This window comes from Clytia hemisphaerica, unplaced genomic scaffold (assembly GCF_902728285.1).
Source record: "Clytia hemisphaerica strain Z4C2 unplaced genomic scaffold, Clytia hemisphaerica genome assembly, whole genome shotgun sequence".
Lineage (NCBI taxonomy): Eukaryota > Metazoa > Cnidaria > Hydrozoa > Leptothecata > Clytiidae > Clytia > Clytia hemisphaerica.
Genome location: NW_027103294.1, coordinates 1 through 61,655, shown reverse-complemented (window position 1 = coordinate 61,655; position 61,655 = coordinate 1). Strand labels below are relative to the sequence as shown.

Here is a 61,655-nt window from a genome sequence, read left to right as displayed (position 1 = left end):
TGCCGCCAAAAGTTTGAATTTTGGAGATTTTCAACATGGCGACGAAAAATTTTTTTCCGACATCTCCTGCATAACAACAACTGCAGCTGGAATATCTTTCTTTGTGCTTATGCTATCACTATGGAGTTTTTTTCAGAGGATTCAAAGATTGTTGTTGTACCAATATCCAGAAGGAATAATTCTCAAACTTTTTATTCGTCGAGACAAACAAACCGACACTTGCACCTTTGAAAACCCGACAAGCTCTCATTTTGAAATTGTGGATGTCAGAGCTGGAGCAATATCTTGTTTTCCTGATGAATAGGATTGCTGCTTCGAATGGTGATATATGAAGAGTTGCTCGAAAGAATTGAATTGGATCCACACCTATTCATGGTCGAGGGGCTCTATTCATTTTATTTGAAAATCATGCTGAGACAGACCGAAATGACGTCGTTACTAGGCTGATTTGCCTCTATCATCTCCTGCAGAAACTATGAAAGTTGGAACTTGAATTTTGTGTATCCATTCTCCTATCTAAAGCTAGAGATTGTATTCAATGAACAAATAAACTCAAAAGACATCTGGAAATGGAACATGATGCTTTGCAAAACATATATCTTATACATTTGGTGTGTAAGAACTGCTGCCAAAACACGTCAAATCACTCTCAACACTCTGACTCAGGAATCAACTCTACAGCACACAACCGTGCGTTGAGCTAAAGAAAAGTTAATAAATCCATTGCAGTTGCATATTCAGATAGCAGAGGGGTGAGTTTGTGTTTATTTCTACCCCATCTTGTACTATGTTACATTATTTGGTCATGTTTTAGCTGTGATCAGTGGTCCTCTGTACTCTGTGGTAGTGCTTTATTACTGCTTTTAGCACCTGTATAACATATTAATTTTTTAATGAAATTTAAAGTATTTTCCAACTCTATAAAGTACCACAATAACACTAAAAATAGTGGAAGAGGGAGGCAGATTTCAGGTTGTCAATGGAGGAATAGACCTTTTTTCAAAGAGGACGTCCTGTTGAATAATTATGTAGTCCAGCCATAAAAACAATGATAGAGCCATGCATAACTACTGTGTAATAACTATGCATGGTTTTATCATTGTTTTTCTGCTGGACTACATAATTATTCGACAGGGTGGCCTCTTTGAAAAAAGGTCTATTTTAAGCTACTCAAAGTGAACCTGCCTCTGAAAATCACTATAATCTTTTAGTCATCTTATCATTTTATACACACATATCCTTATAAATTTTTGTTTCTTTTTTCCTACAGACTGACAGAAAGACGTTGGGAGTTACGAACTAGAATCATTGGATCCACAAAAGGCCACAAATGCTGGATATCAATTATTATGATTTCATGATTTTTGTGTGAACAATTGGTGTGTATGATACAAGCTTCTGAAACTGAATAAAACTATATAAATCAAATTTTTATCAGAAATCTTTCAACACAAGTCAGTAATATTGCTAGGAAACTATGACAGTACAACACTAACAGATTGAGATGAATTAAAAGATAATATGATAACTTTAAAGATCCATTTATGGACAATGAATACAAATGTGAAATGACAAGAATATGATACTTGCATTATCGCCCTGCCCTTTGGTTAGACAATCGGGGTCGAATTGCACTACAGTGAAATGATTTTTCTCATCCTTTGTGAGACTGCTTGATATTTTTCTATTTTTTTATACAATATATATTCATGACATGCACCACTGGAGAGTCTTCTGAGAAATTTTAAAATTTTCCACCCAATACGTCACTTAAACAATAGGAAAAGTGACAATCGGGGTCGAATTGCACTACAGTGAAATGATTTTTCTCATCCTTTGTGGTGGAACAAAAACAGAAAAGTTGCATAATTTCGTGAAGTCATTGCAGCCCGGGGGGGTACTAGGTTTGCGAGGTGACGGGTATGTCCGAGCCGAAAATCGAAAATCGACCCTTTGAGAGACAAAATTTTGGTGATTTTGGGACCCTTTGAGAGACTTTTTCCTTAATTTTGGTCCATTTTTTCCAAATTTTGGTTTGATTTTCACCAAATTTTGGTCAAAATTTTAGAAATCGTGACCCTTTGAGAGAGAAATTTTTGATTTTCGTGATTTTGGGACCCTTTCAGAGACTAACTTTTGAATTTGTACCCCTTTGAGAGACTTTTGAGGAATGAAAAAGGTACCCTTATGGCTCGCACATACCCGGCACCCATTTTGCCTAATTACCCCCCCCGGGCATTGCAGTGGTGCATATCATGAATTGAGATTCATAAATTGTAACATAGAATTTTATTGAAATGTCCTTCCTTGAATTTCTTAAGCAGATTTGTAACTCTCTAGTTAATTAAACGTACCCAGAGTACTAGGTTTGTGAGGTGACCGGTAAGTCATCTATTCTCTAAATTGTTGATTATCGTGATTTTTGGACCCTTACAGAGACTCAATTTTCTTTTAAAAGGTTTTTGTACCCCTTTGAGAGACTTTCGAGGGTGTAACATACTCGCACATACTCGGCACCTATTTTGCCTAAGTAGCCCCCCCCCCCCGGATGAAACACAGTTGGCCTCTCCAGTTTTCAAAATCTGTCAGCTATTCAAATTGTCTGCTAACATACTTTGGGATTATCTCAATTGAAATTTAAAAAAATGTTCTCTTAGTTGACAAAATTGACATGCCCTTGTTATCTTAAATACTTTGGCTGAAAAATTTCTTGAGTTTAAGTNAGTATCAGTTACCGCTTGCTCTCGAAGCAGTAAGGAGCAGCGTATACTGATGGACTATCAACCATACAATAACAGCGTAAACTGATATGTATCGTTTACTAGTTACATAAACGTGTGCTTTTGGCTATATATATGTATAAGAAAATACGTGAAACTGGTGAAACTGGTGAAACAGCTTAGAGGGGTCATTTGGCTACATATATGTACAAAAGAAAAGAATATCTTATTAACAAAGTTAAACGCTCATTTTCCGTCATTTGAATATACGTCAAATACTTAGAAAAGTTCGTCACTTTAAGTCCTTGATATATTGCAAAGCTGCCGAAACTGGTAACCATTCGAGATCGATTACGTCTTTAGAGCTTGTGAAAGAGTTTTTATGGTAAGTTGATTATGTGTGTTTGCCTGGGTTTCCAAAGTTCAGAAAGTCTGTCAACAAGGGTTCACAAACAGACTGTTTATAACATTCTGTGTCAGACTAATCTACCTGCACCAAGCTCTATAATTTTAGAACTTTGTGAGGTGAGGTGTTTTTTGTTTTTTCTAAAATTATGAGCTTGGATTCCCAGGCTAGTGGAACCAGGGAGCTTCAAATGCTTTCTTGAAGAAGCAAGTTGTCAAGTGTTTTTCCAGGTTTCCGGACTGTTTTAGGAAGTATGGGAAAAACGTTGAAGAATTTTTATATATTTTCAAATTGTAAAATTGTTTTGTTTTTTTTAATCATTATAATGTGTGAGGAATTAACATCGGAGTTATTCATTTTCTACTTTTCTTCTTCCCGTGCGTCCGTCCCGTCGCGGCACGCCGAACCGGGTTCTCGTCCAACTTCTGATTCTGTGTTAGACAGTCTTTTTTTTTTTCAGGTTTTGTGTGATTTTTTTCTATTTTTGTGTGAGATATTGTTTGCTAAAATGTTTGTTCACCTATAGGGCTATAGGGTGCATGAGGCTTTGAGGCCTATTATTGCAACTATAGGCTGTTTCAATGAGCGCCTGTCAGCACCTTGGACTGACTACCCAATTCCCTATTCTCAAGATTTCTGCTACCAATGGTGGAATAAAAGATTTTAGAAGGTATGTTGCTGCATTTAAAAGGCATTCTCACAATAAAAAAAGGAGAGCTATCACGTTTGTCATACAAGGAATGTAGGAAAAAAAGTTTTGCATAGGAACTTTTTGTTTCGAGAGGGCGACCAGTATTTTTGAGTCAATCCTGAGTTGTTTTCCCACCCTACAAACTTTAATGCAAAAACAGTTTAATATTGAAGAAATTAGAAGATTTTAATAACCTTTACATGTGACTTACATTTTATGAAACAAAGGGACAGTAACTTTCAGCCAAGCTGCCTGCAGTAGGTCCATTCCTTTGCTTCACGTGGGGTTGAAAGAACGTCCAAAAGTACATTGTCTGTTCCCTTAAGAAAAAATATGCCCAAGTATGTTCCAAGAATGCATTTAGGATGCAAATTTTTAGTATGCTTTGTCTCAAATGCATACTTAAATCCAAGAATGCAAAAAAATGCATACTTGAAATATTTGCGTACTTGAGGAATTGCACACTTGAAAATTTGCATCCTTGTTTTGATTGCATACTAAAATCAAGAATGCTTTTGAGACCAACCATACTTGCAAGTATGCATCAGATATGCATTCAAAATCAAATACAAGTATGCAAATTTTCGAAGTTTTAGTATGTGATGTTTTCCGATGTTCCAGAATAAAAAACACCATTCAGGTGATCAAATAAAAGAACAACGATATCAATTTCACTGTAAGTTTCTTGAGATTCACGAATTAATAAAAAGAGAATGAAATCTCCTTAAAAAAATAATTACAGACCAAATGATCCAGCGCTAATAAAAGATAAAAGGCAAACGAATGGTAAACCGCGATCTCACGGGCGGACGGGTGGTTTCTGAGGCGGGCGGTGTTATTCTTCCGCTTCGTCATCCGCGTTCGACTTTTTGCTTGAAGCTGAAAGAGAAAAAATCCCGCGTATACTGCAAATGAAAATGCGCTACTGTTTGGCAAAATAAACATTGTGCATTAGACTTTTTATTGCGTTCTGTAAAAGACCCCTTATAAAACATTCTGTAAAGTACACAAAATGGAACGATTGACCAAAACAAACAAACGTGATCTACTTCTTTCCCCAAGAAGCGAAGCCGTGAATCGAAGTCAGAAATTTCCAATTTTTAATAAAACTGCAGCAATCTACAAATATCTCTTTTATCATCTACAATGAACTACTTACATGGCTTTCGTGCAGTGTTACACTTGACATTGATGACTTTGGTAACATCAGTTTCTCTGCATCCTCCTGCTGAACCAAATGGCCACCTCCTTGTTGTATATGCTAAAATTGAGCAAAATCATGATAAATAATCATTCAGGTAAGTCTTTATTTTTATTAGTCCTCTGTCAACTTCTGAAAGTACAAAACCTTGATGCATAACTGGAATAAAGATGGTGTTTACCAGGAGAAGAAACTAAAATGAATTCTCAGCAAAATTTCTATAAATGTTTGTGCAATGAAAAAGGAATATTTTAAGTGATTTGGTATTAAACTAGGAAGAATTGTTCATACTCAAACGTGTCATGGAAAATGTGATTGGACTTTCTTCAGAGAAAAATAACTCTACGAAAATGCAAGGTTTGTGCGGGCTATCAAACAAGGGAGCACGGCTGTTTTTTAGATTTAAACAACGTAGCAATAAAAAGCAACAAAATGAAATGTTCACAACCTACACTAGCATCCTAAGGCCACAATCGCAAGTAACTTGTGTTCACGCTGCCCAGCTGACTGATAATTTTTCCTAATTTTCCAATTATTATGAGTTGGAAACTTAAATAATTGTTGAATTTTATCCAGTTTTATCCTTCCTTTCTTCTGCCATATTTGGGCGGTTTAAGTTATAGTCCGTTACCTCCCCCTGTGGATGGATTTTCCATAGCAGTTTTCTTCTAAAAAAATTCACGATTTCCGTAACATTTAAGATTTTTCATGAGAAAATCTTGGATTATCCAATATATGGCAAGAAATTTGATTTCTGCCCAAGTCATAGTTTGAAAGTCAAAGTTTCCCTGATTTTTCCTAAAAAATTTTCCGATTGCGTGAAACTCGAAGAAAATTTGCGTGAATGCGTGAATTTCGAATTGAGGATCTGCTGGGGGGGGCTCCTTTGTAATTGAAGTTATCAAAATTGCAAAATAAATTTTTTTTTGTTTTGAATATTAACATGATTAAAAATAGATATTTTTTTCTTATGCGTTCAATGACATTTGAGAAGGCTAAGATTAAAAAAACAAATTGCCTTTTCCCTCCTAGGTGAGACAAAATTATTCATTGTCCTACAGGCCTGGCGGACCCTGCTATTTCAAATTCAGCAAATCTAGAGGATGAACTTAATGTCTAAATTAAATTTAATTCTCTAAAATTAAATTAAATTGGGACAATTAGTTAAATTTGACTTGTCTTTTCTGTATCAGAAAATCAGCTGAAATTAGGATAAAGGTGACATAAAGGAATTATATTTTCAATCGTCATTTGTAGAGGAAAGCATTTTACTTACTTGATAATTCATTAATGATGAATGGATTTAACGCAGGTCTTACTCGTCCGGTCTTTTTATCTGGTAATCCTAAAGCTGAACTTCTAATAGATAAAAATTAAAAATTTTATTAAAGTTTGAGTCAAATTTTGCATTTGTCAACTAAGATTTCTAAATCCTTGGCTGTTGACAAGCCTGTTGCCCTAGGTTATACTCTTTTTTTCAATATGGGTTTGACTAGAGATAAACAAATGGCTGTTATTTATCTCCCTAAGATGACTCTACTTAAATAAATCAGAAAATAATGATCTGCATATGGGTAGGTTGGCAATCAATTTTTGAACAATTTAATGCAAATTTTTTTGACAAACATTATTTACCTCATGTAGAAACATCTAAGAAACATCAAAAATGATTAGGAAACCTTTCATTATTTTAGGTGACATTGTAGTTCAGTAGCCTTCTATGAATACACCGTTTAGGAGTCTCGCTATCTTCACGGTACTCCATTGCAGGCGGGTAAAAATGGTAGGTAAAAATGCGCACTTTTATTACTGTGAAAGGTTAGAGGAATGTAAACATTGTGAATTTTTTTCTCTCCTTTAAAGAGAATGATTTAGATATTTGAACATGATATCAATGATAATTTTATAAGTCTCTCCTGAAAATTTCACAAAAATTCATCAATAGGAAAAGAAGTAATGATTAAAAGGAGTTCTTTACCTACCGTTTTTCTGCTATGTTTCCTTATGAGTACCAGATGTTTACCTACCGTTTTTTTACGGAGGAGAGTGAATTTTCCGTGGTCGCTAAAATCAAAACAAAAAAAATTGGATTGACGCGTGCGCAGTCCTCAAGTGAAATAAGGGCGCGCGGTCTAGTTTCGGGCGAAATCTGAGCGCTTCAGGACTACTGAATTGTGTGGGCTCAAATCAAGGTTTTTTGCCTTCGAAATCCATTCAGAACGGTTGGATATGTATCCATGATACCCAGAGAGACGTTTTTAAATGAAGAAGACCAATAAGTACACTCTTATCCCTTACAAAAATGAAAAAATCTATCAAAGCTCTAAAAGTAGGTTTTATATAAATCGCATGATGGAAAATTAACTTACAGGGCTTGTTTTGGTCTTGGAAGTTCGGCTGTAATGAGGTCTACCCTGTTCCGACCTTTATTTTAGACATAAAATGCTTTCAGGGGGTCACAGAGCTATTTTAGCAGCGAAAATATTGGTCAGCTGGAACTGATTACAGCATTTCTCGAGCTCTAGTGCACGATTAAATTATATAAAAACATGGCCAGATAGTAAATTTCACAAGCTTTCTGTTGATACCACTTATATCTATGTTTATTAAAGATTTTGTCATGCGAAAATCAAAATACTTACCCCCGGTATAAGTTTTTCCATTTGTTCTGTGATTTTTAGGTTTGTTATGAAAAAAGTGTAATTCCATGACCAGACCGGTCTTTCATTCTTTCAAATCGTCCAATCAAATCGCTTTAATTTTGAGGCGGGAAAAATTTCTTGCACATAATTCTTGAACAAAATTCCCGCTCTTTCATAAACAAAAGGATTTTTGAGAAAATGGTCGGTCCAAGATATTTCTTAGAAATCTCCTTTTTTTTCTTGGAATCTCTCATGTTAAAGCTTATTTTTTAATTTTACACTCTCAGTAAGGTTTATATGTTGTGTTGTTATGCTTTTTTGTGAAAATCAGACAACTTCAATCTACTACAGCTGGGAAAATAGCACTTTTATTTTATTTTCATCATCCTTTCTCTCTCATTTCAAGATTGTTTGACTGAAATAATTATGTTTATACCATTCTTTACGTAGTTAAAATAAAATAAAAATTGTAATTGTAAACTTTGTAGTCAATTAATAATCATGGCAGAGAGTCTGGCCAACTGTTTGTCTTGTGGCTTTGTGAAGGTTGCTGTATTTGGTCTTTTAACGGAGGACGCAGACAGACTCAAGAACAAATCAACTAATAGCATGGATATTTTTAGAGATCACGTTTCCAAGTAAGAATTCATTTTTGATAACCAAAATTAGTCTTGTCCAAATGGAGAGAAGAAAATTTTTGCCCCACTGTGCTAGTCTGAAATGCAAGAAGGGTAAAAACTTTTACCATAGGTACACGGTTTTAACTATCAACAATCAAATGAAACAATTCCGCTGAAAGTTTTCATATAATTTGAGAGAAGAACATCACTCCAGCATTATATCTGAATTTTGTAATTTTGTTTTGCTTGGTATTTAAGTGTTGAGCAAATTTGGATTGTTAAAATCGTTATCTGTGGTGTTTTATATATCTGTGCCGACTACATGGCACAGATTTTATATATAATTTCAAGCGGAAGGTTAATAGTATGGATATTTCAGCACGGTTAGATTGTGTAATGTTTTGAGAAGTCATTATACAATAGACGTTTTTCAAAGAGGATGTTCTGTTGAATAATAAAGTAGTCCATCCGTTATTATGTAATGAAAAATACCTCAAAGCAGATGATCGGCCGCAGTGACCACGCTGAGCTTTTTTTCTTTACGGCTGTTACCTATACAAGTGTCCATGCGGCAAGCTAGAAAGTACAGATGCATTAATTAGGATGGGAATTCGAGACCTGATGATGTATCTCCACTTTCTAGCCTGCTGGACGGCCACTTTTATAGGTAACAGCTGTAAAGAAAAAAACTAGACGTCCTCTTTGAAAAAACGTCTATGGTGTAATGTTTTAAGAAGTCATGTTAAATATACAATGATTTTGCTGCCAATTTTATATGGTGTCAAATTGGTACCAGACTAGCAATTCAAAGTTTGGTCAATAGATCTTTTACTGGGAGCAATATCGTGAGTGGTCCTAAATCTGACAGCCCTGCCTAAATCAAAGATACAAACTAAAATAATAACAAACCTCTAGCTGTGGCACAATGAAGATACCAAAGTGTCAACTAAACTGAGAGATTTGATACACTGAACCAAATGAACCAAATAAATTACTTGGAAAGGAAATGTTTGTAAACATAGAATTTTTTTTCTTAGCAGTTATTTGAGGGTTGGATTCAGGCAGGGATGTTGGATTTAGGACCACTCAGGGTACCATTTTGACGGTGAAAATATTACGTAATGACTCAAGACGATAACCTGATAGTAGATCAACTGTTATTCTGTTTTGTTTTTTAAGGTTGAATTCCTTGTTTGGTGTGATGATTGACCCAACAGCGTATGGGCAGCAATGCAAAGGTGTCAAACAAAAGGTGTTTGATATTGGCAAAAATTCAGCTGCCGACAAGGAAATAGTCTTAGAAATGTTTAGTACCTCAAAGTGGAAAGATCTTTCTGAGGCTAAGAAAATCAAGCACTCTGTGTTTCACTGCCATGCCTGTATAAGAGATGACAGCTTAAGATCTGCACTGGCTCTCTTCCCAATCCGAAAAGGTGATTTAGCAGGTAAAAAAAGGGCAAAAGAAGGGGGTTTGTATAGACCCTCACATGAAGAGGTACAGAAAGAGACTATTGAAACTGTCAGGCAGCTGAATAGTCAATATCGCACCGAATTCGGCACAACTTTCGATTCACAATACCGGAAATGCAAAGGGTTGGAGACAAAAGCTGTTGTGAGTGGAATTTGTTAAAAATCTTTCATTGGATGAATAATCTAATATAAACAGCTTTTTTCTAATTCAAGGTTTGAAATATTTATTTTTATCTAACTGATCGACTAACGGAGAACAACAGATTTAATTTGACTATTAAAGTTCTTCCTTTAGACGATTAGAAGGCTGGTATCAATCACGATGACAATGTTTACATTTATTATTCTCTTTTAGGTCAAGAAAGCTGTCGCAAAGAAAGTCGTTGCTGATATCAGCGAACAAATAAATGAAACCACTTTTACAAGGTATTACTGGCAAAAGTTAGAACTTTTTAGGTGACAGCTCAGGGTGACAAAACCTCTAGAATGGCTTTATGAGTTTTTACAAAATATATACCAATCTTTTTTGTTTCAAATAATATATTTTTTAGACAAATTCAGGTCTCAGTATGCTTATAAGCGTTATGCTTATAAAAGAATAAAGATGCTCTGCTTAATTTTCGAGTAAAAGTGAAAAACAGACACGTTACTTAAAACTCCCTAGCACATGAAAGGGTATACTGAATACATCTGGAAAGATAGTGAGATCAACACTCACCTCTTGCACTGAAGAGTAGTTTACCGGCTAAAACGTTTCAGATATTTCTTGTACCTTTTTCTTGTGTGATTTCATCTTTGATAGTTTTCTAAGTATTCTTCACTTTCACTCGTTGTCTTTTCATTTTATTCTCCTAAAATTATGCCATACAGTACTGTCTTATTTCTTATTTGAGCATGGTTTTTAGGTCTTCTAGTCTACTTTGTTACTTCTTGCCCACTCTTTTCTCACAGCACCACACTGGATTGTCTATTGAGATAAACTTTTCGTGTGCTTCAATGTGTCTTTTAAAATACATTTTTAAAGGAAGAATTTTGGCGGGAATTTAATTTGATGGTTGCAGGATATTTAGGGTCAAATATGATAGCAAAATCGTTGAAAGCCCAATTTTGGAGCCTAAACTAGGACGAAATTTAGCGGTACGTTATATAAATTAAATTTGGCTGACGATTTTGGCCAAATTTTCTTTCCGCCAAAGTTTCTTCCTTTAATGCACATGATAGAAGGTTACTCAAATAACTTAAGATAAAAAGCTACCATAGTTCCCCCCTTTACCGACTCGTATCTAATTTCTTAAAATGGTATCGGAAAGAAATTGAATCTTGTGAGCTTATTAATAAAAATTAATCGATGATTAATGGCTAAGATTTTTGGGGCAATATACATACTCATCAGATTTTGCTACGAACTAATTTATATTTTGGATATTTTCTACTTTAATGTACTTAGATTTTGCTATTTAATAGAAAATGTTCATTTTATTAATATACTTAAACCGTGAGTTATCGAGTGTCTTGCTATGAATCTATGAAAATCTCAAATTCTGAAAATCTGAAAGCTTTCAAAATACAGTTTACAAACTTTTTCTCTATACCTCTTTCATTTGCTGGATCTTTCCGTTCTATCTACTGCATTTAATCAAGTAACATTAAATTTTCAGTCCAGGACGATTTTTCTTTTGCTTTGGGGTACGATTTCTATTGGCTGGCACAAATTTCGGAATCCGACATTTTAGCGCCCAAAGAAAATCTAAACACGCTCATATTTTTGTACAGATTGCACAAGAGGTGATTTTCTAACCTTGCGCGCAAATTCTCAGAATCCGACATTTTAACGCCCAAAGAAAATCTAAACACGCTCATATTTTTGTACAGATCGCACAAGAGGTGATTTTCTAACCTTGCGCGCAAATTCTCAGAATCCGACATTTTAGCGCCCAAAGAAAATCTAAACACGCTCATATTTTTGTACAGATCGCACAAGAGGTGATTTTCTAACTTTGCGCGCAAATTCTCAGAATCCGACATTTTAGCGTCCAAAGAAAATCTAGACACGCACATATTTTGATACAGATCGCACAAGGGATGATTTTCTAACCTTGCCGCGCAAATTCTCGGAATCCGACATTTTAGCGCCTAAAGAAAATCTAAACACGCTCATACTTTGATACAGATCGCACAAGGGGATTTTCTAACCTTGCGCGCAAATTCTCGGAATAATTCGACAATAAAGTGCCCAAGATCATATAAACTGACCACTATCTTGCTCTCTAGATCGATAAAACCTTTATGGGAGCTCACCTTCCCTCCTTACCGTCGACTCGAACTTTCCATTAAGTTTCTAATATCTGGTTATAGAATAGAAATTCTTTTTAGCCCTTCGATTCGCTGAAAAAGTCCATGGGAAAAAGCAGATTAGATAATCCTTTTTGGAAGCTATGGCTGTTTTAAGCCCAAATTTTCCAACCGAATGAAAATATGTTAAAAAAGCTCAACCAAGGCTTGTGGCCAAGACAGAATAACGGGCTTATTTAGCACTGTCACTCAATTTTTTCCCACCTGCTGTACCCCTATGTCAGGTTCGAATTTTATCAAACAATAAAAGCCATTGTTTGGATATCAAAATGCATGCTTATAGAAAGGCAATGTTATGCTTATGGAAAAAAAATATTATTGACCTTTAATACAAATCTTCTTAGCAGCATGGGGTCAACCTTCCTCTACCCGTTAACAGTCGAATGCCATTAAAAATTGAAAATGATTTGTTGATGGCCCCTTCAGGAGTGCAATGTCAAGTTGAATACAATTAAAAAATCCAGACTCCAGCATCAATATCAAACCAGACTGTTGCTCATCTTCTGTTGGATGCTGAAAAGTATTATTAGATTACACCGCTCAAAACTGTCTGGTGTTTGTCTAGTGTTAAGTTGCACAAATTCTTGAAGCTGGACAAGCACCAGACTTTTTCCTTTTACCGAGCAACAGAGACCTTTTTTCAAAGAGGACGTCCTGTTGAATAATTATCGAGTCAAGCCATAAAAACAATGATAGAGCCATGCATAATTACTGTATCATGTATATTGTAATAATTATGCATGGTTTTATTATTGTTTTTCTGCTGGACTACATAATTATTCAAAAGGGTGGCCTCTTTGAAAAAAGGTCTATTCAAATCTGGTCCCTTGTCCAGTGAAACAAAGTTTTCTCGGTTGACACCAGCCATTTTGTGTCCGGTGCTTCAGCAAGGCTGCTGTGCTGGCAGGGTCGTAGCCTTAATTAACCTGGACATAGTGTCCTATGAAAACAAAGGTCTATTCAAGATAGACCTTTTGCAAGTCAGGATGTTGAATAATTTAAAAAGACCAGCCTCAAAACAATGATTACTGTAAGAAAAATAAATGCATAATCAGAATAATTATGTGCTATATGTGGTCATTGTTTTAGTGCTAGAGTTTTTAATTATTCAACAGGACACCCGGACTAGCAATAGATCTATTTAACATTCTCCCACTCGTTACAATCAAAAACTTTTTCCAGCAATGACCAATGGTGGATAAGATATACTGTAGATTGATTTCCACCTTCACATGTTATGGCCAGACGGTGTCAATCGAATGAATCGAACGCCGAATCAATTGAATGCAATAGAATAATAATCGCAATCGAATATCACCAAGGATTTGCCGTTCGATTGTACTGATTATGTTCGATTACACTCGATTGATTTAATTGTATTCGATTTTATTCACTATCGTACCGTATATACTTACGCGCTTGGCCGTCCGCGCTAAAAAAGCTCTAAAGAAGTGATCCAATCTAATTTAATCCCAATCAAACTTATAGAACATAATCGTAATCAAACATAATCGAAGGTAATTTACAATCAATCAAACCAATCAAACGTTTTACTCGAACAACGCAATGCAATCGAACACACGATCGAATATTACCAAAAATCAAAAAGTTTGTGGTCTATATAACCACAGAAAGCCCTATTTCCACGAAACAGCGCTTGGGGTACAGGTACAGGTGAATCATAAATTGAAAAATGATAAATCATTTTGAAAATGACGTCATTTTCTACATTTATATATATATGCAAAACCATGCAAATCTATTTCGGCAATCTATGATTTGTATAAAAAATGGCTGCTTCCATATGAATGTGATCAACGACGAAAAGCTCTATTCATCTCACTATCAACACCTATGACTAATTGTTAAAAAATATTATACCTGTGTTTTTGTATTGAAGGGTTCTGTTGTCAGTTGTTGTGGGGATGTGGTAAAAAAATAGCCAAAAAACTCTACTGAGCACTGTAAAAGCTTATTGGTGCATTCAATAACTACACAAACATAAAATACTAAGTAGTAAACGAATGACAAACCTCTTTAAATACTCTACAAGTTACCAGAAAACATACTAAAAATATATACACAGCAGGAGAAAAGTGTACAAAAAGTGTTGACTTCAGGCAGCCATTAAAAAGCTTGGTTACATTGGTTACATTCACCTTGTAGAACCATTAAAGAAACGCTGTTATTCATCTTTGTGCGTGAGTCCATCTTTAGAATATTCTAGAATGTTCTAGAAGAACATGTGGAGCACTATGAACACGAAGAACGAGTGCTGAGTGTTGATTTTTAGCACTACGACCGCAGAAAACCGATTGTAATACTTTCGCTATGCGAAATTAACAAAGATATAAATTGCCACGTGTTAATGCACGAGGAGTAAGAAATAAAGCTTCATTATAATAGAGCTATTTAAAAAGACCTTTTGTACCTATTATAAGCTGCCATATTTAAAAATTTTGAAAGGAATTAATTGTTTGAAACATCTAAACATGATTTAAATTAAATAATAGATTCAATAACAAAGGATTGTTAAGATATGACAAGATTAGAGATCATATGGCCCTAAGGCGATTCCAAAGCTATTATCATCGAATAACAACTTCACGGAAATAACAATTAAAAACATAAATAAAATCTAAATCTAAAAAATTAAAAACTGTTTTGTATATATTTTTTATTCGGGTCTGTAAATTTTCAAACGAAGCCAAGAAGGAAGACAAAATGGCGCCAGGTCTCTTGAGAAGTAACAAAGTTCAGTACCTTTGGAAAAAAGGCTATTGTGGCTGAAGTTCGAAAGGAATCTTAAATTTTATTACATGGAATCATTAACAAGATGTTGTAATAGTTATTTCCACATTAAACAGGTTTCAGATTTCAAAAGTTTAGGCAAAAAGAGGTACCCCATAACCTAGCCCAATTGGCTACCCCATTGGCTACCCTGCTTTTTAGACCAACCCAGATTACATAGATCTAGCAAATAGCGTGCAACGGCATACAAAATGTAGTTCAGCCTATTGTCTAAGAACTAAGAATGACAAACAGGAATGTCGTTTTAAATTTCCTTTTGAATGCTGCGAGAAAACACATTTAACCTTTGAAAAAGTAAAATTGAAGGGAGGCGGTGAAAAGTATGTTCCAAACATTGTTCTGAAAAGAAATGATCCTAGAATGAATAGGCATCAACAGCTTCAATTACAATCATGGAGGGCTAATTGCGATATACAAATTATCGTTGACCACAATTCTTGCTTGAATTATATTGCCAAGTATGCATCAAAAGCAGAAAAGATATCTGACGTTGCAAAAGAAGCGTTTACATCTGTCATTGGTAATCTTTCAGGAAAGGAAACTTCTGGTAATATTTTTCGAAAACTGATTATCAAATCTGTCGGTGAAAGAGACTTTAGTGCTCAAGAAGTAATGCATCAAATTATGTCTTTGAAACTACATTGCTCTTCATTTGATGTTGTAAGTTGCTCTCTTGAGGGATCAAGACAAATGAAAATTGACAATGATGGCGTTGAAACCAAAACCTCTTTCTTAGATGATTATGCTTCCAGATATGTTTATGAAGACAATGAGATTAGGCAAAGTAACCTCATAGATTTTGTTTCGAACTGGAAAATAAGTGCTAAAGACAAAAAGATTCAAAAGAGGAAAAAGGCAGTTGTTGTTCGTACTTTTCCAAATTATAGTCCAAACCCAAAGAGTGACAGTTATCCTTTATTTTGTAAATTCCAATTGATCAAGTACAAACCATGGAATGATTCTGTAGACAGTCTCTGGGAAGGTTTACAAGCAACAAATGAGACATATTGCCAGAAATGGAAAGAATTCATTAACAGCTCTTTAGGAAGAGAATTAGTTCCGAATTGGAAAAGGCATTACTTTAATGGGATAAATTTTCGCGGGGATTAAATTTCGCGGTTGAGCTCATCCGCGAAATTTTAAGATTTCGCGGGGATTAATTTTCGCGGATGAGGGATTTCCTGTTTTTTCGCGGGGATTTAATTTCGCGGATTGGGGTACAAATTAAAATTTTTGAAAATGGTCAAAAAAAATTTTTTTCAAGTAATAGGTGGGTGTTTTGGAATAGGACGAGGAGATATGTATTACAAAGAACACTGTTTGCAAATGCTGCTGTCAAAACAAAGCGTCCGAGTAAACCAGAAAACCCATCTGTTATCCCGAAGACATCTAATGCAGTATTTTGTTAGATTAGGAACAATAAGCGATCACTTTAGATAAAATTTTTTCCAATACCTCTTCCAAGTTTGTAAATTTATGAAGAAAATTTTGAGGAAAACCATTTTTTCCTAACAAGCATATCGAGGATTTGACCTTTTTCAACGATTGCGTGCTCTCATGTAGAAAAAAAAAAAACGATAAAAATAGAAATTTCGCGGATTGCAAAAAAAATTCAAATTTTTCGCGGAAATTAATTTTCGCGGATGGGCCTTTTTCAAATTTCCAATGGGACTTATTTTCGCGGATGACACCCAAATCCGCGAAATCCGCGAAAATTAATCCCCGCGAAAATTTATCCCATTAAAGTACATCAATGCAAACAATTTTGAATATCAGGTTGAAGATGAAGAAAATGAAGAGGAAGAAAGTGAAAATATTTTTTTACGTGAAGATTGGATGGATATAGCAGACCAGAATTCCATGCCCAATAACGTTTCTACAGAAAATCAACAATATTGGACTGATTCTTATGATTCTTATACTCAAGATCAAATTAATGCAATGCCCTTTTGGATTGAAGAGAAAAAAAAGACTTTTGAAAATGATAATCCCACAGATTATAGTCAATATCAAATTGAGAACTTAAATGCAGAGCAGCTCCAAGCTTACAATATTGTACATGATCATGCTCAAAATATAAATGCTGACCCTTTACAAATGATAATCACTGGGATTGCAGGAAGTGGAAAGTCATATTTAATAAATTGCATTAAAAAACTTTTCAGAAATGGTAGATTTGTTAGTTTAAATTTTGCTATTTGTTCCAATTGATATTTATATTAAATTGATATTAATTAAAATTTGTGTTCATCTTTTAATCATTAAGGTTTATATAGTTTTGTATAACTTTTTCAGATAGTAAATAAGGTCTGTAATTTTATCGATCGCATTATTTCAAAACTCCAAAATGAACAGAACAATATCGCACGCGGGATACTGCTAGCTGGGACTGCTTATACAAAGCTCTATACAAAAGCCTTTTGTCAGAGTTTTATTTTGTCAATAATAATGCCAGATTTTCTGATTGTTGATTGGGTCAACGAAAACACATCCGATGTATTGTCAGCAAACAAAGTGATTGCACCAAACGGCGTTGCACTAGGAGAAACGGTCCATGTAAAGCAAGGGCAAGAATGTTGGACTGGCAAAATTTCCAGTATCCATGGTAAGTATACATCTTTAATTTTTGTCTGCTCACTTTATAGTCTTTTTAGTCTCATTTTCACAGTATTTGATGATGTTCTATAATCCAGACCCAATAAATCAATCGAACTTGTCGAACCAATCGAACTAATCGAACTCCATCGTGCATCGAACGATTAAACTCACAATATTTGAAGCAATAAATAGCCGTTCGATTAGTTCGGTCATTAAAAAGTTTGATTTAAGTTCGATGATATTAAATCCTCATATATCTTCCCTCGTTTGCAAAAACTTTGTCCTGGCACGTGATTGCCATTTCGACAGTTATCCAGACTTAACAGCTTGACGTTTATTGTACCCGGATATTTGTCTATCCAGAATAAAGTCTGTATAGCCCCTCTGTTGCAATTTTGCGCGCGGCCGAGTGAATTTTTTTAATCTAACTTTAATCGTTCGATGAAGTTCGATTAGTTCGATTGTTCGATTGGTTTGACAAGTTCGATTGACCGGGTCTGGTGTAATTTTGCCTTAGGCGGTCATCGAAAAATTGTTCTATTCGCGTCACCCGCCCGCATCAAATTTTCCGCTGATTTTCCGGTGCGGAGATATGCGGAAAAAAAATCTGGGAAAAGCAATTTGTTCTTTTAAAGTATAGCTTTTTTCTCAATTGCTCTGACGACCATCGAAAAATAGTTTTGCTCGCGTTACCACCCGCCCCTGAGTTACTGGCGTGATTAAAAAAAAACTGGGAATGTTTTTAACCGCCCGTCCGCCTGCATGCATTTTTAACACCCGTTGCGACGCGAACAAAGCATTTTTTCGATGACCGCCTTTAAAGATTTGAAGCTTTTTTGTGAACTCAAAAAATAATTTAGACGAAATACCAAAATTTTTAGTTTTGGCGAGAAATTTATTTTGGCGAAGCAAGGATCTTTTTTAATTTTGACGGGAAATAAATTTGGTGAATTTTGAGTTCGCTTGCCGATTTGGCCATAAAGTTCTCGTCAAAATAATTCCTTTAAGTTATTGATCGTAATCCTTTTGCACAAGCACGATGCTGCTCGGGGAGTAGGTATCGTGAGATCGGGTAACTTATGAATCAGTGGAGGAAAACTTGTATAGCAATCAATGCTGGATCTGTAATCTCAAATCTAATAATGTTATTATAAACATAATTATGCATGAAATCACTTTTATGATTAGGAGATCCCGTGATGTCAGGCAACTTGCATCAGTGGAGAGAAACTTGCACAGCCCTCAAATGCTAAAATCAAAACAAACCTATGATTTACAATCTCCTAATCATAAAACTGATGTCATACATATTTATGTTTGATCATTATTTTGTAAAATAAGGTTTATTGTTTTATTTAATTTTGTATTTTAATGACCAACCAAGGTCAGGCACTCAGATGCAAAGTTACCCGATCTCAAGATATATGTGGCTATATTCTTCTACAAAGAAATTATATTCATTATCTATTCAGGCTCTAAAAACAAAGCAGAACAGAGGTATCATGAACTGTACCCTCAACAACACTCATCCACACCGACAACTGTCGCCAATGGCAAACGTGAAAGGAAAAAGAAAGATTTTAAAGATTTCGAAGATATAGACCTGGCAATGACAAGTAGTGCTAAAAAGCCTAAACATAAGGATCATGAGCAGGGAGCAAGGAACATAACAGAGGAGAATGAAAAGTTGTGTACAGATGAGAACAATTTGGAAAAAGAAAAAGCGAAGACCGATAAAGGAAAAGCGAAGATGGAGAAAGAAAAGGCAAAGGTCGAAAGAGAAAAAGCAAAGGTGGAGAAGGAAAAAGCAAAGGTGGAGAAGGAAAAAGCAAAGGTGGAGAAGGAAAAAGCAAAGGTGGAGAAGGAAAAAGAAAAGGCGGAGAAGGAAAGAGAAAAGCATGAAAGAGAAGAGAAGAAACGCGAGGAAGAAGAAGTGATGAAAAACAAAGAAAATGTTTTTTTAGAACAGTTTAATCAGAGTGACAAATCTATAGATTTTGAAACAGAATTGTCACCTTTCAAATCCACCATTGAACAAAATGATCATGAATTCAGCGACTCGGAATCTGGACAAGACTCATTTATTGCTGATGTCCGGGAGATATGTCGCAACTCCCCTACAGTCAATGATCATGTTGATGCTTTTGAATCACCGGTCAGAAAAAAGAAACATCCTAGCAAAGGAGGAAAGGCCCCAAGATCCCATTTTCCTAATGCTGAAACATCACTGAAATCACCAAGAACGCCGGTAAGAGACCAATCAAAAGCCGCAAGATCGCGTCCCTCGCCAAAATTGGTTCCAAAGAGTCCCAGAAAGCCACTAAGTGCTACTAAACCAAAACCTTACCGCTATGCTGTGAATAAAGTGTGTAGTGGATGTACCGAAAAGATAAAGATTATTAATGACCAAACCAACAGAGTTCAGTCACTGGAATCCGAAAACAATAGGTTACAAAATATAATTGACCGCGGCTGTTATGTGGGTAAGTGCATTTATCTTTATTTAATTTTCACAGAATTTTTTAAAGTTGGTTGAACTTCTAGAAATGCCAACACAACTATGCTAACAGGCTATTTATAGCTAGCTGAAAATATATTTTAAGATTAATAAACAGGGTCAATTATGTCTCTGGGGTTGGGAAAAATTGGAAAATTAACATTAATTTGGCGAACTTTTTTCCTCAGATGATAGCGCTCCAAAATCAGGCAAGTTGGCACCTAAAGTTGCAGAAAAGTACATGGTGAGTCTCTTGGAAGCTCTATTAATTGAAGAAAATTGACTGCTTTTGCCTTTAATGGTTATGATTACATAAAAAATGCCATACTAAAATATAAAAGCCATTTAAAAAAAATTTGAGCTAATGTAATTTTCAAAGACCTGCCTATTCAATTCATTATTAATAGTGTTGCACCCTTTTTTAATAATTGTGACCATTTTTATCTATTCCCAGATTTTTGCTTGTTTTTAGATGACAAAACTTCATCCAGAATGTCCAAATGTCTACCTTACACAGTTCGATTTTTCACTCCTGATGACTAAAACTACTCCATCTAAATCAGCACTGTTTTTGATAGATTGCTTTTATGAAAAGGAGGAGCAATTTAACATGACTGTGAACGGTTCAGCAAAGGCAAACAAGGCGGCAGTTGATCCGGTCCTAAAAAAAGCCATATTGCGTAAGATGTATTGTTATGCATATAGTTTTTATCATTGTGTTATATACCTTAACTGGATAAATTTTTGCGTGTACTAATTTTTGGGAGACAAGAATTTAAAGATTTCGCGTGGATTAAATTTCGCTAATCAAGGGTCTTTATAATTTTTGTGTGGATTAAATTTCGCGAAAATGGCCTTTTTTATTTAATTTCACGACTAAATAAGAGATGTGTGTTTTTTTAATCGAACAAAGTCAAAAGCTTTCAAAAAACTACTTTTAGGAGGTTACTAGAGTTTATAATTGAAATGAAGAGTTCAACTCATAACATGTTTTGATTGTAATATGTTATCTAGATTTCGCGATTGTGAAATTCCAAATAATTTCGCATCCGGACTAAATTTCGTGTAAATAACCAAAATTTGCGAAAACCGTGAAAATTAATCCACACAAAAATATATATTTTTATTTATTTCAGATTATTGTCGTGAAAAATTTAAAGGCACTTCGTATGCAGTTTCTGATGCTGCATTAAATGCTGCCCTAAGAAGTAAATTTACTTCTTTACGAGCAAGAGGTAATGACGAGGAAGGTGACTCTGCAAAGAAAATGTTATTTCCTAATGGACAATAATAATCACTAAACTATTTAAATAACTTGTCAACCGAAGATTTTGTTCAACATTTAGATTTAGTTTTTATTGTTCATCAAGTTTTTATTTCAAAGTGGTTTTTATGTTACATTTGTATCTACTCTTAATGTTTTTCATTTTTCCTTGTTTTTCTAATTATACTTTGATTTCTGAGAATCCCGTTGATTTTTAAGAACTCCTAATACTCACCTTTCCATCACTAACACTTGATGTGGTTAAAGAAAAAGAAAGTTTCATTATAGTATTTATTGTCTTAAATTTTACTGCTGAGATATTAGCCATATATTTTTCTTTATACTGACCTTGCACCCGTTTATTAAGGTAGTGAAGGTGTAATTTTCCAGACCTTTATATTATTTCTTATAAGTTTAATTTTCTTTTGCTTTTATTTTCTTATAGTATATATATTTTTAACACAAAGTAAACATTCTTTACCTTAACGGAACTAAAATTACTGAAACAATCTCTTGGATTGTTGAAGCTGTCATTTTTTTTTAATATTATTTAAAAGTTCCATTAAGGTATAGAGCTGTACAGAAAAAACTAGACTGTAAATAATAGAGCCTTAAATTTTTAACATTTTATTTTAAAGTAAATAGCAAAGTATAATCGTATAATCGAATATGAAAAGATCAATTTTTGTCGCCTTGATATCTCCTACACCTCTGTAAAATTTTAGTATGAAAACTGATATTAGATACGTAAAAGTGATTATAAAAGAATTTAGAAGAATGACAAACTGATTGATATTAAGCATTCGGTGTATATATTGATAATCTTAAATCTTTTATGATTTTCATCTACAGATAAATATAAATAAAACAAATATGTGCGAAGCTGGAGAAGATATGTTTAAGTTTCGATAAATTGGCTGGTTTTGAATCTACACATATCAAACTCGCATCTAACTGGATTGTCAGTAAGAAATATCTTATCGTCTTGGTTACATTGTTGTTACTTTGTCTTCAAATAGTATCATGAAGTGGTAGAAAAGGACCAAATATAAGGATCCCTCTCGTTGTATCAAAAAAGTGACACTCAGGAAACATTTGTGGCCCTGAAATATTTATCATATAACTTTGTCATGGTTTTGAAATAATTTAAAAATATGCTTAAAGTATGCTTTTGAGGTAATTTACAGAATGTTCACAAGTATGCTTCCAGTATGCTTTTAAATATTTTAATTCCCTTTGATAAAGTATGCTTTAAGTATGCTTTTCTAGAATTTCTTTCTGTTTTAAAAGTATGCTTAAAGCATGTTGGATTGTTCCAAAAATGCACAACTGCAAGCATGCTTTTCAATGTGCTTGAATCATGCACTAAGTATGCTTTTAGTGTACTGCAAAAGCATGCTTGAAGCATTAAAGAAACATGCTTCGAGCATGCTGCATTTTGGTAAGGGTCGCCTTTCCCACTTCCGCCCTACCACCAAAAAATTATCCTCTTATATGCAAAGCTGGCCATAATATTTGGTAATAAAGAAGAAGATAAGTTTCCTCCAAATTTAAATACTATATGATTTATATTACGATCTGGGTCTAAATTTTCAGACTACAACCTATAATTCAGTTAAAATGGGAAAGAAAATAGTATTTGAGTGAACTGAAATGTCTTATTTCAGGGTATTGGGAACAACTACGTCATTCACAAGTCACGATGAAATGAGAATGATCCGATCCCACGAAACTAGTGCAGAGACAAAAGAACGCACGGACAAAAAGAGAGAGTTGGTAAAATCGGGTCAGCAGAAGAAGCATAACAGCGTGGGAAACATTCAGAATTATGTTTTAAATGATCTTGATGCATGTGTAAATAAGGTATGCTATTACTGCACTGGTATTTGCCGATTTCTCATGTTCTGGCTATGTCCGCAGATTCGTTTATTTCATTGACAATTATATATGACGTTATGAAGTTTTAAGTTATAAGATGCAAAATTGAATTTCAACACCGGGAATTAAAACTTCAACCTAAAGAAAGGCTTTTTCAAATGCTACTTTATGAACCTTTTTTATGAATTATCCTGTGTCTCTGATAATTCTTTGTTCACGGCCTCCCCGCTTCCGATATTAAGTGATTACTGCTTTTCAGGTAAATGAAATGTTGAACGCGGGACAAATTCTATCATTCAAGAAACTAGCCGAAGAATTTGGTTTAACTCATCAGAGTGGAACGATTCCTAAGAACGGTGGGCAAATTCTTTACGAAATACTTAAAGATAAAGTGGACAAAGAAAAACTGGAAAGCTTAAGACCAAAGAACAGCGGGGAACGCTACAGAAAGGCAAAGCGAAAGTAAGTGTACTAAGCAGTCTAAAGTAATTGAAAAAGAGAAATTTACACTAAATTTAAATTTCAGCTGAGACAACTAATTTTTTAGAAAAAACTGTCTACTTTAAAGGGAACAAATTTTAGCGGAATTAAATTTCGCAGTTCACAACTCGAAATTGGGAAGTTTCGGAAATTTTTTTTATTATAACATCGCCTATTTTGGCCTAAAAAGACATTTGTTACAATTTTTTTCTTGACTTTTCATTTGTGCAGTGATCTCTAGCGTAGGTTTGTTTGTCTGTCTTTATTCATGACAAAAACCTTTGTTATGGATTGATTATTTTCTCCTTTAGACTTAAAGACAATCCAACAATTTCTCTACCATGTGAAGATTCGAGCATGAAGATAAAAGAGGAGATTAAAAAGGGAACTACGGAGGTAAGCTCACAACATTGAGCTTTTTCATTATTTCGTGCAGTGGAGTTAGATTCCACTAGATTCGACCTCAAAGACTGTATGATCAGTTTCAATCACAAAAGAAAACCTTTAGTAAGATTTTTTTTTACATTTAGGGAAAGTATGAAGTTGGAGAGTTGATAGTTCCCCAAGCGTTCGAAAGGACAATTATCAATGAAAATGGCGATCCACAGATCGAAGTATTCGAAACTGAAGGTATTAATTCCATTAAAGTCTCCAGATAAAAGGGTTGAAAATTTGAAAAAATTTAATATAAGGGTACGAATATCATCGATTTTTTTGCTGCACTGTTACCCACCATAATATGTAATGTATATTATACATTTTAACAAGGTATTTTCGTTTTGCATTAATTTCTAGGTCGAAAATTTCCATTTCAAAGGCTCCGTGAAAAGCTAATGAAAAAGTTAAAGCCATACATGCGTCTTCTGCCGGACATATTCTATGAAACCGCTTCTGCCGAAGACTTGCAGATTGAATGTAGAAGACTTTGTATTGATGAAAATACAACGCGGGAAGAACTGAAAGAACTAAATCGAAAGAGAATGTTCGCATGTTGGCATGACGCCTCCGCAATTTCGAACGCCTCTCACTTTTTAGTCTTAATCAACTCCTTGTATGATGAAGCCCTGTTTTACACAAGCGACACGAATATTTACAGAAAACAGGTATGAAATTATGTCAGAACAAAATACGTTTTAATTGCACTACGAAATAACAAAAAATACATCAAATAGTTATTACGTTAATTAGCACAAATTATAAAAAATCCATAAAGTCCAAATTGCTTTTTTTTAGGTATCTTGGTTGACATTGCTGAAAAAGTCGAAGCCCCTGAGACTTACATTCTGGCCCGCTGCCCTAGCAATGACCAACAGCTCATGTACAGCAGCACAAGGCTAGAAGACCTCAAGGAAATGAAAAAGACGCCGATTAAAGTTGACGGGTGTGAGATTCACGATTCACTCAGAATTTTTAAGGGTATGTTATGTTACATGTATGTATAAAAAAGCTATTTACACGGCGTAAAACTATAACATGATATTAAATTGGATATCACTTTATTCTATATTTTTAATATAAATGTTATGTTAAAATCTAAGAAGTGGGAACAATCAACGAACAGCTCTGAGCCATAATTTTAGGAAAGTCTAGTAAAATAGTAGAGGGTTGAATGTTCACTTCCGAGTCGTGCCTAATAATAAGTCGCTTTGATTTTTCAGGAGATGCCCCTGCTTGCCAACTAGAAAGTGGTCACAAAAAGGGCGGCCATCATTTTTGTTGGCTTTGTAATCTAAAATTCAATGGCGTGAGCTTTAGTTTACAGCAAGCCCTCTGCGCTAAATTCACGACATTGGAAGACAAATGCAAAAAGGTCCAGCAGAGCGTCATCGGACAGGAGCTCACCGAAGTGGGTGCCTTCGATTACGTTTCTGCCTTACGTAAGCACCAAGTTGTGGCTGATCTGAATAATCGAGAGGTCAAGGGATGGCTGGAAGCAGAACCAGTGAAAGACCTGAAACAGTATCTTGAAGATGAACTAGCAGGTTGTCATCGGCTGCCAGCACTCCTTCATGAATCTCCTCGGACAAGGCTTAACGATGAAGAGATCGGTTTAGGCGACTATGAAGTTATTGGTGTTGAGCCCCTTCACACCATTACGGGGCATCTCAGGAACCTTTTCGAGGAGTTACCACAACACATGAAGAAAGCAGACAAAAAGTATTTTGAAAAAGCCCTCGACGCAGCATTTGGTGATAAGCAGGTCAAACGAGGATGTGACTATCGTAAAGCGTTGCTAGAGCTAACATCGATGATGCGTCTTAAGCTCGATGATAAATTCATGGTGCTATTTGAGACCATGTGTGAAATTCAAGAGATCTGCTATTCACGTGAGCGAACACCCCAACTAATTTTTCGATTCTCAAATCTCGTCTTCATTCACGCCATTACTTTGATTGATTCTTTTCTCCGTCCAAAAAAGTTAACTTCACGAAAGTTTTTCGGCCAGTATTTCCATTCGCTCCTACACGCACCGCTACATTTCCGTTTGTTTCCCATGCCATCAATTAACGCCGAAGACGAGGAAAGGATGTTCACAATTCTGAAGAAGTTTGCACTGGGAACATCAAACCATCATCCTGATAACGTTCTCGCCAACGGTTTTCTTCGGATCCAAGTCCGTGAGGAGTTAACGGAGGAAAAGCTGATGAATAAAAGAGAGAGAAAATGCAAGTCAATCGTCAGTAAAGTCAATGTCAAGCCAAAAAAACGATGCGAAACCGTCATCCCCCCAGCAATAATCAATGCTTACCCGTATGTTTGGCAGGCACATTGCGAGTCCATTGCAGACTTCTTGTCAATCCAAAACAACTGGGTCGAAAGCAAAGATGGAATCGTCCTTTGTGATCTGAAACCGAATGTAAGAAATTTCAAAATGAGTCATTTCAGGTCCTTCACATTGGCAAAGGAGTTGAAGCGTGTCCAAGACATCTGGAATGACCTCCTGGAAAATGATTCAGACAAGATCCCTTGCCACGCAGTCAAAATCAACGAGGAAGGGGAAATAAGGGATTTGAGTAGCCTTAAATTGATCAAGAGTACACGAAGAGGTGAATAGCACATTTTTTAAACAGTCCATTTTATGTGAACCACCTTCATTGTATGTCAACGTTAACAAACAATTCTACTATAAATATTTCCTTGTTTTGTTCTAGAAAACAGAATGTAAGGATAAGTATTAAAATTTCTATTCATTCCCTTTGCAGCGTCAAAAAGAAAAGTGACAGGTATTGAGGTGCCCACAGCAATAGATCTGAACATTACACCGGCGACAGCTATTGCAAATATGGTTTTGGACAGCCCAAACTTAAACGGTAAGAAATTACATGTTTTTTTTATAAGCATACAAAAATCCGAAAACAGGCTCAGAGATGCTTAGGTCGAAAGCTTAATAAGGCTGAAAAATGCTTGAGGGGATGCTTAAACCTAAAGCATAAATTTAGGGAAATACTCAAAATCGGTAAAATTCCAGCCAAAAAAAGCCAAAATCAGGAAAAAAACATTTTTCGTAGGCTCAAGTAATGCTTGCCATATGCTTAATTTTTCCCCATATCTGAGCCTAGATATGCTTATAAGTGCAATGCTTATAAAAACAAAAACATGTAGAACAACTCAAGGTTCGAATAACAGCCCAGAGCCTAAATTTAGCATTAAAATAAAATAGCAAAACAGTAGAAAACTTTACGGTTGATTATTATTTGTTGTATTAAATTACACTTTTTTAATTATACTTTTTTCAGTAGAATCAATCTGTAAGAAGCAAAAAAGTAATAAAGCTATAATCTGTTTTATGTTTTTGAGACACCAGCTAAGAAACTGGTTTTATTTACAAAGATTCTTTCTTCTTTAGAAAACAAGCCGTCTTCAATCTTTTCGACTCCTTGTGATCCAAAAACACCTATCAAGAAAATGCGTACGTAATTCTTTTTTTTTTTAATGGGAATTCTTTCTGATTAGAAAATTTATGATTGATTTATATAACAGCTAATAAAATCTTAACATTTAATTCCTTTTTTCTATCAGTTGACACATCAATTAACGAAAACATCCTGGACAACCTTCACAGCACAACACAAATCCTACAAAGCACTCCAGGACCCTCACAACCAAAGAAAGTCTGTCCATCCATTAGTTATATGCGTGAGTATAGACATATTCTCTCTTTAAAAATGAAGACCCCTAGCTAGCCAGGCGGGGATTATCTGAACGCATCAAAAGCCCTTTTAAGAAATACCACCGGCACTTTCTTTTTCAACCTATTCACACTCAACTACAAGCAATATTGGTCACGTAACTCCCAGCCCAAAATCTATAATGTCGGGGGGGGCTCGTTCAGAATCAGACTTTTAGTATAGATAAAACAAAAATACACAAAGAAATGGTAAGCTCAAATTTAATAAAGTTACACATTCCAAACCTCAGGGTAGTTAACATAAATTCATACTTTTATAGCACCTATTTCAACTTCTATGATTTCAACAAATGAGGAAATTGAAGAGTCATTGTCGAATGAAATTGAAGAGTCATTGTCGAATGAAATTGAAGAGTCAATGTCGAATGGAATTGAAGAGTCAATGGATATTGGTAAGTAAAAACTCAAATATTTCCAATTCTTTCTTTTGTCAATAAGACTTTGTTTCTTATATAAAATTCTTGATTTTTAGTTGTCTCTACTGCTGATGAGTCCAATACAAATGATGATACATCAAAGTCTGAACCTGAGTGTGGACAAGCACCATTAGCATTAGGTTTGTATATACATTAATTTTCATATACTTGAGTGTCTACCACAACATATATTGAAAATTGGTTAAAATAAACAAGACAATAATAGGATTTGGTCAAAAAATTGTATAGGTTTGTTTGATTCACTTTAGAAATAATTTCTTTTCATTGTAGTCCCTAATGTGTCAGTGACAAACATTGAAGAACCAATTCAAAGGCTGAAGATGAACAAATTGGTTTGTATTTCCAACTAGACCTTTTTTCGTTGTAGGCAAATTTTGACTTATCATCTTAACAGTAAAGCTATTGGTAGGAGGCAAGTAAGAGGCAATTGAAGAAAAATTTGTGATTATTTTTTTAAAACGTCACTTTTTGTTTAAGAAGTGCCACAGTTTGAGTAACAAGCTTTCACTTTTTCATTCAGCAACATTCATCCGGAGACAAAAGTATTCAACATCAACATTAATTTCAAAAGTACTGAATGATCCCAGTTTGGCTTTGGAGTATGACAAGTTAAAAAGTAGTGCTTCAAGTCAATTTGAAAAGTTAGTCACAGAATCGAAGTGCAGCTTACAAATAAATGGACAAGTGCAAAAGAAGAGTTAAAAAAATCTTGAGAAAAAGGCAATGTCAGAAGATAAGGAAGAGATAGCAGTGGTTCCAAAGATGAGGAAGATATCATCAAGCTCAAAATATTATGACAATAATTGAAAAAGCTTAAGAGGAAGTTCGATTTGGTATTAGATTGAGCAAAAATAAGTATTTATTCTAACCTGTAAATAATCCAATCATAACAAACACTTAAATTCTTAGCAGTACCAAATGAAACTTACACTAAAACTCCATTACAAAAAACTAGGTGACAGCTTTTTATTACCAATAATCTTTCCTACACACAATCTTACCCTTGAAGTTTTGAGGTATCAAATCCTTTTCACGTCGATCCTGTTATATCTTAGTTTGAATAGCTACGTGCCTTCTTGATCCTTTAGAGATGTATTAATTTATTGTTTTTTTTTTTATTTTCTACCATTTAATTGTCCTTATATATATAACTTTTTCCGTGAGATTACTCAAATTCTTTATACAAACTGAGATTTCATTCGTTATAAGAAATGTGTTAGTGAACATGATATGAGGCATTATCAAAACGTTGAGTTTTTTTGTTTTGACCTTCCTGCTCACGATAAATTCAAATTACTTATTTATTATTTAAATATCATTAATTTTGTATGTATATATGTTAAATTTCATGAAGAGACAAATTCCAATTCACATTGAAGAGTAATTTTTTTATTTTTTTAGTGCTCACAAAATTGTAAATTTATTCTAGTTGACAGATTCTACAATAAATTGATAGTTTATTTTTCTAAATAATGAAAAAGATTATTGAAGAATTTGAATCACAACATTATTTTTTTCAGATTGTGGACATTGTCTTTAATGGTTCTTTCTACCGTGAAGTCAGGTAACTTGCATCAGTGGAGGCTAACATGCATAGCCCTCAAATGAATGACCTCTCTGGTCCTTAATCAAAAGTTTAATCAAAACAAAAATGATGGAGTAGAGCTGCGATCAAAGCTGCGTAGTTAATTTGTTTTGAAATTTTGCTGCTTTGAGGGGGGGCGTACGGGTTTGACGGTGTGACGGTATTAACCCTTTTTTCCGTCGGTGTTTCGGTGTTTGAAGAAAAAAGTGACGGTATTTCGGTGTCAAACATGCCATGCGGTGACAAAAATAAGGATTTTACCAAATTTTGATGTCGGTGTTGACGGTAATCCAAGAATTATGGGTTGGTATTTCGGTGTCTGCGACCCCCTACGCCCCCCTCCTTTGATTGGTCAGTCATTTGATGGCTATGCATGTTAGCCTCCACTGATGCAAGTTACCTGACTTCACGGTATTAGTTAAGTTTATCGTATGATTTTCATGTCCATTCTCACCACATACATAAAATTTAATTCTAAAACAGGAACAAGAACAAGAGAATTATATCCAATACAGTACGATTTAATATGTGATAACTGTTAAGGTCAAAAAATTTGGGACGATATGGAGTTTTTACAAGCCCTCATTTGATTTGGTTGGAGTTAACCATAATAAAACAATTTACTTTTACAAGTTACTTTTTCTAAAGAACGCGTCATCTTTATTACTTCAAATGACCAATTATCAAAGTATCTTATAAAAACTCCATCTCATCTCGACATCTGAAAAATTTTGCTACCTTCTCCAAGTTGTGGCTTTTTTGTAGTTTTGTTTTTTTTCACGCCCTTTACTACATAACGCCCAAGCTGTAAATTGGCAAAATAAACATAAAAATCGATGATCGAACACTATGTCAATTGAATAACAAATTTAGCAGTTTACATTACTTGTATAATATAAAATAAATAAAGTCAGTAAAAATGGGACAAAAGAACTTTTCTTATGTTTTGTGAAAGAGAAATCAGCTACATACGTTGTCATTAAGGACCATTCTGATTGCCAAAGCAACTATCAAATACTCACAATTTTAGTGACTGTTAGAAGGTTTGATTGGTGAATTTAGGGGTCAGTCACAAATCGATTTTAAGTTAGAAGAACGTCAATTGACGTATATGGGTGGGTGGGTTAAAGGTTGTTGACGTTTTTCAGAAACATCGATTTTTCATTCCATGCCAAATATTACTTCTCGCCATGTTTCTGTTTGATCGCTTCGTTTGTTTTGAAAACCAAAACAAACGGCCCGATGTTTATGTCTTTTCTTTATTTGACGGCCCGAACGGTCCTTGAATTTTTGCAGATGGCCGTTCTTTCTGTCGCTACATACTACGGAGATAATTAATTACGGGAATTTTGTGAACAAGTTTAGAAATTATCTCCGTTTCTTTAAACTCTATAAACTATGCGAGCCGTAGTGAAAATCAAGATGGCTGACGAAACAGCAATGAAGGCTGTTTTTATCGATTTTCGGGGATATCAAGGTGTTTGACGTTTTTGGGTGTGGGTGGGTGGGTCAGCTTTTAAAACGTCAATTGACGTTCTACTAACCTAGAATCGATTTGTGACTGACCCCTTAATTGAGCTTAATATTGTTGTTTGATTAACTTTGACAAAGTTCGATTATAAGTTAGTATCAAAAAATATAAGTTTTTCAGGCAATCAGATTGCAAATGTTTCTCATGTTGACATTTTATGTAAAACATTATATGCTATTAAGGGTTTTTTCTTTGTCTTTGAATAAAAAGCCTCAAAAATTCAATCTCACATTTCAGAACAAGTTCTGAAATTAAAGGTTGTGATTTTTGTTTGATCATCAGAATAATCCAATTCTATCATCTATAATCTACGTCTTGGATACAGTTTAATCAGCAAATATACATAAGCAAGGTAAATCAGAAATCTCACCTCATGTTGTGTTATTCATCAAAATTGAGAAGCCATTTTGTTCCATCTTGAACTTTGAGCCAAGTCTGCGATTTACAAAATCAAAACATTGAATTCTGTCGGTCAAGAGCCAGAAATCAAATTTAGAAAAGCGTTCGGTAATTTATCCAGACCAAATATTCCGACATCTATGGTTTCACGGATGATAGTAAAAACCCTTGAAAATACTTTAGTAAGTTTGACCTCGCTCGCAGGATTATGTTAGGAGAAATTAAACATCGATCACTAGCGTAAACAATGAAAAAAATCCTTTTTCAATGCCCTTATTTCACTTGAGGCTATAAAGGGTCTTTTGGATAAAATCAGGCAGGTTATTTTGGAATATTTTTGAGTCAAATTATTTCTACAGTAGAAGAGAACTTAGCGAATCAAGCACATGCATATGTCAACAAGCTCTTTTCTGATCTATGAGTTATCTAAAGATTTTCACTGTTTTCATTTAGAAAAATCTCTATACTTCTCCAATTCTCAGAATTCTAGGAAATTATAACACACTATAAACTAAAAGATCCCATATATTATGGATAAATAAATCGGCAGGTCCAAAATGCATAAAACATAATGCATATTGCATAATGCATGATGCATAATATTTGAATAATGTCAATTTTTGAGGCTATAATAAGGAAAATTTGAAAGATAATACTTTCAACAAAACAAATATACCACTTTCTGCCAGAAAATAAAGGGTAGAAAGCTGTAAATTTGAATTCTGGATGATGAAGAAAATCCATGATCCACTGAAAATGCTTGTCGCCATTTTGATTTTCATAGTTGTATTTTACAGAACGTAGTATAGTGTAGAAAAAACACGAAAATATCTCCTCCGTATATTACTTTTCGAACTTGAAAACGTACATTTTATAGCAAGATCTTTAATTCTTGGTTTTCTCAGAGATCTTTTCTGTTTTTTCGAACAATTGCTAATAAATTTCAACGGGTTTTCCCTCTTACATACAAAGCATTAACCATGTGAATGCTTTTTGTTAGATAAGCCAATATCCAGCCAATATAAATATAGAGCTTCATGCGAAAGCTAGATCTAAGAAAATACACTTCGAATTTTTTTACATTCGAATGTTTATGTGTTTACTTTTTTTGAGAAAGAAGAAGGGGGAAACCTTTCTGATCTGTTGCATCTTCTTATTATTTATGCTGACGGAAAACCCCTTGTTGTTATGATTCGAATGTTTTCTCTTTCGTTCGGATTCGAAAAGTAAATATCATGTCTGGGGAAATCCCTCTGATTGGAATGTTTACTTAAGAAACTCTTCTACTGTAAAAGAGGTTTTCGCAGTTTTAGCCTCTACAAAGGAGAGTTTTAGAAAATATAAAATCGTTCTGTAAATTACACAACACTATTATGCATTATGCAATATGCATTATGTTTTATGCATTTTGTACCTGCCGATAAATAAATCACTCTGATCAAGAACAAGTTTAATAGCAATATTTTTCGCAGGAACTAATTTTTGCATTCTTGCGTGTCTACTCTTGTGTTCAATTGTAGGAGTGGGTGGAATAAGCAGGGGAGTTGGTACTTTGCGAGAAAATCCATAAAATGGGGAGGTTAATATTAAGTGATTTTGGGGTGATTTTCCCAAAACCCCTAGGAGAATGAAGGTTTTGGCTTGGGATTTTTTCAGGAAAATTTCATAAAATTGAGGGGAAAATTGGTTTTTATAAAATGATTTTGGGGGGATTTTTTTCCCGAAAAATTGCAAAGTGACCCCCTTTACAATTAAGCACAAAAGAGTACTGTGAAAATTAGTTACACGGAATGCAATCTTTATACTAAAAATCCTCAAAAGCCTCAGGAAAATGAAAGAGTTTGATCAAAAAGTGGGTGGCAACCTTGAAAATCATTTCCGCAAAATGTGCCAAGTAAAACCTCAAAGTATTTTTGTGTAACAATTTTCCGAAATTGAGGTATCAAAATTTGAAATTATTAAAAATGGGTTATGACTAGAAGGATCCCACATGCCAAATATTACAAACCATCTGATTATCCCTTTAGTAGTACACTTATTATGGAAAAGATTCTTCCAAATAGGCTAGAATTTTGTCTGCAAAGTAGTTATTTTTTCTGACAAAGAGTTATTGCTTTTTTTTTAAATGCTTACATACACTTGTTATGCTTTTATCAAAGAATTATTGCAATACAGACTGTATCTTTATAAAGTTGATTATAAAGACTGGTGCGTCCAGCCAAACACAGATTCGATCTGTAGCTCTCACTGCACCATATCAAAATGATCCCCACCACATCTTGTTAGCTTTTTGAATTATATAATATTAGTGAAACGGAGACTCGGTCAGAATTCTGTTGTATGGACCCCAGGTTTATTTCACCCCCTATATATATATACCGTGAGATCGGGTAACTTGCATCAGTGGACCCTAATAGGCATAGCCCTCAAATGAATGACCTGGCTGGTCATTAAAATACAAAGTTAAATCAAAACTAAAATGGTAGAAATGCGAGCGGAGTTGCATAGTTTTTTTTGTTTTGAAATTTTGCTGCTTTGATTAGTCAGTCATTTGATGGCTATGCAAGTTTCCCCCCACTGATGCAAGTTACCAGACTTCACGGTACCCATCCCCCTTTCTATGATGGAATTTTACGTCCCCCCCTTTCTTACAGAACATCTGTTTTTAAAGAAACTTGCTCTATACACCACCAAAATTATTTAAAAAGTACAAAGCAGTGTGACTCAAATCCTTCAGCTCCTTGGTTAGAAAAAGCTATACCTGTTTACTTTTTTCTTGCCAGATTCAACAAGCCATCAACCCAGATCAAGCAACAAAATTAATACTGACATCAAAAAATTCACTTGACCTTTCCATTAGAAACTTCTAAATTATCTGCCATTATGTAACCTGATCGTGGTTGTTTTCTGCCCACCACGCTGAAGCTCTAAAGGGATGGGTGAAAACATACAATCTGACGAATATGCAATCTTGAAATCGTAAGCACTGTGTTCGTTTAAAAGGACCCGAGGGAGGACTATTTTCCCTCAGATGTAGTGCCTTCAGAGGTTTACCATGCACGTAAGAAAATTATGAACAGCTGTTATCAGGTTACCATTATGAAGATGTTCCAAAATTAACCAATCAAATAACCAAAATTATAGCACAAGTCTATACAAATTACAATTTGGCTCTTCGCTGCAGCCGCCATATTGTTGTTCCTTCTCGTAGGCCACGCACCTTCATCAAAAGAAAATCATACTTTTATCTTGCACGTCTCGAGAAAATAGAAAAGTGACGTCATTTGCATAACTAACAATTTGAGAGAGTTCCTTCTTATTTCAAATTCCTTGCTTACATTACCTTTATGATGTTCTGGAATCTTTTCTAATAGGCTCTTTTCAAAATCATAATTCTTTTCCCTGCAGCATCGTTGACACAGGTTTAGCTTGTTTAAGGAGCTTGCTACCAAGTGAAAATATTTGTTTCGATTAATAATATTGATCATTTTTCATTGAGAATGTTCTTGTCATGTTTGTTCTTTAATACTTTATGACACAAAAACTTTCGACAGAATATAATGCTTGATTGAATAACAGAAGCCCCTGTAGTGGAAAAAGTCTTGATTGTCCTGACATTTTGACGAACACGATGAGAGAAATAGCTTGCCCTTTTTCATTTGACCATGCAAACTCGATAATTCGAGTGAACTCGCCAAAAAAGGTCAATGAAAAATGATCAATATTATTAATCGAAACAAATATTTTCACTTGGTAGCAAGCTATGTGCCCCACAATTTTTACTTCCACTCTCATCCGCCATTTTGCATATTTTTTCAAAAGTGAAAGTTCATACACATCACATCCATCTCCGTTCCCCATGCAAACTCGATAATTCGAGTGAACTCGCCAAAAAAGGTAAAATCGGCCACCATAAGAGCCACCATAGCGGGAAGGCAAGCCGTACACTATTAAGCAAACCTATATAGGAGATATATCTATAGAGGTTTGCGAATCAAACTACCCTCACACCTCTACAGTTATGGCTAAGATTATCAAAAGACGGAAGAACTATACAAATCCTTTGCCACCTCGAGCAACTAAATTACCCAATGATCCAAAGCTTATATTACCAACCATTGGAGGCAAACCTCCGAGTACCAGGATAGTTATAAAAGAACATATATCTAGAGTAGATCAAAGTAAATGATGCATCAGTACTTTTCATTTTATATTCTATTTAACGCATGACACTGTATGACATTTAATTTTTTTATTTTATTCTTCCTTTAGTTCAATGAATTGAAATTTTTAGAAAACAATTTGACACTTTGTGGCTTTGAAAATTACTAATAAAGGGCTTCTCAAAACTGTGTTACAACTTTTTCTAGATTTTGGTTCGGACAAAAGGTTTAATGGGTAATTTCTCATTTTAATTTATTTTTGTAAATTTATGTATATGTTAAACAAACATTGTATAAAAACGAGGTGTAAACTACAGTAAGCACAGTGTCTATAAATTCATACTTCATCCAAAATCAATTTTCTTCGTTTTCTTCAGTCCTGTCAATATTGAGAAAAATCACCGTGGATTTTGGTAAGTTCGGCAAAATGGGTTTTTCCAGAAAAAAATTGTATAACAGGGGTGGAGAATATAACAATTTTCAGTGATATAACCCTCCCGGACAAAGTGACTTTTGACCCTCCTCCCGGACAACGTGAAATTAGCCCCGGACAAGGCAAATTTTGACGGATTTTTACTACGGAGAATATACCCCCCACCCGGGGTGTACGAACATTTTCTGGGGGTGCCCATTGCAAAGATCCGCAACGTTGCGTACACAAACGCCGGTTGAATTTACCGCCATATTTTGAAAAATGTACAACTCGAATACAAAGAAACCGCTCTATTCAATCCGTCGGCAAAAATGTGTCGCATATTTTGCAACGTTGCCATTTGAAGTGCGCGATTTTGAAAGGGAAGGGTGAAAATTTTACTTTTGGGTTGTACTTCAAAATACACATGCTTTAGAATACCCTTCAAGGCCATGCGATCTTGATTTCGGTTCAAAGGCAAGAGCCGCGAAATTATGCAACGGTAAAACTGCGGAATTCGACAACGCAAAAGTTTCGCAATTTCGCAACGTTTCGGGTCTATGCAATTTTCCGAATTGTCAGGATCTTATTCTTTTCGTGTCAAGCTCAATTTAACAGGTTGAAGATTTAAATGAACCAATTTCATACCCTTGAACTGCGATACCCTTGAAGTACTTCAGGCGTACAAAATTTCGCGAGGTTGAAAATTCGCGAAATTTACTATATTTACAAAGACATTTACTTTCACGAAAAGGGCCAAAATTCTCAAAAGTTTCTGCTCGCGAAAGTTTGTACGCCTAAAATAAATCAAAGCAATTTGTTTGAAAATATTCTGGTACTCTTAGGTTCCAAATAAACGCCCCCCCCCCGCTTGTTAATTTTTCGAAAATTTTCCAACCCCCTGGACCTTATTAGGTTCCCCCCGTTTATTAATCTCTAAGAATATTTTCAGCTGTCAAAGAGAAGGACCCTTATTTTGCTCTAAATAGCCTGATTTTAGCCTATTTTTACCTTATTTTTGGGTTTCAGAAGTACAATTTCCAACCCCCCCCCGACAATTAGGTCCCCCTCGTTTTTAAAATCTAGAAAATTTTCAAAACCCCCCCCCCCGTTTATTCAAACCCCCCCGTTTATTTGGAACCTAAGAGTATGAGTTGTTTTGAAAAAATACACGCCTTTTTATAAGAATAGTGCCTATAAGAATATCAGGGTGAAAATGGACTAAATAGTGAGAATTTTCTTGTACTTTGACGGTGAGACGAATTGACAAAAATAAATAGATACAGGCTGGCAAAAAGAAGGAAGCATAGTTTTACACAGGAGATGAGTTGTTGAGTAAGAAAAAATATTTCTGATACGTGAATAAATAACACAATATAAAAAACTAAATAATTACAAGAAGAGTTTTTTTTACCCAAAAATATATAACAAAAGAAACTATATACTGACTTCAAGAAGTCGTTCATGAAAACAAACAATCTCTTCAAAAATTTGATCCCAATATTTACATAAAAACACAAGAGAAAGAAATAGAATGAAACCCATTGCATAAATGAAACCATTATTGATGTGATTTTCTTGGAAAAGGTCATTGGGCGAGCCAAAATGCATAATTTAACCTTGTTCTTAACTTTTCTGGATACTAAAAAGACCTGTAAAATATATATTCTATATAAAAATCAAAATAGCAAAAACTTTCAAAAATACAGTACTAAAAATAGCAATGTACAAAAATAAGCATGTTTAAAAAATGTAAATTCAAGAGTCATAGATTTTAATGTTCAGTTAGGTTTATATCCAAGGTAAATACCATTAGGACTTGGAAACTCAGACCTCACCTTTAAAACACAGCAAGATGGAACCACTTTCCTATTGTTCTTTCCAAGCCGACCATACTTCCACAAGGTAAATTGACGATATGCTGCTTTTCTTAGTTCTCGTGTCTCAAAATTCCATACGTCTGCACGGACTTCACACCTAGCTTTGATATTTAGCACCAACAAATCTTCATCCAAACAATACTTATGAAATTTTGTTAATTTGGAAACACAATGTTTACGCATACAGCGTTTATTTTCTATCAATGTAGGCATCTCTTTGCACTTCCCACATTTACACCAAGAAGGTGCCAAAATGACTGGCTCACCAGGCTCTGGTTCTGGTATTTCATCCTTGGCTTCTGCAAGATTGTCCTTCAAGGCTTGGAGGGAGCCATTCGCATGGTTATTAGCCACAATTAGCATCTCCATGAGGTCCTCTCGTGACAATGAATCTAAGAAGGCCTAAAAGGAATTGAAAATTTATGTGAAAAGCAATAAACCAAAAAAGTGAGCATAGTCATTTTTAGTCACAAAACTTGATTACCCCCTAGTGGCAACTTTTGAAAATCCCAAATTGAAGCTCCCTACTCCTAAGGGGGATGAAGCTATGAATATATTTGAGAATAGAGATTATTGTGGTTGTTTTTTAGTTAAACTAGCGTCACAGCTTTCCAGAAACATAACTGGTGGTGGTAAAAACTTATAGATACTAACCCTAATTGATCGATTTTGAACAGTTTGATTGGAGTTGGCATCACCAGCTTGTTGATTAAGGTTGATCTGGAAATGAAATTTGAAAAGATATATAGTCTACTGTACGAGTTCTCTTGCTAAAGAACATCTAAAATGTTATCGTGAGATTGGGCAACTTGCATCAGTAGAGGGAAACTTATATAGCCATAAAATGACTGACCAATCAATTCAGCAAAATTTCAAAACAAATGAACGCAGCTCTACTCTACCATTTTTGTTTTGATTTAACTTTGTATTTTAATGACCAGCCAGGTCAATCATTTGAGGACTATGCATGTTAACCTCCACTGAAGCAAGTTACCGATCACACAGTAGATCACTACTAGTATATTCTGTTTTGAGTTTTAGTGTAATTACGTTTAAAAAGATCCTCAGGTAAGCTAGAACAAACTAATTTACAAGAATAAAGAGCTTCTAACCGTTTTTGTGGTGCGGACTGTGTTTTGCGTCATTGTAGGTCGGTCCTCCATTCTTGCAGCCAGCTACAAGTTCTTTCTTGCACCATACTCCACATTGACATAATTCATTACAGTTCTCTCCCCTCGTCTTACAAGGACAGCCACCTTTCCCAGTCTTTCCTTCTTTTTTGCTGCATATTGATTTGCATTTGCAGAATCTCTAATAAGTAAATAAACCATGGAAGATACAAACAAAGGTTATCTTTCTTGTTTCAGTGCTGTGTGTCATGTATCTACTACACATTCAATTCAAAGAAAAATGTGCTTGACATGTGTGTTGTGCTGCACACTGAACAAAAATAATTCAATGCGAGGGAGAAAATAAAAAAACGACAATCTGCATATAATAAAGCAAGTGCAAGGGGTCAGATCTTTTATATAAAAGCAGCAACTTTTTATAGAATCCCTTCTTGTCAAAAACATCAAAATAATACAAAGTAAAGTGAAAGTACCTTTCCGTTTGACACAGTTTCCATTTTATTACAATAACAATATCACTTCAGAATTTGCATATATAGATTTGTTATTTGAATGGGACTTAGCCCGGTTGGGCTCTATCTATCATATATCACTTCAGATTATCTAAACAGCTTTTTATCTTATCCTTGTGTTGTAACTTGTCTCCTCGCTTCCCCGCCAAAACTGAGAAATCAGAGCTAGTTTGATGACAAAATGGCGCACAGACTGGGTCGAGTAGTAATGTGCCATATTTGTTGATGTTTTGATTTTACAATAGAAACTCGCTTACACCCGTTTTGACAATTCAAGTGAGCGCGTTTTCGTCTGGGCTATCGAAACAAACCAAAACATGTTACTGTGGTCGGAGATAGGTTCTTTAAAGTAGTTTCTTTAAAATATTTTATTTTTGATCACAAAAATTAGCAGTTGACCCTATATCCTACAATCTAATTACAACTGAAGTCTTCCCAACTTTGATAACAACATTACTCAAAAGAAACATATCGTGGGAGATATGGCGATACTAAAATAAGGGTAGAAAAACAAACCAAAAACCATGTCAATCTAAAACTTGAATTACCAGCTCTTCCTGAGTGTTTTTTTATTGTTAAGCTATTACAGATTGGATGATATTGGGGACAAAGATCATTGGTATTCTTTCATTAAAGATTTCGCGATCAATAGACCAGAAACAACTTGTCTAGAACCTAATTCTATTTACGATTTCTTCAAAGACTAGCAAAGTTTTTCCTTAGAAATATAGTGTGATTTAATATCTGCATTACCAAACATACACTCTTGGACCAATCATTCCAACATCGGTGTTAAAAAAGAGCATTGCTTTATCCCTACTGGTCGATCACCTCGTAATATGATTTTGGACGTAATGGATAGAGATATTCATAATAACTTTATCATAAAAATACTTTGTTATGTGTTAAATGATGCCTATCATCTCAAGAAGGAACCAAATCTCCAGAAGAAGGTAAGTAAACAGAATACAATCTCCTTTCCCTGTTCAATGTATATATTTTTATTCGTAAATTCTATTATTGTATTTCCATTCAATTTAGCTTTTCTTTTTACAATGTTCTTTCTTATTTTCCAGCCAAAGGCAAAAAGATTGTCGTTAACTAAAAAGCCAAGAAAGACTCTCACTCAAGCCCAACTATTGGATGAATTAGACCTTCCAGAGGATACCTTTGATGCTCCAACGATGATGAAACCTTCTCCATATTTAGATTTCAAACACAGAAAGAAAGATTTCTCGTAAATAAATTTATATGCTTCAAATAAAATGAGAAAATGAAAAACTATCAAGGTGCTAATTTCCTCGTCCAATTATGGATGAAAAATTAAGATTATTGAATATCCTTAATAGGTAGAGATTGCAGATTTGCCTCAAGTCAAAATTTGCTTGTACACATTGATGTATAGACTGATTCTAATAAACAACAACCCCAACATCTATATACTAGCCCATATAAATGTACTGCAAGTGATTCAAAATCTAATATTTGCAATTCTATTACATAGAGACCCAAATCTCTAATGACTTATTATTATGTGACTTTACTGATGTAAATTTCGAGGCATTTTAGGTTAATATAATTTAAAGTGTTCTTTCAATTGAATGACTTTGCTATCTTCTCATCAATTAAACTCACGGAAAAAGCTATTGATTTTGATCAGCCAGTTATTATTTGATCCATATTTAGTTGATTTTGCTTTTCGTCAAATAGTTTTTCCATCTTAAATTCATCAATATTTTTTTTCTTCGTAGTTCAAAATTTCTGTGAAGCCTCATGAAGCATTTGCTACTCATAGCAATTCAATTCCACCAGCCACCGTTGCAAGTGATAATGCTTTGGCCAAACGTATAGAAAAAGGATTGCAAGCACATAGTGAAGATGCCATGGTTCTGGACCGTGTAAATGTGGAGAGATTTTCAGTTCGTTCCTCAGTTGGTCATTATTTCGTTCACGTTTTCAAATCAAATCAAGATGATCGAGTATTTCTGGCTTGTCAATCGGGAATATGCTCTAAACGATATCGAAAACTGGTCAATTTCTGCACGATGGATGAAGTCGCTTTATGTGCGCACTTAACTGTTTTCAAATCATACCTGGATTTTAACTGGAAAAAAAGCATCGTCTTCTGCGAATCTTGCGCTGGCAGAATATTCTGGATGATCCTACCGAGACGGAGGAGGATGGTACCGCGATGTACGATAAAGAAGAGGTTGAAGAAAAAGAAGAGGAAGAAGATGCGGTCGAAAACGAGTTTCAGATGGAGCTTGAAAAAGAGCTTGCTTCCGAGAACTCTAAATCGTCTAAGGTAAAGTTCTACGCTCTCCATTTTCCATTACAAACATCATGTAAATATTTTGGACAAAAAATCTTTTCAAACTAGTTCAAACCCTAAAGTATAAAACATAAAATTATATTCCGATGAGACTAGTTGACGTCTGGAAAATCTACATCATTTTCTGTTATGATCATCTCAAGCTTTAAAATGTCTAAAAAAAATAACATGATTTTACCCCACCCCCCCCCCCTATCGACTTCTATTCTGTTTGCCTTGTCATGAAAGGAACTTTTAAAGTTCTCTTCAAGATTTTGCAATATAATTTAAGTATAATTATCTTGAAACTGAGATAAATATAAAATATTTTATAGAGTCGAGTATTCTTTCTAAATCGATTCTATTATGAATTAATTCAAATTAATCAATTTTAGGTCACCGATGGTTTCGACGTCGAAAGTCAGACTAGAAAATTCCAAACGCGCTTTCCAAGGAATGTTTGCACTGACCGTTTCGATAATCAGTTGAAAGAAAATACGTTAAATTATTTAGAGCTGTATTTAAAAGATTTGATAGATCGAGAATTCGTTGCGTCGTTTCATCCAGCACCTGAGACTGAAGTTTGTGATTGTGAGGTGAATTGAGAATAATATATTAACATTTGATTTCCAAATTACTTGCATTTTAGTAAAAATGAAAAAAGTTCAATTTGAACGACCTTTAAATCTTACAAAATTTTTAATAAAAAAAAAACACATTATATTTCAGATACCTTGGAGGAGAGATGGACAAGAGAACCTTTGCACCATATAATGTCAAGTCTCGTGTGCAAGAATTCTAAATGTATCAAAGTGTGGAACGGGTCAAAAGAAAACATCTTTCGTCTTTCCCGTAATGTTTGCATCGTAGAGGAGTTATGTTGGGAATTTACCAATAACGTTTGCACGATGAAGTGTAATTTTTCTTCATTCAGCAAAAGTATGAATGACATTTACATTAGTCACCAATCAGCAAAACAATTTCTCACTTCAAAAACTTTTCTGAAAATCTATTTCGCTTGGGCGAGTCATCAAAGCAGTGAGTTTCGTCGTGCTTGTCATTGGTGCGGTCGCTTGTGATGGCACAAAAATCACCATTATGAGCCGCAATCTTCGCACCGTTCCCATGGAATCAGTATCATCAGATGCTCAGAAGTTACCGACTAAGAATCGATGCAACGACCGCTGTTTTCAAGATACCCTGAAAAGGATCCAAATGAAAGAATCAAACAACAGGAAGAGAAAGAAAAAAGGATTTGAGATGCCAGACTGTTTTTAAAAAGCCAAACAAGGAGGAAAGTATTGGATGACAAGAAAGATGCTGATAAGAAAAAGAACAAGAAGAAAAATAAATCAGAGCTGTCTCCAGAAGAAATCGAAAATCAAACCAAACTTCTTCTCGGTGTAATACCCAAGGAGCTGGTCCCTCTCTTCACGTCATATTTCAATCAGAAGATGAGCCTTGACCAACTGGTCGCAACAAAGAGGGTGTTCTATTGCCTCTCATTCGATTGCGCACTTCGCACTTTCTTGCCGAGTATGCTGTTGCCTACAATAGAGAGTTTATTGCAAGCTAACATCTTTGATGACGATGATATTGAAAGTCTCTACAAAGAGTGTAGTAAATACAATCCCGCCCTCAAAGCTTTTCTTCGATCTTTTGTTGTCGATGGTCTACTCGACGAGAATGCAGCTAATCTGTTGAAATACATTTGCAACCGCATCCGTGAAGCTGAAGGACTCAACCCTGACGTCTCAGATCCTCTTACTGAAACTATTCCATACAACCCAAAGGACGGCTCGTTCTATTATTTCAGACCCGACCATCAATTGGTGGTGGCAAATCAACACGCGTGCACGATGACAAAACCACCGCCTCATCTTGCACAAAAAAGTATCCAACAGTCGCCACACGCAGTGCATCGTATCGTTTTCTTTGGTTTTGCCCTACCCATGGACATTGTTATGGTCCCCATATTGTCAATGGACAATAAGGAAGGAAGGATGCAGCGTGCTCCCTCTTTACTCATCTTGATATCCTACCTGAAATGATTTTTTACGACTTTGCATGTTCGTTGGACGAATATACTTTGAATGGAGAGGCTGAGTATTTTCGTATGTGTCGCTTCCATCATGAACTTTTCCATGGTCTTGCTCATTCTTGCTTGTCTATGTTTAATGGCAGAGGGCTTGGAGGGTATGATGCAATACAACACAAGAATTTGTGAGCAATTCAACTCTTTTCTTCAATGCATCAAAGTATCTGGAAAACATAGGACCCAGCAGCACTTTGTTTCTTTACACAATTCATGATTGAAATTTGGAACACTAAAAATTATGAATCTTTTGCAACGAAACTCAAGGTTGCACTTGCTTGCTCTAAGACTTAAAAAACATTATTTTGAAGCAAAAAAACATTATTTTTAAATTTAGTTCTACACTTTCTAAATATTAATTGTGGTATACTTCAGTGATTTATAAATGTCCGGTTAAAAATAGTGTAAAAAGTCTACAACATTTATAATCGGGGAAAGGTTTTGTAAAGTGATGAAAAATACAAAGGTAGAGAAAGTTACAAAGAGGGTCTTCTTTATAAGGATGTGCACTTATTCTTGGAAATGAGGTATCTATTGTACTTTCGGGCTAGTACTTATTCTGTTACACCGGGACCACCTCCGTGCTTAGATATTTTTATATTTTATTAGTTTTATTTCCATTTAGTTTAAATTTTTCAGTAATTTATGTTTGGCGAGCCTGGACTGCCTCTGTGCTTTCATTCAATATATATTTAACACTTCACATACATAACATGAGACATATTTTCATTCCCATTAAAATATCGTGATGAGAGCCTATGCCAATCCATTCAGCTGTCTGAAACTATAAGTCTATGAATTAGGTCGGTCAAGATCAATCGATTCCGGCCTTAGCGAAGAACTGCTGAATAGAACATGCTAGCATAAATGTCATTACCATCATAAAGATAATTGGAAATTCCCTGTTGATACTGGCTTTGCTCTGCTCTGCAACTTAAAGAAGTTGATGCCTGGAAAACCCTGGTGGAGCCTGTTCATGTCTAAGCATCTAAAACAAGCAAAGCATATGTGTTGGATTATTTGAGTCGTCGGGCATCCTGTATTCGCCCTACAACAAGAAATAAGCCAAAAATTAGATCACGATCGACGCAATGTAGAAATATCACGCACTTAGCATCGTTTTGTCAAATATCATCAAGCTCGACCAAATAATTTCGATATCTGGCTTTGCCGAATTCAACATATGTTTTACTTTTACTATTGGAGTTTTGATTTTTTTTTTGTGTCACGCTAGCCCAGTAAATGTATCGAAGTTTCAAAAATTTGAGCGCTACAGGTGAGAAACTTTCTTTCACCAAATGAAGGTCTTACGTCAAATGTGACAAGATAGGAAAGTACACACAACAGCAGAGAGTCTGTTTTAGTTTTATATTTTTTAAATAAGGCGACCCTTAAAGAAATACTTTACTCCACTTGAAACGACGAGAACCGTCTTGTTACCCAATCAGTCAGACTTTATTGCAATATAGGATACTATCGGTAATGTATCCAAAGGCTCTCCTATTTTGGATACCCAAGGTATGCTAATTAGGATGTTCAAACCAAAAATTTTGAATATCTTTCCAACTAAGAATATCCTCCTCTTCTCTTTTTGGATATATTCTTAAACAAATGAAAATATTCAGCACAAGAAGTTTCATCCAAATCCCCTGGAGGAAAGCTGAGATATTAGCCTCTTAAACTTATATGGAAATAGCATTACATTTTAAGGAAGCAGCATCGGAGCTAGTTCCTTAGGGGTGAAGGCTAGATATACCTTAAAAGGAATGGATATTTCCATATAAGGTAAAATGGCAAATATCTATCCTTTCCGCCAGGGGATTTGGATGACATTTTTTGAGCTGATTATTTTCATTTATTTAAACAATATACCCAATGAAGAAGAGGAGGATATTCATGGTTGGAAAGATAGTTAGAGTTTTTATTTTTGGTTGCTACCTTGACCTCCAAATTAGGATGTTAACATCCTATATAGGATGCATTGCCGTAAGTATCCTTACGTACCGTAAGTTTTGTCGGGTGATAAAATGTCAGGGAAAAATTTCACTTTCCCCAATATTTTTTCCCCGATAAGGTACCGTATCTCACCTCGATAAGACCGTGTTACTAATATCAATGTTAGGATAATAATAAAAATTAATTGTTTTTTTACAAAAACCTGCATTGCGAGGACTTAGGCACACCTTTGAGATAAACCTGCATTCCGAGGACTTGATAACACATTGATTGTTTAAGCCAACAATGTGAAGACGTCCTCGGAAAGCAGGAATGAACAAGCGAAATTTTGATATTATATTCACTGAGGGTCGATTAGAATTGTAGATCAACTATTTTGAGTTAGATATGATTGAGAAGAAGTCTTCTACCTAAAAATTAGTAAAAATAAGAATTGACATCATTTGTGTCCAAACCAGCATACCGAGGACCCAACCTAAAATTTAAAGTAGTAATAAAAATTGGCTTATTTGTCCCTAAAATGAGGTTTAAATTAATTTTTAAAAAAGTTACAAAGTGAGGACCTGATCTCAGGTCCTCTTTGCGTGAGGTCCTCACTTTAACGGCTACAGCACACACAGGTCCTCGATCACAAACACACAAACACACAGACACAAACGCGGACACAGTGCTCATAAAAGGCCCGTATGCTGATGACATAAAAGAATTGATGGAAGATGTAATGGATAAGGTTTGCAAAAACACCGTAGAAGTCATTGAAACAATTGACACTATTGAGCTAACAGATGATCATGACCAATGTCTGGAATACTTAGAATCTTACACTTCGAACTACGAACTGTGCGGTTTTTTTTGGTTCTCTTTGGTCCTTTATTTTAATATTCTTGGTTGAATAATGCCTTTTGGAGCAATTCACCCTTTTTTTTTGGATACCGCAAAATTAAAATGCCGCGAAATGCAATTTTTGGCAAAAAAACCGTGAAATTAGAATGCCCGCGAAATTTTCATGCAATAAAGTAGATAAAAGTTTAGAAAAATTAACGTTGTTACTAAAAGTGGTAACACATGGTAACAGGGGGTAACACTAGGGTAACAGGGGGTAACACATGGGTAACAGGGGTAACACTAGGGTAACAGGGTAACAGTTTAAAAATGGTGGCTCTGAGGGGTCGGAAATTTGAAAATTGACTTAACCAATGTTGTTGGTGAATACAATGATAGAATGAATGATGCTGGTCAATGCAATGATGGAATCGATGTTGCTGGTGAATGCAATGATGGTGTTACTGGTGAATGCAATGATGGTGTTACTGGTGCTGGTGAATGCAATGGTGGAATCAATGGTGCAGGTGACTGAAATGATGGAATCGATGTTACTGGTGAATGCAATGATGGTGTTACTGGTGAATGCAATGATGGAATCAATGGTGCTGGTGAATGTAATGCTGGAATCAATAGTGCTGGTGAATTCAATGTTGGAATCAATGGTGCAGGTGACTGAAAGGATGGAATCGATGTTGCTGGTGAATGCAATGATGGTTTTACTGGTGAATGCAATGATTGAATCAATGGTGCTGGTGAATTCAATGGTGGAATCAATGGTGCAGGTGACTGAAATGATGGAATCGATGTTGCTGGTGAATGCAATGATGGTGTTACTGGTGAATGCAATGATGGAATCAATAGTGCTGGTGAATGCAATGGTGGAATCAATGGTGCAGGTGACTAAAATGATGGAATCGATGTTGCTGGTGAATGCAATGATGGAATCAATGGTGCTGGTGAATGCAATGATGGTGTTACTGGTGAATGCAATGATGGAATCAATGGTGCTGAAAAATATAGTATCGTTTAAACATAAAAACTTTTACTGTTTTAGAGGCCGTAATCTATCGTACATAGGTAGAGTAGGTAAAACGTTGGAAGTTGCATTGCATCACCAGTAACACCATCATTGCATTCACCAGTAACATCGATTCCATCATTTCAGTCACCTGCACCATTGATTCCACCATTGCATTCACCAGCACCATTGATTCAATCATTGCATTCACCAGTAACACCATCATTGCATTCACAAGCAACATCGATTCCAACATTGAATTCACCAGCACCATTGATTCCACCATTGCATTCACCAGCACCGTTGATTCCATCATTGCATTCACCAGTAACACCATCATTGCATTCACCAGCAACATCGATTCCATCATTTCAGTCACCTGCACCATTGATTCGAACATTGAATTCACCAGCACCATTGATTCCAGCATTACATTCACCAGCACCATTGATTCCATCATTGCATTCACCAGTAACACCATCATTGCATTCACCAGTAACATCGATTCCATCATTTCAGTCACCTGCACCATTGATTCCACCATTGCATTCACCAGCACCATTGATTCCATCATTGCATTCACCAGTAACACCATCATTGCATTCACCAGCAACATCGATTCCATCCTTTCAGTCACCTGCACCATTGATTCAATCATTGCATTCACCAGTAACACTATCATTGCATTCACCAGCAACATCGATTCCATCATTTCAGTCACCTGCACCATTGATTCCACCATTGAATTCACCAGCACCATTGATTCCATCATTGCATTCACCAGTAACACCATCATTGCATTCACCAGCAACATCGATTCCATCCTTTCAGTCACCTGCACCATTGATTCCAACATTGAATTCACCAGCACCATTGATTCCAGCATTACATTCACCAGCACCATTGATTCCATCATTGCATTCACCAGTAACACCATCATTGCATTCACCAGTAACATCGATTCCATCATTTCAGTCACCTGCACCATTGATTCCACCATTGCATTCACCAGCACCATTGATTCCATCATTGCATTCACCAGTAACACCATCATTGCATTCACCTGCACCAATTGATTCCACCATTGAATTCACCAGCACCATGGATTCCATCATTGCATTCACCAGTAACACCATCATTGCATTCACCAGTAACATCGATTCCATCATTTCAGTCACCTGCACCATTGATTCCACCATTGCATTCACCAGCACCATTGATTACATCATTGCATTCACCAGCAACATCGATTCCATCATTGCATTGACCAGCATCATTCATTCTATCATTGTATTCACCAACAACATTGGTTAAGTCAATTTCCAAATTTCCGACCCCTCAGAGCCACCATTTTCAAACTGTTACCCTGTTACCCTAGTGTTACCCCTGTTACCCATGTGTTACCCATGTGTTACCCCCTGTTACCCTAGTGTTACCCCCTGTTACCATGTGTTACCCTGTGTTACCACTTTTAGTAACAACGAAAAATCCAATGTTTTGATTGCAAGAAATCCTTAAATATCTTCATTTCGGACACATTTGCCTAAGAATTTTGGATTTGTGCAGAAAATTCAGAAAAATAATGAGCCAATCTCGAGAAGAGCTGGTAACGAACGAAGGAACAAAGGGATAATTCCACAAAGCCAAAGATTTTTCTATGCATAAAATCCTAGTAAGAATTATAATTACCTGTGTAAGTTTTCATTAGTACCAGTCGAGCAGCCGGCAGGGATGTCAGATAGGCACCCTTTTTGGGTATGCTTCCTTAAATTCCAAATTGTTTCTCGTGGTTCCACTGATATGAGTGAGCGGTGTTCCAAAAGATATTCCAATGATTTCCATCGAGAAACAATTTTGTCTAGCCGCTCTAAGATTACTTCATTAGATGCGGTGGCTTTGGTTCTAGTCTTTGATGAAAGATCCAAATAATCCCGGAGCAAATTTCTTAAATCATTACATATTTCTTTGTGAAATGGGTGTTTCTTTCTAATGGTGCTTGTAATTCTTTGAATGGCAAGAAATGGGTCTAATTTCACCAATATCTCATCCCCAAACACATCTTTTAACAGTAACTCCAACTTTTATCCAGCAGAAACATATCGACATCTATATTATCGCTCTCTTTGAGTTTTGTAAGAATATCTCTAACAAATTCAAACTTTTCGCCTTGAGCAAAATGGCAATTGAGAACTTGTTTTTTCTCACTCAATGCAATAATAACGAATTGTAGAGTTCGACCCAATGCTTCACGTCACCACTTCAAAACATACAAACATTTGTTGTAACCTAGTAAAAAAGAAAAAAAAATCTAAATTTTGTTTCCGATATATACATTGTGTTACTCTCCAATTTGAGCAAATAGACAAGTATGGCAGCTGGTTTGTTTGTAAGAATTCTTTATTAAATTAAAAAAGGAAGAAAATTTAAGTTTCCTATAAGTTGATTATCTCTACTAAAAAATCTTCCTAATTCCTAATGTACCTTAAGGTATGTGGAAACCTTCGTTTGGAATTTTTATCAAAAAATTTTTTTTTGTTTAATCTGATGTAAAATTTCCAGAGCTTTCCAGACATGTAATTATTGTTTATTAATTCCAAATATTTTGGATGTTATGATAGAGTTTGTATCTCTTCCTTGTTTCCCTTGTTTATAAATAAAATGTCTCTCTTCTCTAATTCAATAAGACCGCCAAACAATGTTCAAAAAAAGAAGAGGGGAACATTTGTGTTTTGCCCCTTTTTATATAAGAACGGCTGCTCGAAAAGAATTTCTTAAAACAGTCAATCTTGTGACCATAATCTTTCCGTCCATAATAGAGCCCTTTAGAAGTTACCAAAACAGATGAATGTATCATAATAAGGATATATGATTTATTTCGAAATACAATAGCGAAACCTTTTAGACAAGAATAATTTCATTAAATTTTTCTTGTAAAAAAATGTTAGAGAGAACAGAAACTTCATATTTATAACTTTTGTTGTTTGATGAATAGTTTTGTTTAATCTTTATGCAAACAAAAGATTAAGGGGAAAACTTAAATCGATGATATCTCAAGACAGAAAATTGTGATACCTAGGGTCATTCAGCTTGAGAGCTGCCAGTAAAAAGAGTGTTTCTAGATGATCTGGCTTCAAATGATTTCTCCTGGGGGCAAATATCATTTGGAGATAAGAGTATCCCCTTTCAACACAGGAGGTGTTGGATGGTGTTGCAATCAATATCTTAACAAGCTTGCATACATTAGGATATTGAATGCAGCTATCTGGATCCATCAGAAACTCCACTAGCACATTTAATTGGCTTGGTTTAATTTTCTCTTTATGTGCTTTTTCTGTTTCCTTCATCCACTTCTTTCCGATGATTCTCCAGGCTGCTTTTAATTCATCCTCTAACTCTTTGCTTGAACATGGAATGAGCGCATCATAATGGAGATTGACTTCGTATCCATTCCATTTTGCGGGGCTGATTTTTGTTTCCTTGGCATTGTCGTATTTAGAAACTGTATGGGTTCTCGTTGTTGTGAAAAGATCCAGCAGTGGTTTTATCTTTGTTATCCGTTGGTCGATGTTTGATGATTTGTCTGAATTGAGAAGAAAGTTGACATTTATTAAACATCATTTTACTACTTAATCCATGCGAAAATATTCCAGTAAGCTTTTCTGGAAAATAGATTCTTTAGTGTAGGTTTAATAGAAGTATAGAAGACTCGATTTTAAAAATAAAGACTTGTATTTAAAAACATCTTAATTATTTTTTGTAGAATATTGTGTTATTTTAAAATTTCCAACAAATAAGAAATAAAGAGAAGATAAAATATGCAATGATACCTGATAGATCTAAAGCGGACCATTGATAGTAAAAAGTGTCCACTCCAGTTTGATCTCTGATGTTGTTCTCAAGGTTTTGTTTTATTTTGACTTTCACACCCAAGAGTTTGGTTTTTATCTGTGCCAATTTTTCATCTGGGGTTTGTGGCAGTTGGATAACCGCATAGAGTATGTTTCATCATTTAATTTTTTTAATTTTAATTTCCAAAATTGTCTAAACGAAGGGATTTTAGAAAATTATCTGCATTGGGAGTTTCGATTGTGGCAATGTTGTTGGCTGTTGAATGGGCAAGATAGTAAGTTTTACTTGCGAGGCGGTTCTCTTTGTCCACTGGTCTTAAATACTTAGTATAGAACTGTTTGTCAATATCAACCAAAAGTTTCAATACATAAAGATTTTCAGCAAAGAACAGTTTGTCTCTTTCCTCTGGTTTGAGATTTGCTGAGTACATGGTATTGTAGGTAGGGACCAAAAGCTCATTTGCTTGTACACAAGCTCTCAGGAAATGAGCCATTCGAGTTGCTGACCAAGACAATAAATGGACTCCTTTCCTCATTTCTAACATCTCAACCACTTGGTCTAACATATCTTTACTTTTGACGCTGAAGGCATAGTGCTTGACAACGCTTTTCAATGCCTGATACAAGTTTTTTACTTCCTCTACACACATTGTTTCAGACTTTGCAATTCTTTTCAATGAACCATCTGCAGCATGTGCAGAGCACCGGAAGTCAGGCGATTTGATTCCATATAATTCATTCATTAACCGAGTGGCTTTGTTGTTAACACTTACACCATCCCCACAGTTTCCAATGGGAAGATCATTTGACATTTCAATGTTGATTTTTCCATCAGCTACAGACGTTAATGTGCCGAGCTTGAAGTAGCGAGGAGGAGCTGTAAATGTTATTGAGTCGTATTCCGTCAAATTGCGTGATATATTTACAAAAGCACTTTCTTTGACATCGACAAAAGAGAAAATTGTTTCAAACAATTCCTCGACAAGATCATATGCAGTTACACCTCCCTTCATTTTGTTGAGAGAATATGGGACCAATACTGGTCGATATGTTTTAGGGTGTACCCCCCGTAAATAAACTCCATTGAATTCTGTACAAAATTTTGAGATCCCATCATGCATCAAACCCCAGTAAGATGCATCTTTGACAGTGGAATATAGTGAATCTTTTTCAGATTTGTAGGATTCAAGGATAGCCTTCTCCCAGCCGTGTATATTATTTTTGGTTAGGGCACATTGAGGTGGAGGTGCAATCTCTTTTCCAACCAGTTCTTTCACGTTGGCTTTCAGAACTTCATAATGATCCCTGATTCCTCGAGAAGCAGTCTCATACATCTCAATTACAGTGGCATTTGAAATACATTTATTTATTCCTTCATGAACAATTGATAGGCAAAATCCCTTGGCAATTCGATCAGTATCATCATTGCATTTTTTGGTTGCTTGCAGCTTCTTTTCCATGGTAGTGCCAATATGTTGATTTTTGATCTTTTTGTTGTACTTCCCAGTGAGAGTGATTTGTTTTGAACCAGTTGAACTGGACAATGGTGCATCATCAAGAACAAGAACAGGAGGAGCTGCTTCTTTAGGATCTGAAGCCTCTCCATTTTCAAGGTAGTTATCCATGGTACGCATGCATTTCTTTTGTTTCTCTGTTAATTTATCAAGTTCTACAATGGTGTGTGGATGAGTTGACAAAGGGTGTTCAGTTGGTCTTTCGATGAATCGACGTCGGTTGGGACCTGATAAAACCAAAAGTGAAACAAGAGTGAAAAACTGATTACTAATTATCTTCTACAAAAAATCTTGAATTGTTGATTTATTTTTCACAGTCAGAAGGAGCTTCAGTACTTAAAAAAATGATAGCATAAACAAACCTGCATGAACTTTGTCATCAGGACAAATAAAACACCCTGCAACATCCATAAGTGCATCCGGCATATCATTGATCATTTCTTTTAGATTTCTTGGCGCTCCGTATTTCGTGTTGTTTAGGACTTTGGATAGGACAGTCTTCTCACAGTAGTCACAGTAAAACCTATTGAATTTCGTTGGAGGTTTCTTCCCAGTGTTTGATATCTCAAGTTTGATTTGATCCTCTTTGAAGTTTTCTTTAGTTATTCCTGAGTCAGAAAAAAAAGGATGCCTGTTTGATAAACTCACAAAGAGTAATAGAGTAATAAATTCCGACCAAGGCATTCAATCACCAATAGAATTTTAATACTATGATAATTGATTCACTTCTTGCTCTCGTCGAGTTCGGTCGTGCTCTTTTCAAAACTTCAAAAAGGGCGTGTGATTTTCTGACTTGTTTTTAATATTAAAGTTGCTTTGATATTATACTAACACAATCATCATGGAGGAATATAATATTACTCAAAGAAAAAAGCAAAGATCAAGTTCACTAACTTCATCAGCTCCATCAAACATTCAAAGTCATGAAAAGGATGCCTCCACTCACATTGAAGGAAATATTTGGTTTTTTGATTCAACAAACACTGATCAAACAGATAATAACAATCAAGAGGAAGGTATGCTCAGTCCACCTATCACCAATGGTAAATCTTCTCCTTTCACAAAGAACCAAATGGACTTCATTAATTCTATTATTAAATGATCAAAAAGAAGAAATGACCAATGAAATCAACAAACTTAAGAATGAACTTAAAACCAAAGATAAACAAATCTTTCGACTAGAGAAAGACCTGATTGATATTCAACAATATGTTCGCCGCAACAACATTGAAATCCATGGTATCCCCGACACAGTTGAACAGAAAGATTGGAAAAGAAAGTTGTAGAGGTTTGTTCAGCCTGAATGTTCATGTTAAAACAAGATATTGAGGCTTGTCACCGTTTAGCAGATAAGACTAAAGGGAATACCCGAAAAAGACTATTGTACGCTTTACCAACAGAAAGTTCTGGGATGACCTTCACCGAAACAAAAAAAAATGCTTAAAGATGGTAATAACAAAACATTAGAAGGAAATTCCAAATATGGGACTTGATAATTCAAAACTTTCATCAACAACAATCTTTGTCCCTATAACAAATTCCTCTGGGGTAAATGCAAACAATACACTGCCAGCTCATGACAGATTCTGGGTCTTCAATGGGCATATTTTTATCAATGACAATCCAAATGAAAGTAAAGGTACTAAAATATCTCATCTGAATGAACGGAAGGAAAGTTTCCCTGGTTTTGACTTTGATGCCAAGTTTACATAAGTATTTTTCTTTATTTATCTTAATCAGATTTTTCTGAATTCCTTTTCTCTATTCCTGTTGTGTTTTTAACAATTTTCTACAAGTCCTTTTTATACTATGCCGGACGTAAACGACAACGTCCTTGTTCAATCTGTGGTAAACAAATAATCAATGATGCTATTTTTTGTAACTCATGTAATTTTTGGGTCCACCCTAAGTGCAATCATTTAAGTCAGTTTGAGTTTGATAGGCTGGCTGATTCTGATGATTCAGACCCCTGGACCTGTATTCGCTGTAATTTGAACGCTTTGAATCATGTTGATAACAGTTGTGAATATTTTGATGAATCTTCCCTTTACTCTGAAAACTTTGACAACAAGAACTTGTCTTTTCTTCATCTTAACATCTGTTCCATGAACAAGCATTTCGACAACTTCCACACTTTTCTTAGCAAAAATAATCACAGATTTAAATTATTGGCATCACTGAAACTAGAATTCGTTCAGAGCATATTGATTTCCCTATTGAGGATTATAAATCTTTTCATACACCCACTGAGGCTGAAGCTGGTGGTTCTTCACTCTACATTGATGAAATCTGAAGCCTTTTCGAAGAAATGATCTTGAAAACCTCCTTTAGTCCCTAAATTTCTTGAATCAACTTTTGCAGAAGTCTTTGTTGGAACATCTGATCTGATTGTAGGTTCAATCTATAAACACCCCCAACACTCAAAATTAAGATTTTTTACCCAAATTTGGTATTCTCCTTGATAAAGTAAGCAAGAAAACAAACTTTAGTTTTATTAGGGATTTCAATCTAGATCTTCTTGAGTTTGAATCAAAACCTGAATTTTTCGAAATTCCTTGATATCCTCAGTAGTTATTTATCAAACCACACATACCCTTCCTACAAGAATCACTGAGAAAATCTAGAACATTGATAAACAATATTTTCATTTCTCCAACACCTTACTGCACTAGTAGTGGCAATTCTTATTACTGGAATAGCTGATCACCTTTTACATTTTGTATTTTTATAATTCTCAATTTGATAACTTATCTGATAAAACAAAAGGCTATTACAAAGATTGGAAAAATTTTAACCAACAAAATTTCAGTAATACTTTCAATGATTTCAACTGGGAAGAAATTTTAAAAATTGATCAAGATGAACCAAATATTTCATTTGATAACTTTTACAGCAAACTTACAGAATTGATTAATGAGAATGTACCCATTAAAAAAATTTCCAAAAAGCAAAGAAAGAAAAAATTAAAGCCATGGGTCACAAATGGTATATCTACCTCAATGTCAGTCAGAGATAAACTTTTAAAAAAATCCATCAATGCTAAAGATCCAATCAATGAAGCTAACCTACGTCAAAAATACAAATTTTATAGAAACTTAATCATCAATTTACTGAAAGCCAGCAAAAAGAATTATTTCAAAAATTATTTCTACCTAAATTCTACCATGAAGGTAATAAAAATACAGATGGAGAGAAAACGTCTCGGTAATGACTTAAATGGTCGTTGAAATCTTTTATAAATCTATTCAAAGCGGCTTTTCTTTGATGTACCATCATTGGAAGCAAAAAACATCAATTTATAACTTTATAAGAACAGAAAGAGACTGGTCCGTTTTTTTGAAAATCTTAATTTTGCGAGAAATCTTAGTTAAAATGCGATTCGAAATAGTTTCAACTGATTTAAGGATAAAAGAATATATTGATTTCATAAGGATATATTTTTGAGCTGGCATTTTGTGAACATTGAGAGTCGCATCACATTATCATTAAAAGTTTCTTATCTTAAAATCTTCACGTCTAAGTGGGCAGCGGTTTTCATACTCTGACAAAATGATCGATGCAAGATTCCTAATCGTAACACGTAATTCTTTTTTAAATCTATCGATGGCTTTATGGGCAGCTTCCCCTAGAAGTTTGGAGTAGTGTGCTTATTATGTGAAGTTTTTTTCAATTTTTCATGACAAGGCTATTATATTTCAATATACTTGTTAAAAATGTAATGTCTTTTCATTCATCTTAAATATTCCCGCGAGTATACCCAAAATTAATCATCTTATTCCCAAAGCAACCAAACAGCTGTTTGCTTCCGATGATAAATCAGAATAGAACAAAAGGCATTGACTCTCCATCTATCTTTATTACCTTCATGATTCTACAAACCCTAAAAAAACCTGGGAAGCTATAAATGAAATCATATACAAAAAGAAGAAGGAACAGTCTAATATTGTCTTAAAAAACTCTTCTAAAAAAAACGAAATCATTTCTGAGCCTACTGAAGTTTCTAATGAGTTTAATAAATTTTTCACTACCATAGCAACTAAAATTCAAGCTGAGATACCAAACATTGGAGATTTTAAAGAATACATAAAAAGACCAACATCAGGCAACTCATTTTTCTTTACCCCAGTTAACAAGGATGAATTATTAAACATTTTCAAATCCCTTAATCACAGTAAAAGCTCAGGTGATTTTAGTATTCCTGGTAAAACTTTTGACACAGTTCCAGACTCCCTTGCAACTATTTTAGAAAAAATCCTAAATCTCACTTTTCAAAACTGGAATTTTCCAAACTCCCTTAAAACTATTAAAGTAATCCCAGTTTTCAAATAAGGGATCTAATCAGGATGTTGATAACTACCGTCCAATTCACTATTATCGAACATTGATAAAATATTTGAAAAACTTGTTTTCTCAAGATTATGTCTTTCCTAGTTTCCATGGTATTCTCTCAGAAAGACGTTGGCTTTAGAAAAATCATTCTACAAATATTGCTCTAATCTCTCTTACTGAAGAGATTCGTAGGTCACTAGATATAGCAAGTTCCCTGTGGTGTTTTTCAGTTTTCATGATCTGAAAAAAGGCTTTTGACCAGTTGACCCCAAAATCCTACTCAAGAAATTAGAACTCTATGGTATCAGAGGTATTCCCAATAATTGGTTTCAATCTTATCTTTCTAATAGAATTCAATATGTTTCATATTCAGGTGCAAATTCAAACGCACGTAAATCTCAACAGGTGTTCCTCAAGGTTCTGTTCTAGGCCCCTCTTTTATTTTTAATTTACATTAATGATCTATTAATGCAAATTGAACATTCCCTAACCTCCCTTTTTGCAGATGGACACGAGTCTAATCTACTCAGATAAATCGCTTATTAACATGAAGAAAGTATCAATGCAGATCTCCAAAATCTTTATATAGGGTTTTGTGCAAACAAATCTCTTTGAAATGTAGCTAAAAACTAAAATTTTACTTTTCAGGATGTACACAAACAAATCAAACATAATCTTCAGCTTACGATTAATGATATTCCCTAAACTTAGCGAATCAGTCAAATACCACCCTTGGTGTAACTCTTGATCACTTTTTAAATTGGAGAATAAACAAACGCTCTATGCGCTAAATGAAGGTAGTGCCAATGGAAATAATTTTCTAAACTCAGACATTTTGTTCCTCTATCTACACTACTTTCAGATTTATTATGCTCTATTTTTTTCGCATCTTAATTATGCTGGCCAAATCTGGGGGTCAAAAACATAACTATAATGTGGAAAGAGTCTTTAAACTTCAAAAACGATGCTTACGAATGCACGAATCATGACTTTTTCTGATTTCAATGCTCACTCTAGTAAATCTTTTATGAACTTAATCTTCTTAAATTTCTGATCACATTAATCTACTAAATATAACGCTTGCTCACAGGATCTTTATGTGGCTTTCTCTCAATTAGACTCAAGAATCTCTTCTTCTCTAAACTTTTATCAACTAAACAAAGACCAGAGGGAAATCAGTGCGTCTTCTTTCAGGCCCCTTTTCAGAACTTTTATGTATGGTACAGAATCTATCACCTATAGTACCATTGTCCAGTGGAATGATTTACAACAGAATTTTCCTGCTTATCCCTTGACTGACTTAACTGGTTGTGAACTTAGGATAAACTTACACAATTATCTTGTATCTGATTACTAATTGCTTTGATTGAACAGTGACAGTAAAGCTATAAAACTTTTATTAAATTTTTTTTTTTTTTTTCTTTGAATTACTTTCAAAATTCACCTTTCAAAATCATGTTTCCATTTTGATATACCTAAATACTTATTTAATTGCCCCGCAGGGGCTTTTGTTGCTTCACGTAGCGGACTTGCTCGCCAGAAAAATATTCATGTTCATGATTCATGTTGTTTCTTCCGATTCTGAGCGGGCCGCCGTGGTTAAAAAATGTTCGCGCGCGATATCTCTTTTGTTGCTACTTGTATTGATTTCCTAGCTATGCACGGACAGAGAAGGTAGGTTTTCCTAGCTATTCCATCCACGATGGTTGAAATTTGACGATGACTTGCATTTTGTTCTGTAGCTAGCTGTGCTTTTTTTGCTGAACAAGAAAACAGAAAAAGGTATAAATATTCAAATATCTATGAAAATGTCTAAGAAAAATCATGAGCCTTCTCAGAGGAATATCTCAGAAATTTATTGAGCCTTCTTCAGTTTCTGATGAAGGAATTTCTCAGAAAATTATTGATGAGCTTTCTTCAGAAGAAGAACAGATAGATCAGGAGAGGTACGTGTACAAAAATGATAGAGGTAATAGAGACTTACATTTTATGAATTTGTGTAGACACCAAGATTCAGTGTATACATGTGCATAGACTATTTTGGAAATAGCATATACTACGTTTGGCCCATACATGCTGAAATTGAGACACAGAGCTTTATTCTTTGATTTGTTAACAAATTGTTTGAAGTCATACAGTATCATTTTGAATGCAGACATCACAGAATAGTGAAAATGAAGAAAACTATCTATATTCGTCAGCCTGTTTGGGACTTCTTAATTGCAAATTGCACTCTTTGAAAAACGTGATTGCGATGCTGAGTTTCTCAGATTTTTCAGGAAGTATGGTTCGTAATTTTTCAGAGCAAGAAAGCTTTATTTGAGACCGTTACAGAAAGAGGGATCATGCCCTAACTGTGGTGAAGAATTAATTCGTCAATGTAGTATATTTTTGAATTACATTTCAGATTAAACTTAAATCTTTTAGATGACTTTCAATTCAATGGCAAAATCTTTTAAACCCAGTTATGATTGATAAATCATATGTGCAGTGTTGTGGGAATATTTCTACGATACATCGCTAGTGTCATTTGTGTCACCTACAATCTACCTTGTAGAATTTGGAGTGATTATGATATAGATTTGGACAGAATTTGGTCTAATGATCAAAACTATGTGCTGAGGTCTTGTTAGACATAAAGGAGCCCACTTTTCATGTGCTGTATTAGATGATAATGATGATTATATTGATTTAATGAAAAAACATTTAGTTGCGAAAGCTTGCGTCAACTTTATGAGATTCCAAAAGATGGATGGTTTTTTTGCATTTACATAAGGAAAACATTTCTGATCAAACTAATTTGTACATTTGGAGATAGCTAGCACTTTGAGGAAAAGAAGATGGGCACAGATGATTTAAAGGACTATCCATTAAGAAGCAAAAGCAAAAAATTGAGGAAGATAAGCGGATCGATAAAAGATATTATGCAAACATAAGGAACATATTAATTTGAAAAGGAAGAATTATTACAAAAACAACTGTGAGGATAAAAAATCTATTATGAAAAGACAAAGAAAGCGTAAGGAATATTTAGCCAAAACAAAAGATTTGCAAAACAAAGCGTCAGGAATATTTCGCCCAAACTAAAGATTTGCGTAAAGAAAACAAAAAGAATATTTATGAGAAGAATAAAGAGAAATAAAGGTCAGCAGCGGAACGTAATCATGATAAAACAAAAGATTTGCGTAAAAGAAAAAAAATATTATGAGAAACAAAAGAATATTATGAGAAGAATAAAGAGAAAATAAAGGCTCAGCAGCGTGAACGTAATCATGAAGAAACAAAACATTGCGTAGAGAAAAACAAAAAGAATATTATGAGAAAAATAAAGAGAAAAAGGCTCAGCAGCGGGAACGTAATCATGCTAAAAAAAGGCCAAATACAGAAAGAATGGCGACTTTTTGGTGATAAATTTCACAAAAAATTAGAAATGACTATTTTCAGTGCACACTGTAAGGAAGGCTGGCCACTTTGTAAGACTCCAAATGATAAAAGTATCATGAATGCGTACGATGTAAAAGAGATAAACTCGGAAAGAAATTTAGTATTGAAAATGATATGATCCAAGTAAATCCACGAACTGCAAGGTTTAACACAGGTTGAAGAAATGCTTATTGCTAGAGCATTTCCTGTTATTCAAGTTTACACTAAGCCAAATGGAGGGCAAAAAGCTTATAAAGGACATTTCTAACTTTACCTCAGAGTTCAGCACATTGCTAATTTTTGCCAAGATATCCCAGTGATATACCAGATATCGTTTTTAAACTTGACGGGAAGATAACAGATCAAGAGACCTAAGAGTGCGGAACCAAAAGTTCTTGATGCATTAGTGTGGCTAACCGGAAAGATAGTTGGGGGAACCAAATAACCAAGGTACCAAAATGTGACTAT

At 34.9% G+C, this 61,655-nt stretch overlaps 3 protein-coding genes and 3 long non-coding RNA genes across 6 annotated transcripts; 3 read left to right on the top strand and 3 right to left on the bottom strand.

The window, feature by feature from the left end:
• Nucleotides 1–4,482: 4,482 nt before the first annotated feature.
• Nucleotides 4,483–7,090, bottom strand: LOC136810696 (uncharacterized). Its single transcript, XR_010847141.1, has 4 exons — nucleotides 7,046–7,090; nucleotides 6,295–6,377; nucleotides 4,977–5,078; nucleotides 4,483–4,696 (listed from the first exon to the last, which is right to left on the bottom strand). It is a non-coding gene; the product is annotated as an uncharacterized lncRNA (long non-coding RNA).
• Nucleotides 7,091–15,273: 8,183 nt separating this feature from the next.
• Nucleotides 15,274–16,023, top strand: LOC136810713 (uncharacterized). Its single transcript, XM_067067308.1, has one exon. It carries the CDS (start codon nucleotides 15,274–15,276, stop codon nucleotides 16,021–16,023), a length of 750 nt encoding a protein of 249 aa, XP_066923409.1.
• A 1,224-nt stretch (nucleotides 16,024–17,247) lies between these two features.
• Nucleotides 17,248–21,956, top strand: LOC136810703 (caldesmon-like). The gene is made up of 5 exons (XM_067067298.1): nucleotides 17,248–17,518; nucleotides 18,984–19,994; nucleotides 20,197–20,252; nucleotides 20,481–20,688; nucleotides 21,145–21,956. Exons 1-5 carry the CDS (start codon nucleotides 17,362–17,364, stop codon nucleotides 21,297–21,299), a joined length of 1,587 nt encoding a protein of 528 aa, XP_066923399.1. The 5' UTR covers nucleotides 17,248–17,361; the 3' UTR covers nucleotides 21,300–21,956.
• Nucleotides 21,957–25,247: 3,291 nt separating this feature from the next.
• On the bottom strand, nucleotides 25,248–31,832 carry LOC136810689 (uncharacterized). Its single transcript, XR_010847140.1, has 3 exons — nucleotides 31,743–31,832; nucleotides 26,380–26,475; nucleotides 25,248–26,271 (listed from the first exon to the last, which is right to left on the bottom strand). It is a non-coding gene; the product is annotated as an uncharacterized lncRNA (long non-coding RNA).
• LOC136810681 (uncharacterized) lies at nucleotides 27,482–28,148 on the top strand. The gene is made up of 3 exons (XR_010847139.1): nucleotides 27,482–27,540; nucleotides 27,651–27,767; nucleotides 28,080–28,148. It is a non-coding gene; the product is annotated as an uncharacterized lncRNA (long non-coding RNA).
• A 6,295-nt stretch (nucleotides 31,833–38,127) lies between the features above and the next one.
• On the bottom strand, nucleotides 38,128–38,589 carry LOC136810700 (P2X purinoceptor 7-like). Its single transcript, XM_067067284.1, has one exon. The coding sequence runs from the start codon at nucleotides 38,587–38,589 to the stop codon at nucleotides 38,128–38,130; it is 462 nt and encodes a 153-aa protein (XP_066923385.1).
• Between the last annotated feature and the right edge of the window lie 23,066 nt (nucleotides 38,590–61,655).

Excerpts from the sequence above, each read along its gene's own strand:
- LOC136810700 (XM_067067284.1), bottom strand. The coding sequence starts at position 38,589 with ATGCTAATTGTGGCTAATAACCATGCGAATGGCTCCCTCCAAGCCTTG.
- LOC136810713 (XM_067067308.1), top strand. The coding sequence starts at position 15,274 with ATGAATAGGCATCAACAGCTTCAATTACAATCATGGAGGGCTAATTGC.
- LOC136810703 (XM_067067298.1), top strand. The coding sequence starts at position 17,362 with ATGCCAGATTTTCTGATTGTTGATTGGGTCAACGAAAACACATCCGAT. Across the intron at positions 17,519-18,983 it reads CAAAATTTCCAGTATCCATG|GCTCTAAAAACAAAGCAGAA; the intron begins GTAAGTATACAT and ends TTATCTATTCAG. Across the intron at positions 20,253-20,480 it reads AAGTTGCAGAAAAGTACATG|ATGACAAAACTTCATCCAGA; the intron begins GTGAGTCTCTTG and ends GCTTGTTTTTAG.